The sequence below is a fragment of the Nerophis lumbriciformis genome, linkage group LG22, assembly GCF_033978685.3.
Source record: "Nerophis lumbriciformis linkage group LG22, RoL_Nlum_v2.1, whole genome shotgun sequence".
NCBI lineage: Eukaryota > Metazoa > Chordata > Actinopteri > Syngnathiformes > Syngnathidae > Nerophis > Nerophis lumbriciformis.
In genome coordinates this window covers 30,938,917-31,011,005 of record NC_084569.2, presented here as the reverse complement: position 1 = coordinate 31,011,005, position 72,089 = coordinate 30,938,917, and the positions used below count along the sequence as shown (strand labels likewise).

The 72,089-nt window shown below is 40.5% G+C and overlaps 1 protein-coding gene across 1 annotated transcript; it reads left to right on the top strand.

Moving 5' to 3' along the window:
• The first annotated feature begins 26,586 nt into the window (after positions 1-26,586).
• On the top strand, positions 26,587-67,731 carry gng13b (guanine nucleotide binding protein (G protein), gamma 13b). Its single transcript, XM_061973679.1, has 3 exons — positions 26,587-26,863; positions 57,656-57,782; positions 65,184-67,731. The coding sequence occupies exons 2-3, from the start codon at positions 57,685-57,687 to the stop codon at positions 65,287-65,289; spliced, it is 204 nt and encodes a 67-aa protein (XP_061829663.1). The 5' UTR covers positions 26,587-26,863; positions 57,656-57,684; the 3' UTR covers positions 65,290-67,731.
• The last annotated feature ends 4,358 nt before the right edge of the window (positions 67,732-72,089 follow it).

Sequence of the window (72,089 nt, the reverse complement as noted above, 5' to 3'; positions counted from 1 at the left end):
CTTTGTACAGCTAGCGCATCATCTGTGGTCACCTAATAACCACTCCACGCAGGAGAGGGGGGCAGAGCAGAAAGGGGACGGCAGATCAACTGGTCTAAAAGTGAGGTCTATTTAAAGGCTAGCGTTTACAAATGATTTTTAAGATGGGACTTAAATGCTTCTACTGAAGTGAGTGCATTAACATCTGCGTAGCCTTTAGAGACCTAATATTTGTGCCAATATCATAGCGGACATGTCTGTTTGACCCTATATGCGCTAGTCCTCATGGGAAATGTGGTCTTCTTCTGGTAAAACACTACCGCTTTCTGCCACTGGCGCCACCAAAATCAACCAAAGCTGAAAGTTCTCAAGTACAGTAAAACACAATTAGAGTAAATTAACGTCGAGACAAGAGAAAGGAGCAGACAGAGGGTGAAATAAGTTCGCTTTGGCATCTTTCACCAGAAAAGTTAGTTCTCATCACCATTAAAAACTTGCTGGCTTCCTCAATCAGCGGGACACACAGTGAATGAAGTGTTCATACAAAGAGACGTGGTTCACACAGAGGCATAATTGGCACGATCGGAAAGTTCGTAAACCGAAAAGTTTGCAAAAAGAGAGGTTCGGAAATCGACTGTAACTATTTTCAGCCCTGAAATATAATATCCAGTGTTAAGTATTAGGACCACGGTGTTACACAAAAATATGTATTTTGAGGAATGTACTATATTCATGTGACGATGTGTCGTACGAAGGGAGAAACAGCAGTCGTCACTTTTATCGGTACACACAAAAAAAAGAGTAAGTGCGTGTGAGGAGATTTCCACGTGTGCAGACGGAGAAAAACCTGCCGTAAATAGACAAGCTGAACAGTGAGGGCTGAATGCTGTCATGCATCCATGAATAAGAGATGTATTGAATGCAGCTTTGTTGACACACACACACACACACACACACACACACACACACACACACACACACACACACACACACACACACACACACACACACACACACACACATTTTTGTATTTGTTAGCTTCTTGAGACCTCCGAAAAATGCCTACCTCTTTAGGACCACCCTTTCTAGATATTTAAAGAATTGTATTTGCAACATTGATAATATATATGTCAAGACTATTTGACATATATATTCTATAAAAAGACCAAACAAAAAGCGCGCACAAGACGGAGACACAAACTTGACTAAGAAAACAAAAACTAGGACTTGGGCAGAAACTATGGACATGAAACAAAAACACTTACTGTGGCATGAGCGGAGCATGAAATTAACATCAGCATGAAACTATGAACAGGCATGAACAATGTCAATGTCGCCAGGACGACCAACAGAAAATGACAGACTTAAATAATAGTGACATGATTGGCAACAGGTGCGTGAGTCCAAAACGTGAAACAGGTGAAAAGTAATGGGTTGACATGGTAACCAAACAATGGAGCGTAAACAGGAACTAAAAAGAGTCTTAAACCAACAGGACATAACTAAAACAAAACATGATCACAAAGACATGACAATATACATACTATGCAAATATAAAAAAGCTTGTTGTGAAAAATGAGTTTGAATTTCACAAGAAAAAAGTCACAATTTCACGAGAAAAACTTTGGCAGTATTATAATAAAAGTTGGAATTTTATTCAACGCAAGTCAAAATTTTACAAGACAAACTGAACATTATGATAAAAGTTGGACTTTTACTTAATAGCAGTCGCGATTTCACAATAAAAGCTTAAAATGTCGGCAACTTTATGAAAAGAGTCGTAATTTTACTCGACAAAAGATAACATTTTATAAGAAAACTCTGAACATTTTGCCAATATTACAATCATAATTTACTATTTAAGTCATACTTTTACCAAAAAAATGTTCACTATTTTACAAAGAACAACAAAAAAATTGGCAATATTGTGATAAAAGTCAAAATTTTATACGACAAATGTCACAATTTTGCATTAAAAAGTAGTAATTTTACATAAAAAAAAAAGTAATAATTTTACAAGAAAATATTGCAATATTACAGAAACAGAAAGAATATGAGAAATTGTTCCCAATTTTATCAGAAAAAAGTCGACACATTTTGAGAAAAAGACTACTTTTTAAAAAATGTTTTGTTTGTAATTGGTTTTTAATCTTCATTATTTACTTAAAGTTATTACAGTATGTCTCTATATACATAATTATTTTTTGACACACAGTCAATTTGAAAAATCCCTCCTTTTTGGGACCACCCTAATTTTGATAGATTTCACCACCAGGGGTGCAAATGAGAAATTCTCTATTAGATGCAATGGTTTTCCGTATTGGGACCATGATTTATGTCCTAACTTGTTCACCGGTCCTCATATGGAAGGTACTTTTCCTTGTTGATGTCTCAAGAAGGATGCAAATACAAGAACACACACACACACACACACACACACACACACACACACACACACACACACACACACACTCACACACATACACACACACACACACGCACACAAACACTTTCTTGTATTTGTTAGCTTCTTGGGCCCTCCGAGAAATGCCTACCTCTTTGGGACCACCCTTTCTAGATATATAAAGATTTGTATGTGCAACATTAATAATATATACATACTATGCAAATCTAAAAAAGCTTGTTGTGAAAAATGAGTTTGAATTTTACAAGAAAAAGGTCACAATTTCACGAGAAAAACTTTGGCAGTATTATAATAAAAGTTGGAATTTTACTCAACGCAAGTCAAAATTTTACAAGAAAAACTGAACATTTGTGAATTGTTATGATAAAAGTTGGAATTTTACTCAATAACAGTCGCAATTTCACAATAAAAGCTTAAAATGTTGGCAACTTTATGAAAAGAGTTGTCATTTTACTCGACAAAAGTCAAAATTTTATAAGAAAACTCTAACATTTTGCCAATATTACAATAATAATTTACTTGGCAAAATGAAGACAAAATTCATAATTTTACTAAAAAAGAATTCACTATTTTACAAGAACAACAAAAAAACTGGCAATATTGTGATAAAAGTAAACATTTTATACGACAAATGTCACCATTTTGCATTAAAAAGTAATAATTTTACATAAAAAAGTAATAATGTTATGAGAAAATATTGCAATATTACAGAAGCAGAAAGAATATGAGAAATTGTTCCCAATTTTATCAGAAAAAAGTCGACACATTTTGAGAAAAAGACTACTTTTAAAAAAAATGTTTTGTTTGTAATCTTAATTTTTTTCTTAAAGTTATTACAGTATGTCTCTATATACATATTTATTTTATGTTTTTTACACATTTTGTTATTACACATGTTGACCAGAGGGGGAGCACTTCAAATTTTTACACACACTTGTTATTACATATGTTGACCAGATGGGAGCACTGCAATTTTTTACACACACTTGTTATTTCATATTTGACCAGAGGGGGGGGGCACTTTTAAAACCGACACACAGTCAATTTGAAAAATCCCTCCTTTTTAAGACCACCCTAATATTGATAGATTTCACCACCAGGGGTGCAAATGAGACATTCTCTATTAGATGCAATGGTTTTCCGTATTGGGACCATGATTTATGTCCTAACTTGTTCACCGGTTCTCATATGGAAGGTACTTTTCCTTGTTGATGTCTCAAGAAGGGTGCAAATACAAGAACACACACACACACACACACACACACACACACACACACACACACACACACACACACACACACACACACACACACACACACACACACACACACACACACACACACACACAGCGTTCCATTAGAGAAAGCTCTGGCCATTAGTCGGTTTATCTTCTTTGTGTGTGACAAGAGACTCCCTCCCTCTGCACATCCTCAAAAACACTTAAGCAGCTCCAACACACACACATACACACATTCACACACACACACACATGCATGCAAACTCACACACACACACACACACACACACATGCACACACACTCACAAACACACTCACACACACACACAAATCTGGTCGGCCCTTTCTGTCTGCAGTGTTCTCAAGCGGTCATTTAATGGAGATCATAAACTGAGAGCCGCCCCACATTAATACAGATTAATAGAGCTTCATTTTCTAAAGGCAGGGACTGCTTTCATGCTGATTAGACGCTCCGATCAACTCTCAGTGTGTGTCCGACTTCTCTTTGCCAGGCTCACTAGACGTACAAACACACAATGATTCACATTGTCACGTCTTTCACCAAACACCTTCTCCGTTTTTTTGCAATAACTTGGAACAAAGGAAAGAAAAGGAAACGTTACGCATGCAGAGAACATATAGTGGACTAGAGGTTCTGGATTGTGGCTTTCTTACCGCGCTTGTGTAGCCATGGCTTTACTGTCACTGCAAATTGCATGATTACTAAGGGTGTCCCGATCCGGTATTGACATCGGATATGAGTAAAAAAACAAATAAGTCTCCAATGTAAGCTTTAATACAAGCAGTCCTGCAGTGCATTTTACTTGTTCAAAGCTGGACAGCCATTTAACATCTCGATGCCCTCTAATAGGTTGTATTTGGACTAGCTGTCAGGCTTGGTAAAAAGGATAGGACTCAGATGCAGAGTAGGGAATACTTCGACAGGCTTTTATTTTGACAGCTTCCTTTCACCTCCAGAGTCAAGGTAATACAATATCTATTTAACAAAAAACTAGTCGGCGAAAAAGGTTCCAAAAAATAGGAACAACCGAAAATCACTCCGAAAGGAGGAAAACACAAAAACAAAGACGAACTATGATTGGCGCCGTATACGCTATAACATTTATTAACACAAAAACGCCCCAACAGGAGGAAGAAACAATGGCTATGAAAAATTCTACACTTATCTAATCTAATAAAGTCTAACAAAACATGTCACTCAAAAATTTGAGGAAAGAATGAAAGAAAAAACTGATAACTCACCACTTCGGCTGAATAAACTAAATAACAAAAAATCACTCTGCTGAGGAGGAAAAAAGAAAGACTCAAAATAGCAACGAAGGAATTCAGGATCAAGGAATATAAACACAAGACGAGGCAAGGCAAGGACATGGACATGGACATGGACATGGACATGGACATGGACATGGACATGGACATGGACATGGACATGGACATGGAAGCTACAGAGGCACGAATAAACGAGACAATCTGGCACAGCACAAGGCTTATAAAACACATGAGGGTAATGGAAAACAGGTGGAAACAATCAGTGGTCAGGGATGACGTCAGACTGATGACACAAAAGGAAGGGCAAGTGATCTGACACGAGAGGAGTTACTTTTCAAAGTGAAACATGCAATTCACAAGACAGAAGAAACCAAGACAAGACATCCCTCACCGCGGTGTGACACTACCAATACCAAAATGTCTTTCGATACTTTTCGGTACCACAAAGGGGACCACAAAAAATTGCATTATTTTAACAAAAAATGTTACGGTACATTAAACATATGTTTATTATTGCAAGTTTGTCCTTAAATAAAATTGTGAACATACTAGACAACTTGTCTTTTAGTAGTAAGTAAACAAACAAAGGCTCCTAATTAGTCTGCTGACATATGCAGTAACATATTGTGGCATTTATCATTTTATCATTTTGTCAACATTATCAAGGACAAGCGGTAGAAAATGAATTATTAATCTACTCGTTCATTTACTGTTAATATCTGCTTACTTTCTCTTTTAACATGTTCTGTCTCAGTGGTTCTTAACCTTGTTGGAGGTACTGAACCCCACCAGTTTCATATGCGCATTCACCGAACCCTTCTTTAGTGAAAAATACAATGTTGTTTTTTTTCAAATTCAAGACAAAGTTATATTTTTTGGTAACACTTTAGTATGGGGAACATATTCTAAGTAACAAAGACTTAATTTAGAGTTATTTGGTTAGGGTTAGGGATAGAGGGTTAGGGCCAGGGTTAGAGGGTTAGGGTTATAATAAGGCCATGCCGAATAAGGCATTAATAAGTACTTAATAATGACTAGTTAAGAGCCAATATGTTACTAATTTGCATGTTAATAAGCAACTAATTAATGGTGAATATGTTCCCCATACTAAAGTGTTACCATGTTTTATTACTGGTGCACAGAATGAACCGTGCATGAACATCACCTTGTTCAAACAACAAAACCAACACAGTGTATAAACTCACAACAAATTACACACCTGCAAATCAGTCTGACTTCTGCTGTTGCCATATCCGTAATACGCCGATAGGGAGAAGTTTGAATTTACACGATGAGTCGGGTGTGTCTTGACCTCCGCCGAACCCCTGAGCCCGACTCACCGAACCCCTAGGGTTAGATCGAACCCAGGTTAAGAACCACTGTTCTATCTACACTTCTGTTAAAATGTAATAATCACTTATTCTTCTGTTGTTTTATACTTTACATTAGTTTTGGATGATACCACAAATTTGGGTATCAATGCGATACCAAGTAGTTACAGGATCATACATTCGTCATAATTTAAGTCCTCATGTGTCCAGGGACGTATTTACTGAGTTTATAAACATAATATGAATTTGAAAAAAATGAAAGAAGATTTTGTGATGCTAAAAAATTTTGATGTAACCATAGTAGTATCGACTACCGTATATTTCGGACTATAAGTCGCAGTTTTTTTCATAGTTTGGCCGGGGGTGCGACTTATACTCAGGAGCGACTTATGTGTGAAATTATTAACACATTAGCGTAAAATATCAAATAATATTATTTATCTCATTCACGTAAGAGACTAGACGTATAAGATTTCATGGGATTTAGCGATTAGGAGTGACAGATTGTTTGGTAAACGTATAGCATGTTCTATATGTTATAGTTATTTGAATGACTCTTACCATAATATGTTACGTTAACATACCAGGCACGTTCTCAGTTGGTTATTTATACCTCATATAACGTACACTTATTCAGCCTGTTGTTCACTATTCTTTATTTATTTTAAATTGCCTTTCAAATGTCTATTCTTGGTGTTGGCTTTTATCAAATACATTTCCCCCAAAAATGCGACTTATACTCCAGTGCGACTTATATCTGTTTTTTTTCTTCTTTATTATGCATTTTCGGCCGGTGCGACTTATACTCCGGAGCGACTTATAGTCCGAAAAATACGGTAGATACGCTCCTGTATTTGGTGTCATTACAGTGGATGTCAGGTGTAGATCCACCTATGGCATTTGTTTACATTGTGACGCCGGTGAGCTATTGTATCCTCCTACGGTGTGTAGTGAAACATGTTTAGCTATTCCTCGTCCTGCAGGGATGATACTTGTAAGAAACGTACTTTATTTGTCGCCATGGAGACAAGAATTAGTGATTTAGAAGTAGCTAAAACACTGCTAACTGCATATGGATGTTAGCTGCTTGCTAGTTAGCCATGTCTTAAAGCACCTCTTCCTGAGGGCGTTTCAGTGTTATAACTTCACCTTTATCGTCAGTTTTTAAGCCAAAATGCGTCCATTCTCCCTTTTCTGTCTACACACTGTGTCTACACACTGTGACAATCATTGGTACTTTTTAATACCGGTGTACCGTACAACCCTAATTTGGACACGTGACCTTTGAATGGAAGTGGGTACTGAGCTACAGCAAACAGAGTGCAAACTATCCGAGTACGCAAAGGGCCTAGATCTTACCGCTAAAATGCAAACTATGCAATAGAATCCATACCTATATCCATCCATCCATCCATCCATCTTCTTCCGCTTATCCGAGGTCGGGTCGCGGGGGCAGCAGCCTAAGCAGGGAAGCCCAGACTTCCCTCTCCCCAGCCACTTCGTCCAGCTCCTCCCGGGGATCCCGAGGCGTTCCCAGGCCAGCCGGGATATATAGTCTTCCCAACGTGTCCTGGGTCTTCCCCGTGGCCTCCTACCGGTCAGGCGTGCCCTAAACACCTCCCTAGGGAGGCGTTCGGGTGGCATCCTGATTAGATGCCCGAACCACCTCATCTGGCTCCTCTCGATGTGAAGGAGCAGCGGCTTTACTTTGAGCTCCCCCCGGATGACAGAGCTTCTCACCCTATCTCTAAGGGAGAGCCCCGCCACCCGGCGGAGGAAACTCATTTCGGCCGCTTGTACCCGTGATCTTGTCCTTTCGGTCATGACCCAAAGCTCATGACCATAGGTGAGGATGGGAACGTAGATCGACCGGTAAATCGAGAGCTTTGTCTTCCGGCTCAGCTCCTTCTTCACCACAACGGATCTATACAGCGTCCGCATTACTGAAGACGCCGCACCGATCCGCCTGTGGATCTCACGATCCACTCTTCCCTCACTCGTGAACAAGACTCCGAGGTACTTGAACTCCTCCACTTGGGGCAAGATCTCCTCCCCAACCCGGAGATGGCACTCCACCCTTTTCCGGGCGAGAACCATAGACTCGGACTTGGAGGTGCTGATTCCCATCCCAGTCGCTTCACACTCGGCTGTGAACCGATCCAGTGAGAGCTGAAGATCCTGGCCAGATGAAGCCATCAGGACCACATCATCTGCAAAAAGCAGAGACCTAATCCTGCAGCCACCAAACCAGATACCCTCAACGCCCTGACTGCGCCTAGAAATTCTGTCCATAAAGGTTATGAACAGAATCGGTGACAAAGGGCAGCCCTGGCGGAGACCAACCCTCACTGGAAACGGGTCCGACTTACTGCCAGCAATGCGGACCAAGCTCTGACACTGATTATACAGGGAGGAGTTCGGGGAAGCCATGGAAAACGACTTCCGGACGGCTTCGAAGCGATTCTGGACCACCATCCGCCGCCTCAGGAAGGGGAAGCAGTGCAACGTCAACACCGTGTATGGTGAGGAGGGTGTTCTGCTGACCTCGACTGCGGATGTTGTGGATCGGTGGAGGGAATACTTCGAAGACCTCCTCAATCCTACCAGCACGTCTTCCTATGAGGAAGCAGTGCCTGGGGAATCTGTGGTGGGCTCTCCTATTTCTGGGGCTGAGGTTGCCGAGGTAGTTAAAAAGCTTCTCGGTGGCAAGGCCCCGGGGGTAGATGAGATCCGCCCGGAGTTCCTTAAGGCTCTGGATGCTGTGGGGCTGTCTTGGTTGACAAGACTCTGCAACATCGCATGGACATCGGGGGCGGTACCTCTGGATTGGCAGACCGGGGTGGTGGTTCCTCTCTTTAAGAAGGGGAACCGGAGGGTGTGTTCCAACTATCGTGGGATCACACTCCTCAGCCTTCCCGGTAAGGTCTATTCAGGTGTACTGGAGAGGAGGCTACGCCGGATAGTCAAACCTCGGATTCAGGAGGAACAGTGTGGTTTTCGTCCTGGTTGTGGAACTGTGGACCAGCTCTATACTCTCGGCAGGGTCCTTGAGGGTGCATGGGAGTTTGCCCAACCAGTCTACATGTGCTTTGTGGACTTGGAGAAAGCATTCGACCGTGTACACCGGGAAGTCCTGTGGGGAGTGATCAGAGAGTATGGGGTATCGGACTGTCTGATTGTGGCGGTTCGCTCCCTGTATAATTACTCCTCCATACCTATACTTAATCAAAAAATTGATTTGTCGCGTGATAAAGGATTACTATCGTATGCTCCAGACATCATTCTACACGACAAAACAGATGAAAACTTGGAAAAGCATGGAGGTCTATAAGTTATTTGTGTGTGGCTGGGTCAAGGAAATTGGTATCAATACTCTCCCGGAAAAATATACATAGTTTTTACTTGAGTAAGGTTGCATTTCATGATTTAACTTCGCGTCTACTGCCATGTTTGTTGCCTTGTTGTTGTTGTTGTCGTACGCGCCGTTTACGAGTATGCATGTTTCCCCCCGTCTTTATCAAAATACAACTAAAGATGTCAACATTGTGTATGTGTTGAAAGATTCATTTATGATTGCTGCCTTTGGTAAAAACTTAACCCTTTTAGGTTTTACTCACATTTGCTTTCTTTTATTCAGACTGGCCGAGTTAGTGCTTTTCGAAACACTCGTAGCAAACTTGTGTTTAAGAAATACAAATAATATCAAGATAATACTCCAATGGGAAATACTAAACGTTGCAAGTACAAAACCCAAAAGCAGTGAAGTTGGCACGTTGTGTAAATGGTAAAAATAAAAACAGAATACAATGATTTGCAAATCCTTTCAACTTATATTCAATTGAATAGACTGCAAAGACAAGGTATTTTATGTTCGAACTAGAAAGCTTTGTTATTTTCTGCAAATATTAGCTCATTTGGAATTTGATGCCTGCAACATGCTTCAAAAAAGCTGGCACAAGTGACAAAAAAGACTGAGAAAGTTGAGGAATGCTCATCAAACACTTATTTGGAACATCCCACAGGTGAACAGGCAAGGAATTTAGGGATTTCACCTTCTAAGGTCTGGAGAATCTGGAGAAATCACTGCACGTAAGCGGCAAGGCTGAAAACCAACATTGAATGCCAGTGACCTTCGATACCTCAGGTGGTACTGCATCAAAAACCGACATCCGTGTGTAAAGGATATCACCACATGGGCTCAGTAACACTTCAGAAAACCACTGTCAGTAACTAAATCTTGTCGCTACATCTGTGAGTGCAAGTTAAAACTCTACTAAGCAAAGCGAAAGCCATTTGTCAACAACACCCAGAAACATTCTGCACGTTTTACAACAGCGTGGTTTCGTAGTAAAAGGGTGCGGGTACTAGACTGGCCTGCCTGTAGTCCAGACCTGTCTCCCATTGAAAATGTGTGGCGCATTATGAAGCCTAAAATACCACAACGGAGACCCCCGGACTGTTGAACAACTTAAGCTGTACATCAAGCAAGAATGGGAAATAATTCCACCAGAAAAGCTTCAAAAATTGGTCTCCTCAGTTCCCAAACATTTACTGAGTGTTGTTAAAAGGAAAGGCCATGTAACACAGTGGAAAAAATTCCCCTGTGCCAACTTTTCTGCAGTGTGTTGCTGCCATTAAATTCTAAGTTAATGATTATTTGCACAAAAATATGAAGTTTCTCAGTTCGAACATAAAATATCTTGTCTTTGCAGTCTATTCAATTGAATATAAGTTGAAAAGGATTTGCAAATCATTGTATTCTGTTTTTATTTACGATTTACACAACGTGCCAAATTCACTGGTTTTGGGTTTTGTATATCTAACCAAGTGATCACTGCAAACTCTTCGACTCTGTCGTCTTCTTTCATGAAGTCTTGCGATCTTTCACCCTTCATGATGACCTCTCGAGGAACTCTGAAGAAACATTTACGTTTTTCGTGATTTGAACGGTTCCAACAGCCTGAAACAATGCAAGAAGAGGGCATTGTTCCTGGAAAAAGGCAAAATGTCGCCCAGAACCCACCACTTCGAGCCTGGCATAGTTAACGAGCCGAACGTGACGTCAGGCGAATACAACCTACAAGCACACAAGGTTGATCTTTTATTGTATTTTCGTTGAGTTATTTACAAAAGGTAAACATAGTCGACTGTTGGCTACTAGGAGCCATCAGCCACACACCAGCTAAAAACACAATAGCACATAAGTTCGATCTAGGGATGGGAAAACTACGACCCACGGGCTACATCCGGCACGTAGGTCTTTTGAATCTGGCCTGCCAAATATTAGAACAGAATTGAGCAAAGATCTGTTTTGAGAATTGCCACAACAAAACTGATACTAGACTTTGACGCACTGATAAAAAAGGGTGATCAACAACAAGAATACAACTGTTAACCCTGTAACACCATTTTTATGTTTCTCTGATGTTCTGATACGATATTGTTGAAAACAGATGTATTATAACCAGTGTTGGGTTAGTTACTGAAAAACATTAACTAGTTACAGTTACTAGTTACTAACTCAGTTACTTACACCAAAAAGTAATGCGTTACTGTCAAAAGTAACTATTTAGTTACTTATATATATATTTTATTTTTTTAAAGGCCCCCTTTAATGCCCTTTTAGCCTTCATTTCAGTACTGTTATTGCACTGGAGAATAATACAATCTGTTGCTGAACTTGACATGCATTTGCATCACTGAACTCTGCTAATTAATGTGGTCTACGTACAACACACAAAGACAAAGACGTTTCAAAGGGCCAATTTGTTTCAGGCCAGAACAAATTGACAAAACTATTTTAAATAGCTGCAACATAACATACATAAGTAACAAACAGCATAATAACAACATAGCTGTAAAGCAAGGAAGGCACACACTACATACACAAAGCCTAATCAGGCGTTTCTTTTCTCTCAAGGAATTCTGAAATAAAATTATGTCTGAAGCCCAGAACACACTACACATTTCCCCAGTTTTAGTTTAGAGATAAGGAAAGATTGGCCTGGCCCACTAGCATCCCTCTTTATGTTTGTGAACTTTATAGTCTATACATTTAGAGTGATGTGATAATCAAACACTCTAGAAGTCTAGAATGAAAGAGCAACAGTATATAAGAGAATTGACAGAGTGTGTGTACCTTCAGTGCGCAGTGTCTCGTTAAAATCCAGCCGCTGTTGCTTAGGAGGTGAAGTGTGTCTCTCTTTACTAGCTTCGTCGAAGCATGTTGCTTTTGTAGCTGTTTCAGCAGATTTGAATTGCTAGGATAGGATCTTTGATCCAAGACACAACTTACATTTAACTAAAATGTTCTTTTCTTTGTGGTCGACAAAAGAAAAGTAGTGAGAATATCTACATGTTAAGAAACTCGGCTTCAGGCTTCGCCATGTCTTGTTAGTAAACACAGACACGCCCCCTCCCTCCCACACACACACATACACACAGACAGCGCGCGGCGGGCCTCTTCCTTGTCGCCTCTTCCGCAGCGCTCCAATAAAACACACTCAGATCTTCTCAGTTTCTAACCGATACTACATAAAAAATAACGTTAAATAACGCAGTAACGCATCATGTAGTAACGGTAACTGAGTTACTGAATATAAAAGTCTGCATTGTTACACACAATACATCAAATACTGAACATGGCTGAATGACAGGAGCATAAACAAGTTGCACCATATCTGTGTCACCCACATGCAGACAAAGAGGAACTATGCACCAGCGTCATGCAGCCAGACCTACACACTCATGGGCACACACTTGACCCGGATAAGGACAACAGGGTGGCAGACGTCGCCATATTAGGGTCCATTAGGGGCCAAAGTGTAGGGATTAGAGACACGCAGAGAGAACAATAGTGGTGCGGATAAAAGAGGACATGTGCAAGTAACATGAAGAGAAGCTAAGTGATGTTCCTATTGAGTTTCTGTTCTGGGTGCATCATGAACAGCTGTGTACTGTCATTGATTGCTCTACTTTCACACACAGGATCCATCCGCACAGTGCACGACTCTCGCCTGACTTTTCTTTGCCGTGTTCGGAGCTCCAGTCATTTTTCGGCAGAGGTTCCTGCTGTGAACACCCATTAAGCCGTGCATCATGAATTAATGATCGGTGCTGAGTAAGACCGAGTCTCAGCGCTGATGGCGCTCACGTCACCGCTGCAATCCCATGTGTGTGTTTGTGTGTGTAAGTCCCCATCTTTAGATGTGCTCCACCTACTCGCACGCAATCAGAGGTTTGGGCCTGCAAGTTATTTATTTCCTCTGGATCAGGGGTTAGAGCGGCTTTTCCAGTAATGAGAAAGTTCCCGGTTCGAATCCTCGGGCAGGAAACGACGCCCACATTGCCCTCTTGGTTGATTGCACACTGAAGCTTCACCGACCGAGAAGCTGAAGCACAACAAGCAAGATACGGTCACACCGTGGCTGCCTCGACTCCTCAAGAAAGGATGGGGTCAAATGCAGAGACAACCTTTCATTGTACAGGAATGGAATGTGTGACAATAAAGATCTTCTTCTTCTGGTTTTATTTGCATATACAAGCAAAAATCAGTACAGACGGAGCACCATTATAATTGGGTAATTTATTCGAATAAATATATATCTGTATATAAATGTATATATATATATATGTATATATATATATATATATATATATATATATATATATATATATATATATATATATTGTTTATATACAGTATATGTACCTACACATATATATACTATGTAAATAGATATGTGCGTGCATGTATATATACATATATATATATACATTATATATATATATATATATATATATATATATATATATATATATATATATATAGTTTATATACAGTATATGTACTTACACATATATATATACATACATAACATACCAAACATCCATTTTCTACCGCTTGTCCCTTTCAGGGTCACGTGGGGTGCTGGAGCATATATATATGCAGTGTTTCCCACACATTCATTTATTTGTGGCGGCCCACCACGAAAGAATTACGTCCGCCACAAATGGATTTTTCGGCTTTTGACTCGCTCGACCGCTCATAAAAGCAATGGGACTGTCTGTGAATGTAGCTTGTAGTTACAACTCCGGTGCAGTAGGTGGCGGTAGCCTACTATGCATTGTAACTCCGCCAATAGCACTTAATTCACCTGGTGGGCCAGGAGAAGAAGACGAAGACGAAGAAGAAGAAGAAGACGAAGACGAAGACGAAGAAGACGGCGGAGTAAAAGAACGGACCGACCGGATCAAAATACGAGGGTAATATAGGTTGTAGGTAGATAAGTTATAGCTGCATCGCTCGCGGCTCGTCATATATTTAACGTTAATCCGCGATTTCACCGAGCGTTACACTCACGGTGAGCAGCCTGACGCTGCTTCATTAACACCGCCGCTGTTTGACTCGGGGGCCGGGGCAGACGCACGTAGTAACAGTCACCTGTTTTCATACCGACGAGCTAACGTGTCCAGGTTATAACCCTGTTGTCAATAAACACACGTGTACTGAAGCTAAATTGTCCACTGTCCACTGCAGCATGTGAATGCAATGAAAATAATAAAATCTGAGCCAACCAGCTGTTAAAATGTTGTCCAGGTTAATGTTTTGGCCATTAAAGGCCCTTCATTTCAAGATTTCAACTGTGATCGGGCTTTAAACAGGTGGCTGACCTGTTCAAATGGGTGTAACTCAGGGGTGCTCACACTTTTTCTGCAGGCGAGCTACTTTTCAATTGATCAAGTCGTGGGGATCTACCTCATTCATATATATAATTTATATTTACTTATTTATGAAATATATGTTTTTGTTAACAAGTTAAAGGTGTTTAATGATAATGCAAGCATGTTTAACACATATAGTTGATATTGTTAATAAATTAAAGGTGTTTAATGATAATACAAGTATGTTTAATACATATAGTTAATATTGTTAACAAGTTAAAGGTGTTTAAAGATAATACAAGCATGTTTAACACATTGTTAATAAATTAAAGGTGTTTAATGATAATACAAGTATGTTTAATACATATATTTAATATTGTTAACAAGTTAAAGGTGTTTAATGACAATACAAGCATGTTTAACACATATAGTTAATATTGTTAACAAGTTAAAGGTGTTTAAAGATAATACAAGCATGTTTAACACATATAGTTAATATTGTTAACAAGTTAAAGGTGTTTAAAGATAATACAAACATGTTTAACACATATAGATTCCTTTCTTTCATGAAGACAAGAATACAATATAAGTTGGTGTATTACCTGATTCTGATGACTTGCATTGATAGGAATCAGACAGTGGTGCTGATAACGTCCGCATTTTCGAATGGAGGAGAAAAAAAGTCCTCCTTTCTGTCCAATACCACATGAAAGTGGTTGGTTTTTGGCATCTTATTTGTCCAGCTTCTGTACTCCTTTGTATACACTTTACAAGAAATACATTGTCGGCAAACTCCGTAGCTTGCTAGCTTGTGCACGCCAGCTTTTTGAGACTCTTATTTTGTTAGCGCAACTGTGCAGTCGGTCTTTGGAGTTTTGACGACAGGTACAGCGCCAGAGTCTGTTGAAATAAAGTGTTTCTCGCCTTCCTGTCGGTAATTTTAATGAGCTAAATATGTGCATAAAGTGTTGTACTTATATTCCAACTCCGCGTTCTTCTTGGTCATCGCCGCTGCCGCCGTCACCCCCCGCCCCCCCGACCACACCACCACAAATAGATGCCTGTCCTGTGGGAAACACTGATATGTATATATATATATATATATATATATATATATATATATATATATATATATATATATATATGGTACATAACACACCACCATGTCTGTGGCTGTTACATGTACATATAGGGTACACTACACACCCCCATGTAATGTACCCTGTATACCTGTATATACATGTAACAGCCACAGACACTTCAATAGGCTTGTAGGGATGATATAGCCTCTGAGTTTTTTCCTGACCTAGCGTACACTCAGTTGATCCCCGGTATTGAGCACTGTATAACGGATAAACCACAGAAACTTTGACTATATATATATATATATATATATATATATATATATATATATATATATATATATATATATATATATATATATATATATATATATATATATATACAGTGTTTACCCCAGAGTATCATAGTATATAGTGAAGGTGGTGTCTCTCCAGGGGGAAGGGGGCATCGCCCAGGACAGGCGGATGGCAATAGACTACAGACTGTGGTGAAATAGGCTGGCTTCGTCGCTGAATGGCAATATACGATATATATCTCGATATTTTTTCCGTAAAGTAAAAACAAAACACAAAACAGTCCTAGTTACCTGAGATACTAAGTATGTCATTGTTTTGACTTGGTAAATATTGACTTACTAAGACAAAATAATGACTAAGTCAAATTAATGACTTACTGTAAATAAGCGTTTGCAATAAGCGTTTGAAAAAAAGAGTTAAAAGTGGGGCCACATGCTGACATATGCTCAACTCATCATGCTTAATTTATTACAGCATTTGGGAAGCCTGTAGTCGATTTTATCATGTAAGTGTTATATTTTTATCAAAATGTGATAGCAGGGACCCTGCCATTCAAAACTAGGCTGCTACATTACTAATGATTAATGTAACTATAGCTGAAAAAATAGTACAATAGCAATAGGAGAGACTATTCATCCCTGAACACCATGGAGTTCATGTAGGCTTTATGATGCAGTTACATTATTATATCAACTATCAGAGACAGAAACTCTTCATTTAACATAATGTCCTTTTTTGCTGCTTCAACACAGAAAAAGGTAACGTGAAATAACTTAGTTGTTAACTGTAGGTCAATAATGCTTGTCTCTCTCTCAGACAGACAGGGCTTTGCTGTCCGTAACACACACACACGCACGCATGCATGCACACACCGCAAAATGAGCTAACGTTACGCTAAAAGCTAATTAGCCTTCACCTCAAGGACTGCGAGCGAGCTGAGCTGCCGCTTATATTTCTAGAACGTCAACGGGCTCATAGTGATGTTACTAGTAGTTGACTGGGAGGTGTTTATTATAATTTGGGGAGAGTCCGCTGCATTATGCTCACCTGCTAAACACCTTTCTGCTAACCCGCACCGTCTCTCCTCTCTGCCTGCCTCTGCCCTGAGCACTGACTCCATGCGCTCTGAATGTATAACATACATACATACATACTAGAGATGCGCGGTTTGCGGACACAACCGCGGAGTCCGCGGATTATCCGCGGATCGGGCGGTTGAAATAAAAAAAAATTAGATTTTATCCGCGGGTCGGGTCGGGCGGTTGAAAAAAAAAAAAAAAAAGATTTTAAATAGATTCAGGCGGGTGGCAGTTAAACCAATTCGGAAATATATATACATAGTTAAATGTTGTTACCCACATACGAAAAACGAGCAGGCACCTGCAGCATATGCCACAACAGAAGAAGAAAAAAAAAAGAGATGGACACTTTTACGGAGCGGAGAAGGGACGCCTCGCCGGGGTCCGGGACCAAGGCCCCTTCCCCCGAGAGGGCCCCACCGGGAGACGTAGCTGAGGTGATCCGCGAGAAGGGCCCGACGCACGTCCAGGGTCACCACCGCGCCCACCGCACCGACACCCCGCCTCGTCCGCCTTCGCCGCGGCCGGCGTCACGCGCAGCAGGTAAGCAGCTTACCTGCCCGCCACCCCCGTGGCCGGGGGCTCGTAACAGGGGTCACTCCGCGCGCTCCGCCCGCGCAGCTTACCTACCCGCCACCCCTGTTGCCGGGGGCGCGTAACAGGGGTCACTCCGTGCGCAGTGCGCTCACGAAAGGGGTTGGGCTCACCCTGGTTGATATAGACAGCAGGATGGTGGCCATGGAAGTCGGAACCCGCTAAGGAGTGTGTAACAACCCACCTGCCGAATCAACTAGCCCTGAAAATGGATGGCGCTGGAGCGTCGGGCCCATACCCGGCCGTCGCCGGCAGCGAGAGCCGCGAGGGCTAGGCCGCGACGAGTAGGATGGCCTCCGCGGTGCGCGCTGAAGCCTCGGGCGCGAGCCCGGGTGGAGCCGCCGCGGGTGCGAGGGACATCGCACCTCCACGCGCTTGGAGGTGCGCTCAGCGCGGCTCCCATATGATTGCGCACTGGTGTGCGTCTGGGCCGTGACAGCGTGGCACGCATTGAATGTCTGTGCTGCATTGGATCAGTCTCCTTTCTTTAACAGGCAAAAGCTTTATAACCTCACTAATGCCTTGCATCGTCTATATTAGATATATAACAACGGGCGGGTGGCGGATGGCGGGCGGGTGCGGTTTTCATTAAATGTTAGATCGGGTGGATGGCGGATGGTTGACGACTTTCTGATGCGGTTGCGGATGAAATAATTGCCTATCCGCGCATCTCTAATACATACATACACACATACATATTTTGTCTATATATATATATATATATATATGTAATAGGGTATATGTAATCGGGTAGTCCCTATATCAATATTTTGGTACCGGTACTATTTCGATACCTTTCAAAATAAAGGGTACCACCAAAAAAAAAATCAATATTGGTTCAATTTTAACGTAAAATCTTATACATTAAACATATGTTTCTTATTGGAATAAAAGAATAATTTTGTCCTTAAATAAAATAGTGAACATACTAGACAACTTGTCTTTTAGTAGTAAGTACGCAAACAAAAGGTCCTAATTTGACTGCCGACGTATGCAGTAACATATTTTGTCATATTGAGCGCAACAATGTGTTTAATGCTTATTTTAATCTTCTGAAATTGTTTTTTGAGTGCAATAAGAAATATATGTTTAATGTATCGTATGATTTTTTTGTTATAATGAAGCCGAAATTAAATTTTTTTGTGATCGCCTTTATTTTGAAAAGTATCAAAAAATAAATGAATAAATACATTTAAATACTGTATATATCCATCCATTTACTACTGCTTGTCCCTTTCGGGGTCGCGGAGGATGCTGGAGCCTATCTCAGCTATATAGCTCGGTTGGTAGAGTGGCCGTGCCATCAACCTGAGGGTTGCAGGTTCGATACCCGCTTCCGCCATCCTAGTCACTGCCGTTGTGTCCTTGGGCAAGACACTTTACCCACCTGCTCTCAGTGCCACCCACACTGGTTTAAATGTAACTTAGATATTGGGTTTTCACCATGTAAAGCACTTTGAATCACTAAAGAAAAGCGCTATATAAATATAATTCACTTCACTTCAGCTGCATTCTATATATATATATATATATATATGTATGTGTGGGGAAAAAATCACAAGACTATTTCATCTCTACAGGCCTGTTTCATGAGGGGGGGTACCCTCAATCATCAGGAGATTTTAATGGGAGCATTCACATACCATGGTTTATACAGGGCACAGAGTGGGTGGGTACAGGCTGGCCTAGGGGCGTGGTGATTGGCTCATGTGTTACCTAGGAGGTGTTTCCGTCTATGGCGGCATGTTGTTACAATTTCGCTGCGCTTGTTGAGGGATGACAGGTCTGGACGGTAAATAATAAACAGTTTCTCTTTCAAGCATAGGTTGCATCTTTTATTACCACTATTGTAAGGTGTGCTGGATGCAAGAATTTGCCATGTTATTGAATATTCAACATTATTGTCTTTGAGTCCCAAATGTGTTTGCTGAGTTCTGTGGTATTTCGCAGGTTTTTGTTCCTGAAAGAAGCCTTGTGATTGTTCCATCTGGTTTTGAATTCTCCCTCGGTTAAACCTACATATGTGTCGGATGTGTTAATGTCCTTGCGTATTACCTTAGATTGGTAGACAACTCTTTCGACAGTTACAGTCTTTGTTGGTTTTGGAGTCGCTCTGTCTGGGGGCCGACGGCTCATTTGCAATTGTTTTGTTGTGGTTTGAGATGATTTGTCGTATATTGTTCATGCAGCTGTAGCTCAATTTAATGTTGTTCTTGTTGAATACTTTTCTTAGGGTGTTGTCTTTGGGAAAGTGTTTGTCAATCAGATTGAGGAATTTGTGTCCAATGTTAGTTGAGACGTTTTTGCTGTATGGGGGGTTGTACCAGATGATGTCGTTTCGTTTTCTGTTCTTTTTTGGCTGGTTTCCTGGCGTGGGTTCATAGGTGAGGGTGAAATTGTATCCGCTTTCATCAAGGGCTTTTTGGTACGGGGGGGTTGCTTGGTCAAATTCAGCTTTGCTAGATGACAGCATCGATAGCCTTTTATTGATTCCGGTAGGTATTCTTTTCGTGGTGGTGGGTGGGTGGTTGCTGTCATGGTGCACGTATTGGAGTGTTGTGTTGGGTTTCGTGAATGGTTGGTAGCTGTTATTTCTCAGGTTGAAAGTGACGTCAAGGAAGTTGACGGTTTGCTTGTTGGCTTCAATCGTGATCCGTAGGCCGTTCTCTTTGAAAATTTGGCATATGCGCTTCTTGGTATTCTCGCTGCTCCTTGGTGAGGCGCGACACACTGCCAGTCCGTCATCACGGTAAATACCAAGGTTCAGATTGAGGCTATATATATATATATATATATATATATATATATATATATATATATATATATGTATATATATATAAGTATGTAGGTATGTGTGTGTGTGTATGTATGTATGTATGTTTGTATATACATAGTCAAAGTAGCCTTCTGAGAAGAATATAACATATGAAATTGCTACAAAATATTAAAAAAGCAAGAGTAAAGGCACAGACGTAGTGCAGTGATTACAAACAATACATTGGAGGCAGCCACCACAGTTGACGTACTTCACACAAAAGTCGTAATTTGAGAGTCGTAATTGAGAGTGACAGTTGTTTAACTGGCGAAGGCAATTCTGATATTCACGACATTAACTTAACGCAGTTAGAAAGAGCTACAGAGGGAAATTTTAGATTTGTAGGGGCTTCAACACCAGCAGCAATACACTTCCCAGTTATTCATGTCTTAAGACCACCCGTGAGTAGCGAGTATAGGGATGGGCACTGAAACCAGCTTTCAGGATGATAATAATGGAACATTGGTGTTGGAGATATGGCGAGCTGACAATTTTCAAGCACTCAAGTCAAGGATGTGTCCTGCTGCTGTGCGGGAGCACTTTTTGGCAGACCTGCCAACTCTCCCGGATCCTCCGGATGACTCAGGGATATTGCCCTTGCCTTCTGACATCCCCACTGATAATGAGATGCAAAAGTGAAACTTATACAGAACTTTCTCCTACGCTGCCTCGGACAGATTTATTATATTTTTATCTTTCTTCTATCACCTCGTCCTTGTTCCAAATGCTTAAAGGTGAGCTTTAATAACGTTACGACGTGTTGAGTGAAGTGTTCAAAGCTGGGTTTGTTGGCATCCAGGTGGAAGGAAGCATTTTGCATTTTTGATAAGTGTGTTGTGGGTGGTCTAGGGGCGTGCAAACTTTTTACACTGAGGGTCACACACTAAAAAATATAAAAATAAATAATATGGGGGAGCCACTTTGATTCATTTTGTACATGAAAGATGCTAAAACTGTAAGAGTCCACTGCATTTACTACTGAGATAAACTATTTTTGATTTTACAGTGTTTTACGGTTGCTATTTAACAATTCCTTGCCCTATTTTTTAACCGTCACTTTTTACAATATAGTTATGAAAATATGTAATTTATAATTAACTAGAATTTGCTATTTCAGTAGGAATTGCGTGTGAATGCCCTATATATACAGTTTATGCGTTAGTGGAACTGAAATGCTTGAATGTCCAGGGTGAGTGGAGTGTGTGGATGGTAAAGTGGTTCAAATTGGATTAGAAATGTGGGATATGCAGTGGATTTTATATTTGCCATTCATTGTCAATAGAGAGAACATTCCTGGAAATTCTGGGAATTTTGGGAAAGGGAAAACATGTTTTGCGTTTGATATATCGGAAGAGTAGTGTGGGTTGATGGTTGAAAGGTTGGAATCTGTTTAAAAATGGCGAAACAGTTTGAAAATTTAGGGCATTGAAGAACTATGAATACGTCCATTCATTTGAAAGAAAAACATTTCCTGGAAATTTGGAAATTTCGTAAAAACTGGGAATTTATGAAAATATTGATACTACCACAATTGTCCGAGATGATATGAATGGGTTGGTGTCGGAATTTTTCAAATTGGTTGAAAAATGTTCACGTAGTAACAGTTTGAATTGAGATTGGGTATTTCGGAATTGCTGTAATTTCGGGAAAACCGGGAATTTGTACGGAAAAAATAGGAGTGTTTCCCGTTTTAACTAAGAAGTATGTTTTGAAGGTGGCATGGTCAAAAACGGTTGAAAAATGTGGACTGTGAAAACTTTCTAGGAAGAGGTGAAAATAGGTCCTTGAAAAACTGGGAATTCCTGGAATTTAAAAAAAAATAGTAGTTTGTGCAAGGTGAATGGAGTGTGTGGATGGTGGAGTGGTTCAAATCGGATTAGAAATGTGGGATATGCAGTAGATGTTATATTTCCCATTCATTGTCAATAGAGAGAACATTTCTGAAGAATTCCAGGAAAACCGGGAATTTGGGGAAAGGGAAAATATGTTTTGCGTTCGCTATATCGTAAGAGTACTGTGGGTTGATGGTGGAAAGGTCGGAATCTGGTTTAAAAATGGTGCAACGATGGCGCAACAATTTGAGAATTTAGGGCATTGAAGAACTATGAAAATGTCTATTCATTTGAAGGAACATTTCCTGGAAATTTTGGAATTTTGTGAAAACCGGAAATTTATGAAAATATTGATACTAGCACAATTGTCCTAGATGATCTGAATAAGTTGGTGTTGGAATTTTTCGAATCGATTGAAAAATGTTCACGTAGTAACAGTTTGAATTGAGAATAGGTATTTCGGAATTGCTGGAATTTCGGGAAAACCGGGAATTTGTACGGAAAATAAACACGAGCGTTTCTTGTCTTAACTAAGAGGTATGTTTTGAAGGTGGCATGGTCAAAAACAGTTGAAAAATGTGGACTGTGAAAACTTTCTAGGAAGAGGTGAAAATAGGTCTTTGAAAAACTGGGAATTCCTGGAATTTTTTTTAAATAGTAGTTTGACTGTGCAAGGTGAATGGAGTGTGTGGATGGTGGAGTGGTTCAAATCGGATTAGAAATGTGGGATATGCAGTAGATGTTATATTTCCCATTCATTGTCAATAGAGAGAAAATTCCTGAAAATCCCAGGAAAACCGGGAATTTGGGGAAAGGGAAAACATGTTTTGCGTTCGATATATCGGAAGAGTAGTAGATGGTGGAAAGGTCGGAATCTGGTTTAAAAATGGCGCAACAATGGCGCAACAATTTGAGAATTTAGGGCATTGAAGAACTATGAATAAGTCCATTCATTTGAACGAACATTTCCTGGAAATTTGGAAGTTTCGTAGAAACTGGGAATTTATGAAAATATTGATACAAGCACAATTGTCCGATATGATATGAATGAGTTGGTGTCGGAATTTTTCAAATGGATGTGGTTGCATGTGAGTAAGTCCATCATCCACACACTCCACTCACCTTGGACAGTCAAACTACCATTTCAAAAAAATTCCAGGAATTCCCTGTTTTCCAAAGACCAATTTTCGCCTCTTCCTAGATGGTGGACTTACTCACATGCAACCACAAAAATATACGCCACACACATACTTGCCAACCCTCCCGAATTTTTCGGGAGACTCCCGAAATTCAGCGCCTCTCCCGAAAACCTCCCGAGACAAATATTCTCCCAAAAATCTCCCGATTTTCAGCCGGAGCTAGAAGCCACGCCCCCTCCAGCTCCATGCGGACCTGAGTGAGGACAGCCTTTTTTCATGACGGGAGGACAACAGGGTGACAAGAACTAAATCATCCAGACTAGAGATAAATTGTATTATTATGTTTATCTTACCTAAAAATAAATATATTTATTAATTAAAAAAACAAAACTAAATACATGTTTACTATATTTAGCTAAAAACATCAAAATTAATTGTATTTTTATTTGTATTTTTTCCTGACTCCTTATTACATCCAGCCATAGAATTATACATTAAAATAAACATATTTGAAATAATTGATTTTAAATTATCATAATAATTCATTTAAAATGACCATATTTAATTATTAAAATAATTGCTTGTTTATCAACAACTTTAGCATTTTATTCATTACATTTTGAAACTCTCAGTAGCCAAGTTATGTTATATTCCTTAATATTTATTTATGCAAGTTTGAAGTATCAATTATCTAAACACAGTTTTGTTTGCATATTTTCAGGATGTAGATATATATATATATATATATATATATATATGAAATACTTGACTTGGTGAATTCTAGCTGTCAATATACTCCTCCCCTCTTAACCACGCCCCCAACCACGCCCCACCCTACCCCGACCACGCCCTCACCCCCCACCTCCCGAAATCGGAGGTCTCAAGGTTGGCAAGTATGGCCACACATACACACCCCACCCCCTCAACCCAACGCCGTCGACGCAAATCCCATAGGGGTGATGAATGGATGGTCAGCGCCTGAGAGCTGCGGCCTACCATCATGACCTCGCACTCCCTTCTCTCTGTTGCTAGATATCTCGAGATGTACGTTGTAATATATATATGTGTTTTGCTATGGAGGTTTTTTTTCCAGTCTAGATTGTATTTTTTTACTCATCCTTCCCCAGCGTTTGACCTTTTTCCCATCTTTTACGGGGCGCCTTGTGGCAACCCATCAGCGTTCCTGTTCTGTAACCCTGTACACTGTTTGTTTGTCTAATCTTGAACGGGTTTGTGCTGAAAACGAAGTTTCGTTGTACTTGTGCAATGACAATAAAGACCTATCTATCTATCTTGGTCCGCATTGCCGGCAGTAAGTCGGACACGTTTCCAGTGAGGGTTGGACTCCGCCAAGGCTGCCCTTTGTCACCGATTCTGTTCATAACTTTTATGGACAGAATTTCTAGGTGCAGTCAAGGCGTTGAGGGGATCCGGTTTGGTGGCTGCAGGATTAGGTCTCTGCTTTTTGCAGATGATGTGGTCCTGATGGCTTCATCAGGCCAGGATCTTCAGCTCTCGCTGGATCGGTTCGCAGCCGAGTGTGAAGCGACTGGGATGAGAATCAGCACCTCCAAGTCCGAGTCCATGGTTCTCGCCCGGAAAAGGGTGGAATGCCATCTTCGGGTTGGGGAGGAGACCCTGCCCCAAGTGGAGGAGTTCAAGTAACTCGGAGTCTTGTTCACGAGTGAGGGAAGAGTGAATCGTGAGATCGACAGGCGGATCGGTGCGGCGTCTTCAGTAATGCGGACGCTGTATCGATCCGTTGTGGTGAAGAAGGAGCTGAGCCGGAAGGCAAAGCTCTCAATTTACCGGTCGATCTACGTTCCCATCCTCACCTATGGTCATGAGCTTTGGGTTATGACCGAAAGGACAAGATCACGGGTACAAGCGGCCGAAATGAGTTTCCTCCGCCGGGTGGCGGGGCTCTCCCTTAGAGATAGGGAGAGAAGCTCTGTCATCCGGGGGGAGCTCAAAGTAAAGCCGCTGCTCCTCCACATCGAGAGGAGCCAGATGAGGTGGTTCGGGCATCTGGTCAGGATGCCACCCGATCGCCTCCCTCGGGAGGTGTTTAGGGCACGTCCGACCGGTAGGAGGCCACGGGGAAGACCCAGGACACGTTGGGAAGACTATGTCTCCCGACTGGCCTGGGAACGCCTCGGGAGCCCCCGGGAGGAGCTGGACGAAGTGGCTGGGGAGAGGGAAGTCTGGGCTTCCCTGCTTAGGCTGCTGCCCCCGCGACCCGACTTCGGATAAGCGGAAGAAGATGGATGGATGGATGGATGGATATCTATCTATCTATCTATCTATCTATCTGGATGGTGGAGCGGTTCAATTTGGATGACAAATGTGGGAGTTGTGCATGTTTGAAAATTGGCCCATTCATTTTTAATGGGGAAAATGTCCCACAAAACCGGGAATTCTGGGTAATCCGGTACATTTTTTAGCATTTTTTTGAGGAGGGCTCACGATTCCAACATTTCGATACTTGAACATTTCCGATCGGATGAAAACTGTGGATGTTGAATCTTACATGTGTGAATGCCCTATGATTTTGGAAGCGATGTTACACGCACCAAAAACAAATCGTGATAATAACTGAAAAATATCGAGCAGATCACGCTGGCATCGATCCAATACCGATACAAACCAATGGTATCGATAGTTGGATCGATTCACGCATCGATGAAGTTTTGAGTGGCATTAAGGAAGGAATCTAGACCCACGCGCGCGCGCACACACACACACACGCGCGCACTCACGCTTTTCTCTCCCTACTGGCGCGCACACGTACACGCACACGCACACGCACGCCGAGCCATAAAGCAGCCGGCGGAGTGGAGCTTCCACCACAGTTCCTCTCCCCGCCTTCCTCCCTCATTCTTCGGCAGCTTCGCGGAGGACTTACACACTTTCCCGGTTCCTCAGGCAACTCCTCGCCGTCCGCTTTCCTTCGGAGACTACGGGTTTTACCTTCAAGCCTTCCGGTTGTCGTTTACGAGCGGACACAATTATCTGCCATTAAAGCCGGAAATACAACATTGTTGTCCCCGGTACACCGGTCCTATTCGGAAGAGCAACAGCCTGGAAGACAACAGTGAGGTAACAATTCGTCCATATCCTTGTCCTTACTTGCTTATAGCGCCACATTATGTTGTACTCAATTGTTGTACATTTGTTAACTCTGCAGGTGTTTTATGTACCAATTTATCCTGTTTGCTCACCCTCAGCATCACCTTCATGATGGTTTTTTTTAGTGCTTTATAGTCAAGCAGGGGTGATTCAAGGACAAGTAGACTTTTGTTTTTTTACTGTGTATCAGTGTGTGTGTGTGTGTGTGTGTGTGTGTGTGTGTGTGTGTGCACATCCTACAAATATTACATGAATCTCTGCACTTCCTCCCTTCCTTTGTCCTTACACAACCCCTCCTCAGGAACAGATGATGCTTGTACTATCTAAAGTAGTGGTGGGCGATGCTGCACATTTTTGCTTATCGATCCCAAAAAACCGCAGCAAATTTTTCTCGTAAGAAGTCCTTTGAATCCAATTCATCCGTTCCAGACGCCCCAAAAACATGCACACGTTTTAGCGAGAGTCATTTTAGTTTTGACACAACGTGAAATTGACGTGTGAGTCGGGATAAAAGCGCAGTTAATGTCACTTTTACGTATATTGAAGACTCTGGTTGGGTTAAAAGAAAAAGATAAATGAAGATAAAAACATAATATTTACTGTTATTAAAGTGGAAAGAGAGAGGATGGGAGTTATGTCTTAATTCAAGTGTTTCTCACCTTGTCAAAGTGCTGGAACTCACAACTTTATTTGGCCCCATGGTGGCTTATTTTGTGGGCCCAATAAAAAAACTTATTTCACGGGATCCAGAATGCCAGCCGGCGCCCCTGCTTATGTTACCGGTATTACCAATATTGACACTTTTTATTCGAAAATGTCATTCAAAAATAAATCGATGATTTTGCCCTCAATTTGTCATTGATGATTATAATTAGAATAAAACTAGTCATGTCCCGATCAGGGTCATATGCTGCCGATTCAGATCATGCATGAGTGAGATCGGCTGATACCAACACCGATACAATCACATGTATTAACTGTACATTTTTCATTGTATTTATGGTGAAGGTTATTGACAATTTAACAGTATCTCTACTATTACTTTCTTATTCTCTTTTGTTACATCCAATTGTTTGAGCAAAACAAAGTCAATAGTACGCAGTAACAAAAACAAAAACGTCTCTCTACTAATCTTGTAAATCCTTCAGTTTTTGCCCTCAAGGTCCAATTGTGTCCAGATAAGTATTATCATAGTTTGTAAACATGAGCAAAAACAACATACAATTATTTTGAGAGAAAAAAATGATCGACCTAATGTACTAGTATAGATCATATACTGATATACCCTTAATATCGACACCGCCGATTTATGGATCGATCCATTCTCCTCTTACGTATTGTGTTATGTTATTATATAGTTATTTTTCTTTACTATATATAGTGTATATACAGTTTTATTATTCTCTCTCTTGACTCTTATTGTGTTGATTTCCTGATAATAGCGGCTTACTTTCTGCTTCCATTAACACTCAAAGTAACTAAGGACTTATTTTTTGCTTAGCCGTTAGCTTAGCTACTAGCATGCCTACGCCTGGCTTGCTCTTGGTGTGTAACACGTTTAGCCTCTTCCTCCAGTGATAATAATACTTGATAATGATACTTTAAGATACTAAGAAATTCAGTTTATTTAGCTTTTTCACGAAAACCGGTGGCCGATCAATCGGCACCAGGGCGGGCCCGTGGCATAGGCCGTATAGGCAAAGGCCGTATAGGCAAATGCTAAGGGCGCCGTCCATCAGGGGGCGCCACGCAAGTGCCACAAATGTTGGAGAGAAAAAAAAAAAAAAGAGAAAAAAAGTTGGTACTATTATTTCTAAATACAAAAAATAATCCCACGTTAATTAAAATGCAAAGTAAAGCCTATTTAATAGAAATATTATTTGTTACAACATCCGCCCCCCCCAACACCCCCCCCCCCCGCCCCCCCCCCCCCCCCCCCCCCCCCCGCACGGTGCGCCCCCTCACCTCCCGTATCATGACTCTTTTTGGACGTCACCACATCAAAAAAATCAACACAAGATGTCAAAACGGCCAAAACTGTCAGGTGCCCAGGGAAGAAAAAAGAGAAAAGAAGAGGAGGAGAAACGAGAAAAGACAGAGGTAGCAAGTAGGTAACGTTAGCCTATATGAAATGATTTGTCTGTTACAGAATGTGATAGTAACCTGGCTTTTTAGCATTAAGCTAATGTTACATGAGTCGGCAATTGCTAATCAATAAATAGCTAGTTCTGTTTTAACGTCGGGTTAATATTGTGGAGGGGGCTAAATTGTTATGGAAAATAATAATGTAACGTTAGGTAATTACAGTACTCCCACCTACATTCCTCTGGGACATTTGTATTATATATTTTAAGCAGGTGTTTTTTGTTTACATTGTTATTGCCTTCTGGTTAGCTAATGTTTGCCCTGCAGGTAATAGTCACTTTTCCACCCCTTTATATATTAGGTATAGTTGTAAGTAAAAAAAAAAAGGTCAAAGACAAAGCTATTCGGTTTCTTGTGAGTATATACACTTCACTGCCGATGTGGGGGGGCGCCACCTAAAATCTTGCCTAGGGCGCCAGATTGGTTAGGGCCGGGCCTGATCGGCACATCCACAAATGAAAGACAAGACTGATATTTTAATGGTTATAGTTAATGGCTACATCACACGTTTACACGTACACACATTCAGCATGTTCGAAAAAGGAGCAGGAAGATGCAGACGTTTTTTTTAATCCTACACCCTTTGTCCGTGTCATAGCAATTACTCTCAATTTGTTCACTTGCTGGTTTTAAAATTTACCATTTTTATAACAAAAATAAATAAATGAAAAGGATAAAGGCGTGTATTAGGAGAGTTAATAGTTTGTAGATAGCTTTTACATAAATAAAAATAATAAAATAAATAAATAATAAACAAGAGCAGTATCGTACACTTCTCTTTTGTAAAGTAAATCTTAACAGCCGATATGGGCATCTACATCAACTATATGATTTACCTGAGAAGCTGGACAGGACAAAAAAAAAAAAAAGGTTTTAAATAAAATAAAATAAATAAATAAATAAAAATAGTAAAAGTGTAAGAGTTGACTGAAACGTTGTTTGCTAATAAATGTGTAATACCTTTATTAATGATAAAGGAATGAATGAGCATAGGAGTAAACCTATGCTCATTCATGTAAACCTTGAATGAGCACTGTTGAGTTTTGAGAAAATAAAAGGATTTTAAGTGCGCCTCATAGTCCAAAAAATACCGTATTCTGATTTTATCTCGATTTGGATTTCGGCTTCTTACGATCATGAAAATATTGTAAAGAAAAGGTCAAATTAAAAAAATGAGGAGTGTATTAGTGAAAAAAGACACTGTGTACTAGAAGTTTGGGATCTCAACATTGTTGCTACTTTTTATGTGAGTTAATTTGTCTTTGTCACGACGTGGACTATGGTGGGGTTTGTTTTCCTGAGATGCAAACGAACTGGACCGGACATGGCGTGAAGGTAGATACATGATTTAATTATGTCTATAAAAAGGTACAAACGAAAAGCGCACACAAGGCGGAGATACAAACTTGACTATGAAACAAAACTAGCACTTGGGCAAAACTATGGACATGAAATGAACAAAAACTTACATGGCATGGCATGAAGCATAAACTATGGAAAACATGATTCTCATGGGTAGCAGAAGGTAATGTCGCCAGAACGACCAACTGAAAATGACAGGCTTAAATAGTAGTGACATGATTAACACAGGTGCGTGAGTCCAAAACGTGAAACAGGTGAAACTAATAAGTTGTCATGGAAACAAAACAAACAAGAGTGCGCAAACCGGAACTAAAAAGAGTCCAAAAACCAAACAGAACATAGCCAAACAAAACATGATCAAAAGACATGACAGTCTTTGTGAGAAGGAACATTTTTGGGGAAAATAATGCGCTCATTCATCCCCAAAAGACTCAACCGCCCCGTCCTAAACTAAACAATGTCGAGATCGCCACTTGAAACTGCGACTAAACTACGAAGCTAAATCTAGCAAGAACAATTCATACACATCTCATTAACTTGTGTGGTTGTGAACGACATCATTGATGTACGATCAATCTATGGACAGCAGTCGCAACTTGAGTGGCTCTCCCCCGTTTTTTTTCAAAAACTGCCTTAATTCGTCAACAGTACAGCACATTCCACCCCTTCACAATAACAGCGCTGTGCACAAAATCCGGTCTGACTGCGCTAACAAAATAAAGGTTTAAAAAAAAAATACCTTACATAAGCGTAATGCACTTAAAGCACTTATTGATACATTTACAAAATGATCATGCTTAAAATACTGGTCAAAATTGTCCAAAGATGCATTGCACCAATTATTGTGAGGATTTTTTGCATTTAATTAACGAACATTTGTGGGTTTAAATCAGGGGATGTTGTTGTGAGTTTGTAAAACTTTTTGAGACACTAGTGATTAAGGACTTTATAGATACTGTATATCAGTGTTTTTCAACCACCGTGAGATACAGTTTCACCTATTTTGGTTAAAAATATTTTTTGCAAACCAGTAATTATAGTCTGCAAATGATGTGTTGTTGTTGAGTTTCTGTACTGTCTGGAGATCGACAGACTTACCACGTTATACTCTTCCATATCAGTAGGTGGCAGCCGATAGCAATTTGCTGTGTAGATGTCGGAAACAGCGGGAGGCAGTGTGCAGGTAAAAAGGTGTCTAATGCTTAAACCAAAAATAAACAAAAGGGGAGTGCCCCTAGGAAAAGGCATTGAAGCTTAGGGAAGGCTAGGCAGAACGAAACTAAAACTAAACTGGCTTACAAAGTAAACAAAAACAGAATGCTGGACGACAGCAAAGACTTACTGTGGAGCAAAGACAATGTACATCCGAACATGACATGACAATCAACAATGTCCCCACTAAGAAGGATAAAAACAACTGAAATATTCTTGATTGCTAAAACAAAGTAGAGGCGGGAAATATCGCTCAAAGGAAGACATGAAACTGCTACAGGAAAATACAAAAAAAAGGGAAAAAGCCACCAAAATAGGAGCGCAAGACAAGAACTAAAACACTACACACAAGAAAACAGCAATAAACTCCAAATAAGTCAGCGTGATGTGACAGGTGGTGACAGTACACCTACTTTGAGACAAGAGCTATAGTGATGCATGCTTGGTTATGGTTTAAAGTCATATCCAACAATTGCGACAACTTTTTACTGTAAACTGAGTTTTGTTTTTTAATGATTTCTGCTGGTGGTGTGCCTCCGAATTTTTTCAACACAAAAAATGTGCCATGGCTCAAAAAAGGTTGAAAAACACTGCTGTATATCTTGGTTATTGTATAGAATTGCATTTGTTATGCAAAAACACACACAATAAAATGAGTGTAAAAGGTAAAAAAACGGTGTTAAAAAAATTTAAATGAAAAAACAAAATTGTATATATTTTTTCATATTCCACCCATCCATTTTCTACCGCTTATCCCCTTTCGGGGTCGCGGGGGGTGCTCGAGCCTATCTCATATTGCTTTTGTTATTTAAATGTTTGTTGTAATTTTTTTTATCATCATTAATATTTTTTGTTATTATTATCATTTTACTTGTTTATTCGTTACTAATTTATATCCGGTTGTTCTTTTAAATTATATTTAATTAAAGTTGAGTTCTGGTGTTACAATAAAAACTCCTTTTTTCAAATGAATGAATAATCGTGGTTTTAGTATCAATCGTGATTATTATTCCTGTTATAATCGTCCAGCCCTATTTTCCGCCACAGAGTGATTAGAAGTGGCTTTGCACTGTGGAGGGACGTCAGCCGCTAGCAAGGATGCTACATGGCACATTAGTCTGTCACATTTGCAGGACACAGCTAGAATTTGTCATCAACATGCATCATCACGATACGAGTAAAAGCTCTGTCATTTACATTGTCTATATCGCGCAACCTAGTATTGATCCGATACCGATACTTTCCTTGCTATTGATACTATCGATATTTGTCTCGGCCTCCTAGCGCCCTAATTTAAAGCACATGGACAAAAGTAAACACTAGGGATGTCCGATAATGGCTTTTTGCCGATATCCGATATTCCGATATTGTCCAAATCTTTAATTATCGATACTGATATCAACAGATACCAATATCAACCGATACCGATATATACAGTCGTGGAATTAACACATTATTATGCCTAATTTGGACAACCAGGTATGGTCCTTTTTTTAAAAATTAATAAAATAAAATAAGATAAATAAATTAAAAACTTTTTATTGAATAAAAAAGAAAGTAAAACAATATAAAAACAGTTACATAGAAACTAGTAATTAATGAAAATGAGTAACTGTTAAAGGTTAGTACTATTAGTGGACCAGCACAATCATGTGTGCTTACGGACTGTATCCCTTGCAGACTGTATTGATATATATTGATATATAATGTAGGAACCAGAATATTAATAACAGAAATAAACAACCCTTTTGTGTGAATGAGTGTGAATGAGTGTAAATGGGGGAGGGAGGTTTTTTGGGTTGGTGCACTAATTGTAAGTGTATCTTGTGTTTTTTATGTTGATTTAATGAAATTAAAAAAAAAATAAAATAAAAGAAACGATACCGATAATAAAAAAAAACGATACCGATAATTTCCGATATTACATTTTAAAGCATTTATCGGCCGATAATATCGGCAGGCCGATATTATCGGACATCTCTAGTAAACACCCCTTGAAGTCCTTTATAGGGTAATGCTTAATAATTAATTACACACGGTTGCTACATGCCTCATAAATCGCTATAATCCATAATTAAAAACAAATCTTCTGGAATAATAAAATAAACTATACCAGTGTGCCAATATAATTAAAAAGGAGGATTGCTTTAGAAAAATGTTATGATGCTGCGGAGAACGATCATGTTTTTAAGAGCAGGCTTAAGACCCACCTTTTAGATTTGGCTTTTACCTGATATTAATTATTTTATTGAAGTCATTTTGTATTTTACTTTTTATCTTATTAGTTATGCAATATTTTATTTAGTTCTATTTATTTATTATTTATTTACTATATATTAATTTTATATGCAGTCCTGGTCAAAAGTTTACATACACCTGTGAAGGACATAATGTCAAGGCTGTCTTGAGTTTCCAATAATTTCTACAACTCTTATTTTTTTGTGATAGAGTGACTGGAGCACATACTTGTTGGTCACAAAAAACATTCATGAAGTTTGGTTCTTTTATGAATTCATTATGGGTCTACTGAAAATGTGACCAAATCTGCTGGGTCAAAAGTATACATACAGCAACGTTAATATTTGGTTACATATCCCTTGGCAAGTTTCACTGCAATGAGGCGCTTTTGGTAGCCATCCACAAGCTTCTGGTTGAATTTTTGACCACTCCTCTTGACATGGACTTGTTTCTTCAGCATTGTCCACACGTTTAAGTCAGGACTTTGGGAAGGCCATTCTAAACCCTTAATTCTAGCCTGATTTAGCTATTCCTTTACCACTTTTTGAACTTTAGAACACTTAACTGCGCCCAAGACCTAACCTCCAGGCTGATAATTTTAGGTTGTCCTGAAGAATTTTGAGGTAATCCTCCTTTTTCATTGTCCTATTTACTCTCTGTAAAGCACCAGTTCCATTGGCACCAAAACAGGCCCAGAGCACAATACTACCACCACCATGCTTGATGGTAGACATGGTGTTCCTGGGATTAAAGGCCTCACCTTTTCTCCTCCAAACATATTGCTGGGTATTGTGGCCAAACAGCTCAATTTTTGTTTCATCTGACATCACATGGACAAAGATAAGACCTTCTGAAGGAAAGTTCTGTGGTCAGATGAAACAAAAATTTAGCTATTTGGCCACAATACCCACAGTAAATTAATAAAAGAACCAAACTTCATGAATGGTTTTTGTAACCAACAAGTATGTGCTCCAATTAATCTATGACAAAAAAATAAGAGTGGTTGAAATTATTGGAAACTCAAGACAGCCATAACATTATGTTTGTCACGACGGGGTTTTCGCAGCTTACTGCGGGGTTCGTTCTCCCGAGATGCAGACGGACCACTCCGGACATGGCGTGCAGGTAGGAACATGATATAATTATCAATACTCAAAGAGGTACAAAAAACAGAAAACGAGCCGACAGAAAAACGTGCGTGATCGCACTCGAAGCTAAAGCTAACACTTAGCATGGACTATGGACAAGAAATAATCACGTAACTTTGGCATGAAACTAACAACTTACGTAGCAGGTTGCATGAAGCAAATAATGACGCCAGCCCGACTGACCGGCAAAAGCGGGCTTAAATAATGCCTCTGATTAGTGCTCGGGAAGCAGGTGAGTGGGCGAACACTAATCAGAGACAGGTGGAAATAATAAGTAACCATGGTAACTAAAACAAACAAGGGTGCACAGAAACAGGAACTATTGGAGTCCAAAGCTAACAGAACATAACAAAACATGATCCGTACCACGGATCATGACAATGTTCTTTACAAATGTATGTAAACTTTTCACCACGACTGTATATATTTTGAATTTTTGTAATTTTATAATTTTGTATTAATCTTCATATGTCTTACTTGTATTTTATTCTTTATCTCTAATCATGGTTCTTACTATTTTACAAGTGTTATTACGGACCGAGTCCCTTTGGGACAGAGCACCCTATTGAATTACTAGCGTTTTATTATTATACCGCTGCCTCTTTGAGCTGTAATTTGACCCCCTTAACATGCTTCAAAACTCACCAAATTAGACACACACATCAGGACTGGCAAAAATTGCGATCTAATCAAAAAATCCAAATCCCAAAACTCAAAATTGCGCTCTAGCGCCCCCTAGGAAGAAAACACAGACAAAACTGCCTCTAACTCCCAGTAGGAATGTCGTAGAGACATGAAACAAAAACCTCTATGTAGGTCTCACTTAGACCTACATTTTATACAACCCCCAGCAAAAATCAACAGGAAGTTTGCAATTCCCCCTTCAAAACAGAACTTGAGTAAAAACAGTCACCTTTTTTCAAACATTATCTCCTCTGAGCGCGTTTGTCGTGTCGGCTTCAAATTAGCACAGGAGAAAGATTGAACCCTTCTGTTAAAAGTTGATGAAAGAGTTTTAATTACTGCTCCGGTTTGGATTTTATGAGCCCTCAAAGTCGGTCCCGTCCATCGCTGCTTGCAGCTTTAATTATTTTTATTTTCCAACGTTCCTCAGATGAGCCATCTGCCTCAGGGGTTATCGGCCGTGCTTATGGGGGCGCTTTTGTGTCAGCGTCCTGGTGGCCATGGTCTGATGACTTCCTGGGGCAGATGGCTCCTGTGATAGTGTTTACTCACATGTCTCCTCTGTACTCAGCCATGCAATCATTTGTCCATATAGTTGCATATGTGTGTATGTTGTGTGCGTTTGTTTGTGCTTGGTATCTGTGTCCATGCGTACGTATGTGATAATGGGGGATACGGGCCACCGGGGTATTGTTTTTAACTTTGTAAAGCACTTTGCGTTGCATTTCTTTTATGTTAGAAAAGCGCTTTATAAATAAAGGTTGATTGATTGATTGATTAATAGTAACCACCTCATATTTACCAAGACAGATTTTTTTCAACCAGCTCCATATATCCTGTTGATGTAAAAACATGCCGTCCCAATCAACGTTCCCTCTAAGGTGCGCGCCTGTGCAATTGCGCACTGCTCAAGCGTCCTCTGCGCACGGCAAATCTATGCCACGCACAAAATCAAATAAAAAAATAAGCGCATAACAATTTTCGACATACGGACACGACAGAGAAAACAGTTTTCGTCATCATTGTTCAAATATTGTAACGTCTGTCGAGACGCTTTGAGGACATTAATTCCATCGATCACTTTACTGAGCAAAACTCTTTATTGTCGGCCATAAACACATCACCAAAACATTAGTAAAAAAAAATGATATCTAGCAAAACTGGTCATTTTCTGCAGTACAAACCAGATCAAAACCAACTTTGTTATATCAACAGCAGCCACTCGCTCTTTCTCACTTGCGCCAACACATGCACATACCGGTATGTCACTTAGCCAGTGATGCGTTTACAGCCACACATAAAGTGTCATTCCAGGTCATTACACTATGATTTACCAATCAAATGTGTGCTTATTCTAGTGTCATTTATTAGGAATCTTAATTTATAAATATTAATCATTAAATGCTGTTAGTATATTAAATAAATACTAATAAAAATATATTTTTTACAAACAGGAAGTTGCAGGAATGTACACATGATCCCCTGCTTACATCTCATTGTGCAACATGTGAATGTTTTATTGGGAACTAAATGCAATGTCTGAAAGGGGTACATATTATTTCCAAAGCAGGACCTCCACCCAGACAAACAATACTAGTCCACAGCTCATTTGTTGTTATTGTCATTGTAAGTGGGCCTAAACACTTATATTAGAAAATAATCTCATGGAAATGACTGCTGTCATTTGATTATAATAATAAGAGAATGTTGTCTGTCTATCTGTGTTGGCCCTGCGATGAGGTGGGGACTTGTGCAGGGTGTACACCGCCTTCCGCCCGAATGCAGCTGGGATAGGCTCCAGCACCCCCGCAACCCTGAATGGGACAAGCGGTAGGAAATGGATGGATGGATGGAGATTGAACTTGTTATTTAGTCAGGTTTGGGACAGGTGTGCTGCTGGTGTAGCCACAGTGTGCACGTCTGATGTTGCTCACATGGGCTCCACTGAATGCTCAGGGAGTTTTTGCGTTTGCTCACACATGAAAAATTAGAGGGAACATTGGTCCCAATACTTGCTCAACAGTTCACTTGTTTGCTCTCGTTCCATCCCCGATCGAGCGATTACGTGTGCACTGTGCACTAGTAACGGTCACATCAGCTGTTGTAGCATATCAGTATGGCTTTCATATTTAGTGAGTTTAACAGCAAGGAGCCTCTTGGTTCTTCCAGTCTTCACTCTCAACTGGTCAGAGGAGCTCTGCCTGTTCCTTTCTATTTTTAGTCTCTATTTACAATGCAGTAGCTATAGAGGCAAGATGAGTCTTTTCACTCGGTTTCGCTCCTTTCAGTCACTTTATTCGCTTCATTGCAACGCCTTGGATTCTCTGGCTTTTCACCCCAAAGCCGCCTGTACTTTCTCCTGTCATAATTAAGGTCAAATAGTGCAATTTGACACATTAAACACAATGGTGGAAGCTCAGCTCGCCCTGCCACCTGCTCCACAGCTGTGCACACACACACACACACACACACACGCACACGTGTGTACATGTACATTATAATAGCATGTTGTGGTTGGGAAGCCAGCAGAATAGAAAGGGGCTGGGGGGTTAATCTCTGGATGCTTTTAAACCTAAATCACCATGTGACCTACAAACAACCACCCTACATTCTTGTTGAACCCACACAACAGGGCCTTTACTTGCTGACTTGCAGTATCCCATCACAAAGTTACTAAAACAGCGAATTATAATCTGGTGTTCAAATAGCGTGATCAAAATGATGAAGCCTGTGTACTCGCTGGCACTAAGGAGACTACCGTATTTTTCGGACTATAAGGCGCACTTAAAATCCTTTCATTTTCTCAAAACTTACCAAGCTATTTTATTTGGTACATGGTGAAATGATACGTGTGACCAGTAGATGGCAGTCACACATAGGAAATATGTGTAGACTGCAATATGACTCAAGTAGGGTTGTACGGTATACCGGTTTTAGTATAGTACCACAATGTTAATGAATCATATTCGGTACTATACCGCCTCTAAAAAGTACCGGTGACCCCCCCTCCCCATCGTCGTCACGTCGTGACATTGCTGGTTTTACGAGCAGAGGAGCATATTCGGACAATCACGGAGTACTTACAAACAGACATAGTGTGTAGACAGAAAAGGGAGAATAGACGCATTTTGGCTTAAAAACTAAGGATAAAGGTGAAGTTATAACACTGAAACTGTCATGATCTGTGGCCCGGATCATGTTTTTGTTATATTCTGCTAGTTTTGGATTCCCTTAGTTCACGGGTCGGCAACCCAAAATGTTGAAAGAGCCATATTGGACCAAACATACAAAAAAGTAATCTGTTTGGAGCCGCAAAAAAAATTAAAAGACTTGTATAAGTGTTATAATGAAGACAATACGTGATGTAAGTGGCTAATTAGCTATATTAGCCTACTATCAAAATGAATATGTGTCGCAGGGGACGCACATCTTTGTTGACAGAACTGTTGACATGTAATGCAATTTTACAACATTGGAAAACATTAGTAAAACTTCTCAGAGGGTGAGATAACGCCTGGAAATGACTGTCTTAGAATAGATGTGTGTGTCCAAGTTAAAGGAAATGGCAGGCTGTCTTCTTCTAATGGATTCATTACAATCTTTGCAAGCTGGGTAACGTTTGCTGTGGTCTGGAACAACATGACACACTAACAACTCTCAGAAATGCTGCCAATATTACATACAGATAATGTGTCATGAAACATGGAAAAACGAAATACACAGAGGGCATAAGTAAAAGAAATTAAATGAGCTCAAATATACCTACAAATGAGGCATACTGATGCAATATGTACATACAGCTAGCCTAAATAGCATGTTAGCATCGATTAGCTTGCAGTGATGCAGTGGCCAAATATGCCTGATTAGCACTCCATAACAAGTCAATAACATCAACAAAGCTCACCTTTGTGCATTCACGCACAGTATAAAACGTTTTGTGGACAAAATGAGACAACAGAGGAGTGGCATAAAACAGGTCTTTCTGTGGCAGCGTCGGAGAAAATAATGCATGTAAACAAACTGTTGAGTCACAGTCCACACAACGATGGTAAGTTCAAGGGCCGCTGAAATTAGTAGGACAAAACGTTGCTCGCCAAATACTCTCTTAAGCAGTGGGCTTTCTGTCGTGTTTGTCCTCCTACAGAAACCCTATTACAACAAAACATACATTTTTCACCCCATTTTTTTCCCATTTCCATACATTTTTGAAAAAGCTCTATGTAGCCACCAGGGCGCCGCTCAAGAGCCGCATGTGGCTCTAGAGTCGCGGGTTGCTGACCCCCGCCTTAGTTCCTGTTTTTGTGCACCCTTGTTTGCTTTTAGTTACCATGGGTGCTTATTGTTTCCACCTGTCTCTGATTGGTGCTCGGGACGCTCGCCTGTTTCCCGAGCACTAATCAGAGGGACTATTTAATCCTGCCTTTGCCGGTCAGTCGGCCTGGCTTCATTGTTTGCTTCATGCAACAAGTTACTTGAGTATTTCTTGTCTTTTGCCTATGCTAAGTGGTAGCCTTAGCTCCGAGTGCGATCGGCACGTTGTTCCGTCGGTTTATTTTCTGTTTTGGCACTTGTTCGAGTTTTTGAGAATAAATCATGTTCCTACCTGCACGTCCTGTCCGGAGTGGTCCGTTTGCATCCCGGGGGAACGAACCTCGCAGCAAGCTGCGACCCCCCGCTCGTGACAGAAACACCCTCAGGAAGAGGTGCTAACGGTTAAAGTCCATCCGCAGTCTGCAGTGTTGTAGCTACTTCTAAATCACTAATCCTTGTCTCCATGGCGACAAATAAAGTATGTTTCTTACAAGTATCACGCCTGCATGATGAGGAATAGCTAAACATGCTTCACTACATGCCGTAGCTCACCGGCATCAAAATGTAAACAAACGCCATTGGTGGATCTGCACCTAACATCCACTGTAATGATACCAAGTACAGGATTGTATCTAGTCGATACTAACAATCAATTAATCAATCAATGTTTATTTATATAGCCCTAAATCACAAGTGTCTCAAAGGGCTGCACAAGCCACAACGACATCCTCGGTACAAAGCCCACATAAGGCAAGGAAAAACTCACCCCAGTGGGACGTCGATGTGAATGACTATGAGAAGCCTTGGAGAGGACCGCATATGTGGGTAACCCTCTCCCTCTAGGGGAGACCGAATGCAATGGATGTCGAGTGGGTCTGACATAATATTGTGAGAGTCCAGTCCATAGTGGATCCAACATAATAGTAAGAGTCCAGTCCATAGTGGGGCCAGCAGGACACCATCCCGAGCGGAGACGGGTCAGCAGCGCAGAGATGTTCCCAGCCGATGCACAGGCGAGCGGTCCACCCCGGGTCCCGACTCTACTACTATGATTTTATTGATATTTTTTGGCATCACAATCACAACATCTTCTTTTATTTTTTATTTTTTTATTTTTTTTTATTTATGTTATGTTTATGAACTCAGGAAATATGTCCCTGGACACATGAGGACTTTGAATATGGCCAATGTATGATCCTGTAACTACTTGGTATCGGATCGATACCCACATTTGTGGTATCATCCAAAACTAATGTAAAGTATCCAAACAAACAACAGAAGAATAAGTGATTATTACATTTTAACAGAAGTGTAGACAGAACATGTTGAAACAGAAAGTAACCAGATATTAACAGTAAATTAACAAGTAGATTAATAATCATTTTTTACAGCTTGTCCTTTGTAATTTTGACAAAATAATAGAATGGTAAATGACACAATATGTTACTGTATGTAGGAGCCTTTGTTTGCTTACTTACTAATAAAAGACAAGAGGTCTAGTATGTTCACTATTTTATTTAAGGACAAAATAGTTCTTTAATTGCAATAATAAACATGTTTAATGGATCGTAAGATTTTTTGTCCAAATAAAGCCAATAATGCCATCTTTTGTAGTGCCCTTTATTTAGAAAAGTATCGAAAGGTATCGAAAAGTATCGAAATACATTTTGGTACCGCTACCAAAATATTGGTACCGGAACAACCCTCATACAGACACACAAATTAGTACACACGCACGTGAATTGGATTACCTGCGCAAATGATTAATTAAATACACGCTTGCAAATAATTTTTCTACAATAATACTTCCATAAGCATCTCTTGTCAAAGCGTTCTGAGCGTTCATTTTGCCTTCCCCGAAGAAGAATGGCCTATGCTTGCGGCGTTATTTTAGGCTGTTGGTACCGTTAAAATCGCGAAAAGGATAAATGTTTCTTCAGAGTTCCTCGAGAGGATATCCAAGAAGGGCGAAAGAGTCAATTTTACAAAAAATATTTGTATCCTAATACCATTGGTATTTATGAAGTATCTGTGGTTTCATTGTATCAAGTTGGTTAGTTCAGTGTCTTTCAACCTTTTTTGAGCCAAGGCACATTTTTTGCGATGAAAAAACACCACCAGCAGAAATCATTAAAAAACGAAACTCAGTTGACAGTAATAAGTCGTCGTCGCAATTGTTGGATATGACTTTAAATCATAACCAAGCATGCATCACTATAGCTCTTGTCTCAAAGTAGGTGAACTGTCACCACCTGTCACATCACGCCGTGACTTATTTTGAGTTTATTGCTGTTTTCCTGTGTGTAGTGTTTTACTTCTTGTCATGCGCTCCTATTTTGGTGTTTTTTTTCTCTTTTTTTGGTATTTTCCTGTAGCAGTTTCATGTCTTCCTTTGAGCGATATATCCCGCATCTACTTTGTTTTAGCAATCAAGAATATTTCAGTTGTTTTTATCCTTCTTTGTGGGGACATTGTTGATTGTCATGTCATGTTCGGATGTACATTGTGGACGCCGTCTTTGCTCCACAGTAAGTCTTTGCTGTCGTCCAGCATTCTGTTTTTGTTTACTTTGTAGTCAGTTCAGTTTTAGTTTCGTTCTGCATAGCCTTCCCTAAGCTTCAATGCCTTTTCTTAGGGACACTCTCCTTATGGTTTTTTTGGCTTAAGCATTAGATACCTTTTTACCTGCACACTGCCTCCTGCTGTTCCCGACATCTACAAAGTAATTAGCTACCGGCTGCCACCTACTGATATGGAAGAGTATTACACGGTTACTCTGCCGAGCTCTAGAGAGCACCGACACTCAACAACAACACATCATTTGCAGACTATAATTACTGTTTTGCAAAAAATATTTATAACCCAAATAGGTGAAATTAGATAATCTCCCACGGCACACCAGACTGTATCTCACGGCACACTAGTGTGCCGCGGCAAAGTGGTTGAAAAACACTGGGTTAGTTCCTTCAAAAGTAAGAGGACTCTTGCTATGCTGGAACGTCACTTAAAAAAATACGTACTAAAATACGTGTAAACATACTTGTCGACATTTCCATTTGGAAATAAGAGACATTTTCTGGAAAATAAGGAAAATTATGTTCTTTCCACCAGACCTTCCAGACTGTAACTGTCTTAATAATAACAATAACAGCCAGTATAACAAACCCCTTGGCGTTCATAATACTGGAACATACTGGTTTACATACTGGTTTACATACTGGTTTACATACTGGTTTGCATACTGGTTTACTCGTCTTCTCAGACGTTAATCAGCCTGAAGCTGAAATACAGATTTTTGTATTTGAAACAAGATGCATACTTTGCTTAGGGATGGCCCAGCAGAGATTCAAACCTGAATCTCTTGGTAGTGAGGCGGACTTATAGTCCATTGTGTCGCCCCAGCTTGTTCCTTATTCATCCAAAATCTGCATTCTTCCGAGAAAAATACAAGTGTCCACTTGAGAAACTGAACGAGAGACCACTTGAAAATGACACGAGGCCGTTAACGAGAGGACTGGCGTAGAATACATTGGCAGCAGGTAGACAGGCGGGAGAGTGATACCTGCAGATGGATGTGGCAGACAGGCAGAAGGCAAAGTGTCAGAGATGAAGGGAGGCAACGTGGGGATGAAAGAGACGTAGCGTTACAGGAAGAGGAAAACATCTTCCTCTCTCTGGGGGACTCTGGAGGCTGAAACTGGATCCCAGGCAGGGACTGGTTGTCGCCCCCTCACTCTGCCTGTTGGGTAATATTGTGCCTCAAACGCACTGTAACTATAGCAGGCTATTCTTGGCTCTCCCTTTGAGTCACCTGTGCATTTGAAGCAGAGGTGTCAATAAAACAGAAAAAGTCATATTCTCTTCCAAAAAAAAAATGGTTTCAAACAAGTCATTTTACGTGGCAAGTCATCTTATGGGGCATGCCACATCATTTTGTGTGGCATTTGACATTATTTTAAGTGACCAGACACGTCATTTTGTGTATCACGCAACTTTATTTTATGTGGCCCGACACGTCATTTTACGTGGCACGTCACTTCATTTTATGTGGCCCGACACGTCGTCTTACGTGGCATGCCACATCATTTTGTGTGGCCCGACACGTCATTTTGCGTGGTACGCCACTTCATTTTACGTGGCACGTCACTTAATTTTATGTGGCCCGACACGTCATCTTATGTGGCATGCCACATCATTTTGTGTGGCACCCCACGTCATTTTGCGTGGCACCCCACATCATTTTAAGTGGCCTGACACGTCATTTTGCGTGGCACGCCACTTCATTTTACGTGGCACGTCACTTAATTTTATTTGGCCCGACACGTCATTTTTATTGGTACTCCACGTCTTTTAATGTGGCAAGTTATCTTATGGGGCACGCACATAATTTTATGTGGCCCGACACGTCATTACGCGTGGCACGCCATTTCATTTTATGTAGCCCGACACGTCACCTTACGTAGCATGCCACATCATTTTGCATGGCCCGACACGTCATTTTGTGTGGCACGCCACTTCATTTTACGTGGCCCGACACGTCATCTTACGTGGCATGCCACATCATTTTGTGTGGCACAACACGTCATTTTGTGTGGCACGCCACTTAATTTTACCTGGCACGTCACTTAATTTTATGTGGCCCGACACGTCATCTTACGTGACATGCCACTTCATTTTACGTGGCACGTCACTTAATTTTATTTAATCCGACACGCCATTTTATGTGGCATGCCACGTCATCTTACGTGACATGCCACTTCATTTTACGTGGCACGTCACTTAATTTTATTTGGTCCGACACGTCATTTTATGTGGCATGCCACGTCATCTTACGTGGCATGCCACATCATTTTTTGTGGCCCGACACGTCATCTTATGTGGCACATCACTTAATTTTATCTGGCCCGACACGTCATTTTATGTGGCCCGACACGTCATCTTACGTGGCATGCCACATCATCTTGTGTGGCCCGACACGTCATCTTACGTGGCACATCACTTAATTTTTTTGCCCCGACACGTCATCTTATGTGGCATGCCACATCATTTTGTGTGGCACCCCACATCATTTTAAGTGGCCTGACACGTCATTTTGCGTGGCACGCCACTTCATTTTACGTGGCACGTCACTTAATTTTATTTGGCCCGACACGTCAGTTTTATTGGTACTCCACGTCTTTTAATGTGGCAAGTTATCTTATGGGGCACGCACATAATTTTATGTGGCCCGACACGTCATTATGCGTGGCACGCCACTTCATTTTATGTAGCCCGACACGTCACCTTACGTAGCATGCCACATCATTTTGCATGGCCCGACACGTCATTTTGTGTGGCATGCAACTTCATTTTACGTGGCCCGACACGTCATCTTACGTGGCATGCCACATCATTTTGTGTGGCACGCCACTTAATTTTGCCTGGCACGTCACTTAATTTTATGTGGCCCGACACGTCATCTTACGTGACATGCCACTTCATTTTACGTGGCACGTCACTTAATTTTATTTGGTCCGACACGTCATTTTACGTGGCATGCCACGTCATCTTACGTGACATGCCAATTCATTTTACGTGGCACGTCACTTAATTTTATTTGGTCCGACACGTCATTTTATGTGGCATGCCACGTCATCTTACGTGGCATGCCACATCATTTTGTGTGGCCCGACACGTCATCTTACGTGGCACATCACTTAATTTTATTTGGCCTGACACGTCATTTTATGTGGCATGCCACGTAATTTTGCATGGCACGCCACTTCATTTTATGTGGCCCGACACGTCATCTTACGTGGCATGCCACATCATTTTGTGTGGCACGCCACTTAATTTTGCCTGGCACGTCACTTAATTTTATGTGGCCCGACACGTCATTTTACGTGACATGCCACTTCATTTTACGTGGCACGTCACTTAATTTTATTTGGTCCGACACGTCATTTTACGTGGCATGCCACGTCATCTTACGTGACATGCCACTTCATTTTACGTGGCACGTCACTTAATTTTATTTGGTCCGACACGTCATCTTACGTGGCATGCCACATCATTTTGTGTGGCACGCCACTTAATTTTGCCTGGCACGTCACTTAATTTTATGTGGCCCGACACGTCATCTTACGTGACATGCCACTTCATTTTACGTGGCACGTCACTTAATTTTATTTGGTCCGACACGTCATTTTACGTGGCATGCCACGTCATCTTACGTGACATGCCAATTCATTTTACGTGGCACGTCACTTAATTTTATTTGGTCCGACACGTCATTTTATGTGGCATGCCACGTCATCTTACGTGGCATGCCACATCATTTTGTGTGGCCCGACACGTCATCTTACGTGGCACATCACTTAATTTTATTTGGCCTGACACGTCATTTTATGTGGCATGCCACGTAATTTTGCATGGCACGCCACTTCATTTTATGTGGCCCGACACGTCATCTTACGTGGCATGCCACATCATTTTGTGTGGCACGCCACTTAATTTTGCCTGGCACGTCACTTAATTTTATGTGGCCCGACACGTCATTTTACGTGACATGCCACTTCATTTTACGTGGCACGTCACTTAATTTTATTTGGTCCGACACGTCATTTTACGTGGCATGCCACGTCATCTTACGTGACATGCCACTTCATTTTACGTGGCACGTCACTTAATTTTATTTGGTCCGACACGTCATCTTACGTGGCATGCCACATCATTTTGTGTGGCACGCCACTTAATTTTGCCTGGCACGTCACTTAATTTTATGTGGCCCGACACGTCATCTTACGTGACATGCCACTTCATTTTACGTGGCACGTCACTTAATTTTATTTGGTCCGACACGTCATTTTACGTGGCATGCCACGTCATCTTACGTGACATGCCAATTCATTTTACGTGGCACGTCACTTAATTTTATTTGGTCCGACACGTCATTTTATGTGGCATGCCACGTCATCTTACGTGGCATGCCACATCATTTTGTGTGGCCCGACACGTCATCTTACGTGGCACATCACTTAATTTTATTTGGCCCGACACGTCATTTTATGTGGCATGCCACGTAATTTTGCATGGCACGCCACTTCATTTTATGTGGCCCGACACGTCATCTTACGTGGCATGCCACATCATTTTGTGTGGCACGCCACTTAATTTTGCCTGGCACGTCACTTAATTTTATGTGGCCCGACACGTCATTTTACGTGACATGCCACTTCATTTTACGTGGCACGTCACTTAATTTTATTTGGTCCGACACGTCATTTTACGTGGCATGCCACGTCATCTTACGTGACATGCCACTTCATTTTACGTGGCACGTCACTTAATTTTATTTGGTCCGACACGTCATCTTACGTGGCATGCCACATCATTTTGTGTGGCACGCCACTTAATTTTGCCTGGCACGTCACTTAATTTTATGTGGCCCGACACGTCATCTTACGTGACATGCCACTTCATTTTACGTGGCACGTCACTTAATTTTATTTGGTCCGACACGTCATTTTACGTGGCATGCCACGTCATCTTACGTGACATGCCAATTCATTTTACGTGGCACGTCACTTAATTTTATTTGGTCCGACACGTCATTTTATGTGGCATGCCACGTCATCTTACGTGGCATGCCACATCATTTTGTGTGGCCCGACACGTCATCTTACGTGGCACATCACTTAATTTTATTTGGCCCGACACGTCATTTTATGTGGCATGCCACGTAATTTTGCATGGCACGCCACTTCATTTTATGTGGCCCGACACGTCATCTTACGTGGCATGCCACATCATTTTGTGTGGCACGCCACTTAATTTTGCCTGGCACGTCACTTAATTTTATGTGGCCCGACACGTCATCTTACGTGACATGCCACTTCATTTTACGTGGCACGTCACTTAATTTTATTTGGTCCGACACGTCATTTTACGTGGCATGCCACGTCATCTTACGTGACATGCCACTTCATTTTACGTGGCACGTCACTTAATTTTATTTGGTCCGACACATCTTACGTCATCTTACGTGACATGCCACATCATTTTGTGTGGCCCGACACGTCATCTTACGTGGCACATCACTTAATTTTATTTGGCCCGACACGTCATTTTATGTGGCATGCCACGTAATTTTGCATGGCACGCCACTTCATTTTACGTGGCCCGACACGTCATCTTACGTGGCATGCCACATCATTTTGTGTGGCACGACACGTCATTTTGTGTGGCACGCCACTTAATTTTGCCTGGCACGTCACTTAATTTTATGTGGCCCGACACGTCATCTTACGTGACATGCCACTTCATTTTATGTGGCACGTCACTTAATTTTATTTGGTCCGACACGTCATTTTATGTGGCATGCCACGTCATCTTACGTGACATGCCACTTCATTTTACGTGGCACGTCACTTAATTTTATTTGGTCCGACACGTCATTTTATGTGGCATGCCACATCATTTTGTGTGGCCCGACACGTCATCTTACGTGGCACATCACTTAATTTTATTTGGCCCGACACGTCATTTTATGTGGCATGCCACGTAATTTTGCATGGCACGCCACTTCATTTTACGTGGCCCGACACGTCATCTTACGTGGCATGCCACATCATTTTGTGTGGCCCGACACGTCATCTTACGTGGCACATCATTTAATTTTATTTGGCCCGACACGTCATTTTATGTGGCATGCCACATCAATTTAAGTGGCCTGATACGTCATTTTGCATGGCACGCCACTTCATATTACGTGGATCGACACGTCATCTTACGTGGCATGCCACATTATTTTGTGTGGCACGTCACTTCATTTTAAGTGGCCCGACATGTCATTTTGTGTGGCACGCCACTTCATTTTATGGTGCATGCCACAAAATTTTTTAGGGCACGCCACTTCATTTTATGTGGCACTCCACGTCATTTATTGGTACTCCATGTCTTTTAATATGGAAAGTTATCTTATTGGGCACGCCACTTCATTTTGTGTTGCACTCCACGTTATTTGTGGCCCGACACGTCATCTTACGTGGCATGCCACATCATTTTGTGTGGCCCGACACGTCATTTTGCGTGGCACGCCACTACATTTTACGTGGCACGTCACTTATTTTTATGTGGCCCGACACGTCATTTTAAGTGGCACGCCACTTCATTTTGTGTGGCACGCCACTTCATTTTATGTGGCCGGTCACGTCATCTTACGTGGCATGCCACGTTATTTTGTGTGGCACGCTACATCATTTTAAGTGGCCCGACATGTCATTTTGTGTGGCACGCCACTTCATTTTATGGTGCATGCCACGTAATTTTTTAGGGCACGCCACTTCATTTTATGTGGCACTCCACGTTATTTATTGGCACTCCATGTCTTTTAATATGGAAAGTTATCTTATTGGGCACGCCACTCATTTATGTGGCCCAACACGTCATCTTACGTGGCATGCCCCGTCATTTTGTGTGGCACGCTACATAATTTTAAGTGGCCCAAAATGTCATTTTGCATGCCACGTAATTTTTTAGGGCACGCCACTTCATTTTATGTGGCACTCCACGTTATTTGTGGCCCGACACGTCATCTTATGTGGCATGCCACATCATTTTGTGTGGCCCGACACGTCATTTTGCGTGGCACGCCACTTCATTTTACGTGGCACGTCACTTAATTTTATGTGGCCCGACACGTCATTTTGTGTGGCACGCCACTTCATTTTACGTGGCACGTCACTTAATTTTATGTGGCCCAACACGTCTATCTTATGTGGCATGCCACATCATTTTGTGTTGCAGGCCATACCATTTTAAATGGCCTGACACGTCATTTTGTGTGGCACGCCACTTCATTTTATGTGGCCCGACACGTATTCTTATGTGGCATGCCACGTTATTTTGTGTGGCACGTCACTACATTTTAATTGGCCGGACATGTCATTTTGGGTGGCACGCCACTTCATTGTATGGTGCATGCCACGTAATTTTTTAGGGCACGCCACATCATTTTATGTGGCACTCCACGTTATTTATTGGTACTCCATGTCTTTTAATATGGAAAGTTATCTTATTGGGCACGCCACATAATTTTATGTGGCCCGACACGTCATTTTGTGTGGCACGCCACTTCATTTTATGTGGCCCAACACGTCATCTTATGTGGCATGCCCCGTAATTTTGTGTGGCACGCTACATCATTTTAAGTGGCCCGACATGTCATTTTGCATGCCACGTAATTTTTTAGGGCACGCCACTTCATTTTGTGTGGCACGCCACTTCATTTTATGTGGCACTCCACGTTATTTATTGGTACTCCATGTCTTTTTATGTGGCAAGTTATCTAATGGGGCATGTCACGTCATTATATGCGGCAAGTCATTAGTCCATGGTTCTCGCCTGGAAAAGGGTGGAGTGCCATCTCTAAATTGGGGAAGAGATCTTGCCCCATGTGGAGGAGTTCAAGTACCTCGGTGTCTTGTTCACGAGTGGGGGAAGAGTGGATCGTGAGATCGACGGGCGGATCGGTGCGGTGTCTTCAGTAATGCGGACGCTGTATCAATCCGTTGTGGTGAAGAAGGAGCTGAGCCGGAAGGCAAAGCTCTCAATTTACCGGTCGATCTACGTTTCCATCCTCACCTATGGTCATGAGCTTTGGGTTTTGACCGAAAGGACAAGGTCACGGGTACAAGCGGCCGAAATGAGTTTCCTCCGCCGGGTGGCGGGGCTCTCCCTTAGAGATAGGGTGAGAAGCTCTGTCATCCGGGACGAGCTCAAAGTAAAGCCGCTGCTCCTCCACATGGAGAGGAACCAGATGAGGTGGTTTAGGCATCTGATACAGTTTTCAGCCCTATCAATAAGTGTGTGAGTTATATTTAGGACTCAAACCATGATTGTGCTTCTTTATATTTGACTTTTCGAGTGAACAATGGCAGTTGAAGAGAGATGAGGAGGGTCCTGGAGCTCAGAAATCAGAGAATGTTACGCTAGCTGGATAGTTTTTATGGGCGTTTTAATGACTTAATAAACCTCGGAACATAACCCCTGAGAATGGTGGTTATCTGTTGTACTGCAATTTGCATTGGGCATCATGTCTGACCTTTTTTTTTAGAAATAAATCATTTTGTGCAGTTATTAGTCAATGTTAGTGATATTGTAGCGAATTATTGATCTTATTTCATGTGATACCTCTAGTTTCTTTTTTAAATCATGATATTTATTTCACATGAAGGATACTTAAGGATGGTTTGACAATACTTTCCCTTCGTCTGCAAAAATCAATATAAGACACAACACATGATGTATCGCTGACATTGACTATAGAAAATACAACCTTCCATCGGTCTATAGATAAACACTTTTGTAGTATCAAGCATTATTCATGTTCCCTAAAAATAGTCATTGTTTACCAAAACATATTAGATCTTTTGAAGACGCCAGTGTGGACGGTGCTGAGTGTGGGTGGTAGTGTGAGGAAGACCAAGATGCAATGGACGATCACTGCTGTTGCCTTTTGGGCCCTTCACTAACCATTCCAATTGTGGCCATAAATTATTAATTGTCCTGCAGACTTTGAATCCAAAACCATCTGCTTTGGAATGAGCTTGTGTGTAGACTCCTACGGTACAGTCCACAATATGGGAATTTGGAAAATGATCCAGGCCCTTGTAGATGTGTTTTGTGGCCCTAAATAAGATTTTGTTTGTGGCCCCATTTCGGTCTTTGATATTACTTGTGTAATACGCTAGGGGCTAGCTCGGGCTGACTGCAGCCTAGTGAGTATTGTACTACAGCAAGGGTGCCCACACATTGACTAATCAAAGGATGCGGGGGGGGGGGCTATTTTTGGTAGCTTCCCCCTTCAAAAACAGTACAACACGTAGATTTTTTTCAAAGAACTAGAAAATGCAATTTCAGTAGAAATGTCGCGTGAAGCCTGAAAAGCTAGAGCCGAACTGAAATGCTAACAGTTAGCATGCTGGCCAGATAGTGTCAAGTAACAAAAAAATATGAGCAAAATAAGCTAAAATTTTTTTTAAAAGCTACCATACGTTATACTTGTATAGCACTTTTCTACCTTCAAGGTACTCAAAGCGCTTTGACACTATTTCCACATTCACCCATATGGTGGGAGCTGCCATGCAAGGTGCCATGGCTCTATGGTTAAGAAGCACTGTGCTATAGTATCCCGCTAGAATCTAATATCATTTTAAAAGCCCCGGAAATGAGCACGATAAGAAAGTAATGTATCACACTTTATATTGTAGTGCATGGGTGTCAAACTCTGGCCCGCGGGCCAAATTTGGCGCGCCGTGTAATTTCACTTGACCCTTGAGGCGATATCAAATTAACACTAAAGCTGGCCCGCCGATTATATATTGCGGCGGTGCTGCGGTAACACCGCATTCACCGCTAATTCTAATACTTGCCAACCCTCCCGGGAGTCTTCCAAACTTCAGCGCCCCTTCGAAAAGAACAAATACACAGAACCCTTTGCAGCACTAACTCTTCCCGGACGCTACAAGGTGTGTGTGTGTGTGTGTGTGTGTGTGGGGGGGGGGGGTTTGGTGGTAGCGTGGGTGTATTTTGTAGCGTCCCGGAAGAGTTAGTGCTGCAAAGGATTCTGGGTATTTGTTCTGTTGTGTTTATGTTGTGTTACGGTGTGGATGTTCTCCCGAAATGTGTTTGTTATTCTAGTTTGGTGTGGATTCACAGTGTGGCGTGTATTTCTAACAGTGTTAAAGTTTTTTATACTGGCACCCTCAGTGTAACCTGTATCGCTGTTGATGAAGTATGCTTTGCATTCACTCGTGTGTGCATACAGAAGCCGCACATATCTTGTGACTGGCTCTGAACGATGTTAGAATGGGTGAAAAGCGGACGTGACAACAGCTCGTAGAGTACGTTAAAGGCAGTGAATTTAAGGCACGCCCCCAAGACTGTGGTGGACGAGATATAATGACTGATGAACACCTTCGTTCGATAATGAAGGTTGCCTCAGCTCAAAGCCTGAGCCCCGACATTAATGAACTGGCTTCCAAGAAAAGAGCATATCAGGTTAGATCAGTGTGTTGCAAACTGAGCAGTTTAAAGTCCTGAATGGTTGTTTTATTCATTGTTATTTTATTTTCAAATTTATTATCCTGTGGAAAAAGTTAATGTTGATATTTACCTCAGAAGGCTGCAAATAGAAAAGAGGCATTCAATTTTTATTTAAATTGTATTTGATATGCCATTGATATTTTTTAATTATTATTATTATTATTTGAAACTCGATTTTGCATGTCACTATAAAGTTATATAAGCCTTGCTTGTTCAATATTCAATGCAAAACTTGTTTGGGTCCCTATTAAAAGGTTAATTTGTTCAACCTTGGCCCGCGGCTTTGTTCAGTTTTAAATTTTGGCCCACTCTGTATTTGAGTTTGACACCCCTGTTGTAGTGTCTTCTGTGTGTGTTTTATTGCTTAATGCAAATGTAGCTGACCCATCGGTCCAAACCTAACCTAGAAAAATTACTAGTTTGTGAACCCGTTCTCAAACAGTGGCAATAAAGCTATTCTGATTCTGAATAAAATACAAATAAATAAATAAACAAATCTTGAATCTTGAATCCTAAAACGCAAACCTAAAATATTCGACTTGTATTTACCGAACTATAAAGCGCACCGGACTATAAGCCGCAGATATATACTAGAGATGTCCGATAATATCAGACTGCCGATATTATCGGCCGATAAATGCTTTAAAATGTAGTATCGGAAATTATCGGTATTGGTTCCAAATTATCGGTATCGGTTTCAAAAAGTAAAATTTATGACCTTTTAAAACGCCGCTGTGTACACGGACCTAGGGAGAAGTACAGAGCGCCAATAAACCTTAAAGGCACTGCCTTTGCGTGCCAGCCCAGTCACATAATATCTACGGCTTTTCACACACACAAGTGAATACAATTTATACTTGGTCAATAGCCATACAGGTCACACTGAGGGTGGCCGTATAAACAACTTTAACACTGTTACTAATATGCGCCACACTGTGAACCCACACCAAACAAGAATGACAAACACATTTTGGGAGAACATCCGCACCGTAACACAACATAAACACAACAGAACAAATACCCAGAACCCCTTGCAGCACTAACTCTTCCGGGACGCTACAATATACAACCCCCCGCTACCCCCTAGACCCCCACCCTATCCCGACCCCCCCAACCCCGCCCACCTCAACCTCTTCATGCTCTCTCAGGGAGCGCATGTCCCAAATTCCAAGCTGCTGTTTTGAGGCATGTTAAAAAAAATAATGCACTTTGTGACTTCAATAATAAATATGGCAGTGCCATGTTGGCATTTTTTTCCATAACTTGAGTTGATTTATTTTGGAAAACCTTGTTACATTGTTTAATGCATCCAGCGGGGCATCACAACAAAATTAGGCATAATAATGTGTTAATTCCACGACTGTATGTATCGGTTGATATCGGAATCGGAGTTGGACAATATCGGAATATCGGATATCGGCAAAAAAGCCATTAACGGACATCTCTACGATATACGTTGAGAAATGCGTTATTTACACAGAAAGATTTTGTAAATGTTTATTTACATACCTTAATGTTTCCGAATGGTGTCTGTAAAACGGATGATGAAACAAAACAGAAGTCATTGTCATGGACCCACTAGCTGCGGAAGCTAAATCAGCTAAACAGACTCAATAATTCCACAGTGACGTTTTGATGAATCTCCTGAGTAATTTGTAAAACTGAAACAATACAAATAGAATGCCATTGTAAGTTAATAATACTAACACAGTCCCTTGTGAATGTGTTGGCATATTAGCTAATGCTAACGACACTAGCTTAAATACATTACGATAACACATCCAAATATGCATGAAAACACTCCTACAGACATCACACATGGGACAGTTTAGTAAGTAAGAATTGTTTTAGTTATATTGCAAAACTTACAAACAAAGCTTGGAGTGATGAATAAAGAATCCATACAAATAGAAAGGCTATGGACGACTGGAAGACGGAATGGGACTTGTACAAACGTTTGTACTTCCGGTTCATAGCACTAAACAGAAGGAAATATTGTAGGCGTTCACCCCGCAACACCTGCAGTGAGTGGACTCGTCCAAAAGATGTCGCCACAGCACAAACAATAACACACCTTTTCAGTGTCCTTGCTTATGTTGAATTACAACTACAAACCCCGTTTCCATATGAGTTGGGAAATTGTGTTAGATGTAAATATAAACAGAATACAATGATTTGCAAATCCTTTTCAACCCATATTCAGTTGAATATGCTACAAAGACAACATATTTGATGTTCAAACTGATAAACTTTTTTTTTTTTTGCAAATAATCATTAACTTCAGAATTTGATGCCAGCAACACGAAACATAGAAGTTGGGAAAGGTGGCAATAAATACTGATAAAGTTGAGGAATGCTCATCAAACACTTATTTGGAACATCCCACAGGTGTGCAGGCTAATTGGGAACAGGTGGGTGCCATGATTGGGTATAAAAACAGCTTCCCAAAAAATGCTCAGTCTTTCACAAGAAAGGGTGGGGCGAGGTACACCCCTTTGTCCACAACTGTGTGAGCAAATAGTCAAACAGTTTAAGAACAACGTTTCTCAAAGTGCAATTGCAAGAAATTTAGGGATTTCAACATCTACGGTCCATAATATCATCAAAAGGTTCAGAGAATCTGGAGAAATCACTCCACGTAAGCGGCATGGCCGGAAACCAACATTGAATGACTTTTTTTTATTTAGATTTATTGGTCCCCTTGGGGAAATTCATTGTCACTGCCGTACATTTAAACAATAGACATTACACATCACAAAAAAAATAACAAAAGACATCATACATGACCAACACACATTTACAGGCTTGTCAGACAGGTCGGCCGGGCCTGATGTTAAGGGCGGCTGTAGCTGCAGGGAGAAGGCTTTTCCTGAGGCGGGCCCTCCGGAATTTGATAGTTCTGTACCTGCGCCCTGATGGTCCCGGACGATCCCTCAGATGGCAGTGTATCGAAAACCAACATCAATCTCTAAAGGATATCACCACATGGGCTCAGGAACACTTCAGAAAACCACTGTCAGTAACTACAGTTGGTCGCTACATCTGTAAGTGCAAGTTAAAGCTCTACTATGCAAAGCGAAAGCCATTTATCAACAACATCCAGAAACGGCGACAGCTTCTCTGGGCCCGAGATCCTCTAAGATGGACTCATGCAAAGTGGAAAAGTGTTCTGTGGTCTGACGAGTCCACATTTCAAATTATTTTTGGAAATATTTGACATCGTGTCATCCGGACCAAAGAGGAAGCGAACCATCCAGACTGTTATCGACGCAAAGTTCAAAAGCCAGCATCTGTGATGTATGGGGGTGCATTAGTGCCCAATGCATGGGTAACTTACACATCTGTGAAGGCACCATTAATGCTGAAAGGTACATACAGGTTTTGGAACAACATATGCTGCCATCTAAGCCCCGTCTTTTTCATGGACGCCCCTGCTTATTTCAGCAAGACAATGCCAAGCCACATTCAGCACGTGTTACAACAGCGTGGCTTTGTAAAAAAAAGAGTGCGGGTACTTTCCTGGCCCGCCTGCAGTCCAGACCTGTCTCCCATCGAAAATGTGTGCCGCATTATGAAGCGTAAAATACGACAGCGGAGACCCCGGACTGTTGAACGACTGAAGCTCTACATAAAACAAGAATGGGAAAGAATTCCACTTTCAAAGCTTCAACAATTAGTTTCCTCAGTTCCCAATCGTTTATTGAGTGTTGTTAAAAGAAAAGGTGATGTAACACAGTGGTGAACATGCCCTTTCCCAACTCCTTTGGCACGTGTTGCAGCCATTATTATTTGCAAAAAAAAAAATAAAGTTTATGAGTTTGAACATCAAATATCTTGTCTTTGTAGTGCATTCAATTGAATATGGGTTGAAAAGGATTTGCAAATCATTGTATTCCGTTTATATTTACATCTAACACAATTTCCCAACTCATATGGAAACGGTGTTTGTATTTGCATTATGGCTGTTAGCGAAGAAAAATCCACAAATTAGCCGCACCCTTTTATAAACCGCAGTGTTCAAAGCTTAGGGAAAAAGTAGAATTGACGGTACGTCTTTTTTTTTTTTTTAAGTATCTCAGACATAATCCTCCTGGTATCTGTCAGCGAACAAACGAATCAAAGTTCCTCCCTCGCTATAACATCTGTTCTTTTCCAAAGCCCGAGACGTCCATGTGAGGTCGAGGGCAAAGAGAAAAATAGGACATGTACAGTACATCCTGTTCTTTTTGTACTGTACAGTCCTGTACAGTATGTCTCTCACCACCACATATCCCCCCCCCACACTGTCAATTATGTTACATTAATTGTTGCATTAATTCAACATTAATGATGAAGCCCTTTTGCATACATTTGCAACTGCAGTTATATTGAGCTTTTTGTTGACTCTCCATGTTGCCTTCAATGACTGCTGATATGTATACACAAGTGTTTGGTTTGTGCTCAATAACGTTGACAGCCTCCTATTTCTTCATTCGTTGAAGTGGAATTAATGAACAAAGACAGAGATGTGTTGTCCGGTGTATACGCTGCATTTGTGGTTATATTTACAGTATGCCTTGGTCTCCACTGTGCACAGGTAAACAAGTAGCACATCCCACTGCAGTCATGGATGAGATGGACCTGCCCCAGATGAAGAAGGAGGTGGAGAGCCTCAAGTATCAGTTGGCCTTCAAAAGAGAGAAGTCCTCCAAAACAGTGACAGAGTGAGTTTCTATCCAAACAATAGCTCCTGATACAGTGGAACCGCTTCTGTTGCCAACCCGTCTATGTTGAACAACTTATTACCACAGTGTAGGGTTGTAATGGTACCAATATTTTGGTACCGGTACCAAAATGTATTTCGATACTTTTTGATACTTTTCTAAATAAAGGGCATTATTGGCTTTATTTTAACAAAAAATCTTACGGTACATTAAACATATGTTTATTATTGCAATTTTGTCCTTAAATAAAATAGTGAACATACAAGACAACTTGTCTTTTATTAGTAAGTAAACAAACAAAGGCTCCTAATTTGTCTGCTGACGTATGCAGTAACATATTGTGTCATTTATCATTCTATTATTTTGTCAACATTATTAAGGACAAGTCGTAGAACATTTATTATTAAACTACTTGTTCATTTACTGTTAATATCTGGTTATTTTCTGTTTTAACATTTTTTCTACCGTATTTCCTTGAATTAGCGCCGGGGCGGTAATTAATTTAAAACCTCTTCTCACTCCAGCGCTTACCAAAAGGCATGCGGTAAATTTAGGCCTGCGCTTATAAATTTGAGTGTGATGTAAGGATACCATCATGAAAAGCACATTTAATTAAAACAACGTTATTATGGTCTTACCTTTACTTATAAATGAAGTCCATGCGCCGCTCCTTCTGAACAAAAGCATCGATAACTTGTTTATAGAAGTCTTCCTTATCTTTCTTCAGTTTTAAAAGTCTCTGTCTCGATGGAGATCTTCCTTTAATTATTACCTCCTGCTTCGATTGAAAGTCCAGTTTAGAAAACTGTTGTTGTCACTTCTTCTGCAGCCGAGTAGTCGCAAGAATGATTCCTGGGATCACTAGCCCTCTACTACCATGAGGCGGGAGTCATTTAATGACTCATATTTGACACACGCATCTATATTAATAAAACATTTTTACTGTTCTTTTTAGCATATTCAATAGCTTGGACCTTAAATCCTACTGAATAGCTCTTTATCTTCTTCCCTGAAGATAAAGAGCTGTGATTTTAAATTATTGAAATTAGCCTCCTGCATTTTGGAAAATGATGCCTTGAAAGGTGAATTGTCACCCGTGACGTGACGAGTTTGACCCGACGGTAAAACGAGGCATATGCTAATTATTCTGCGAAACGAGTTTGACCCGGCGGTAAAACGAGACATGCGCTAATTATTTTGCTAAACAAGTTTGACCCGGCAGTAATTCTAAGCATGCGCTAATTATTTTGCGAAACGAGTTTGACCCGGCGGTAAAACGAGGCATGCGGATAATATGTACCCTGCGGCAATTCAAGGAAATACGGTATCTACACTTCTGTTAAAATGTAATAATCACTTATTTTTCTGTTGTTTGGATGCTTTACCTTAGTTTTGGATGATACCAGAAATTTGGGTATCAATCCGATACCAAGTAGTTACAGGATCATACATTGGTCATAATGTAAGTCCTCGTTTGTCCAGGGACATATTTCCTGAGTTTATAAACATATGAATTTTTTAAAAATGAAAAGATTTTGTGATGCAAAAACATATTGATGTAACCATACTTTGACACGAAAAAGGAGAGGTGAGCTATTTGTGTTTATTACAAATAGTACTTTATTTACAAAGCAGAGCTACACTCAAACAGAGCTGCCATTTTCTTTGTTCATTTGTGGCAATGTCAATAAATAGAAGCATAAAGTTTGAATTGTTATAAAAATAGACAGAAGGCGCAGATAAAAAAAAAAAAAAGTCAAGGTTGCATCACGAAGGGCATCTTGTGTAAAAACAAAGACAAATCAACTCACTCAGACAAATTGACTCACAAAAATCTATTATAAAACATGTTCCTTGGCTCTGGATGCGTAATGACAGCAGAACGGCGCAACAACACAACCGTAACATCAACTCTGGCGAGTGTTGCACACACACACACACACACACACACACACTCACACACACACACACACACGCACACACACACACACACACACACACACACACACACACACACACACACACACACACACACACACGCACACACACACATTCTTGTATTTGTTACCTTTTTGAGACCTCTGAAAAATGCCTACCTCTTTAGGACCACCCTTTCCAGATGTATAAAGATTTGTATTTACAACATTAATAATATATACATATTATGCAAGTATAAAAAAGGTAAGCGTTTAGTAAAATTGTTTTATGTTTTGTTTGTAATTGGTTTTTAATCTTCATTATTTACTTCAAGTTATTACAGTATGTCTCTTTATTAAGGGTGTAACGGTATGCAAAAATTTCGGTTCGGTACGTACCTCGGTTTAGAGGTCGCGGTTCGGTTCATTTTCGGTACAGAAAGAATACAACAAAATATAAATTTTTTGGTTATTTATTTACCAAATTTGTAAACAATGGCTTTATCCTTTTAACATTGGGAACACTATAATAATTCCGGCCAAAAATAAAAATAGCTGTGTGTGTGATGGATGTGAGCCACCACTAGGCTGATCAGTGCAACAGCAGGCAGTCATGAATGCTAAGCATAACAATAACATACATATACACACAGGGTCCATTGCCAGGGTTAATGTGGTCAACATATATCATACTTGCCAACCCTCCCGGATTTTCCGGGAGACTCCCGAAATTCAGCGCCTCTCCCGAAAACCTCCCGGGACAAATTTTCTCCCGAAAATCTCCCAAAATTCAGGCGGACCTGAGTGACGTGTCGACAGCCTGTTTTCACGTCCGCTTTCCCACAATATAAACAGCATGCCTGCCCAATCACGTTATAACTGTAGAATGATCGAGGGCGAGTTCTTGGTTTCTTATGTGGGTTTATTGTTTCATTAACGTCCTCCCAGCGCGGCAACAACACACAACAACAGCAGTCACGTTTTCGTCTACCGTAAAGCAGTTCGACTGCCGTAAACAGCAATTTTGTGACACTCTTAAACAGGACAATACTGCCATCTACTGTACATGCATATGTGACAATAACATATACGGCTTTTAGAGAGTGCAGTGCATAACTGCGCACACAACAAGGAGACGAAGCAGAATGCATCATCAGAGAGGGTGTTCAGCATGGTTAGAAAAATAGTGACAGAGAATAGAAGGATGGACAATTCAACCCTTAACTCAACAATGAGTAGATGAGTGTTATGTGTGTGTATATGTGTAAATAAATGAACACTGAAATTCAAGTATTTCTCTTATTTTTTTCATATATATATATATATATATATGTATATATATATGTATATATATATATATATATATATATATATATATATATATATATATATATATATATATATAATAAGATAAATATATATATATATATATATATATATATATATATATATATATATATATATATATATATATATATATATAAAAAGCTAGAATTCACTGAAAGTCAAGTATTTCTTATATATATATATATATATATATATATATATATATATATATATATATATATATATATATATATATATATATATATATATATATGTATATATATATATATATATATATATATATGAAATACTTGACTTGGTGAATTCTAGCTGTAAATATACTCCTCCCCTCTTAATCACGCCCCGCCCCCGCCCCCACCAACCACGTCCCCCCTCCCGAAATCGGAGGTCTCAAGGTTGGCAAGTATGACGTATATCAAATAAAAACTAAATAAGATAAGGCTCAGAATGGTTTCTTAACAAAACCTTTCTACATATAAAGTGCTTTTTTTGATTGATTGATTTATTGAGACTTTTATTAGTAGATTGTACAGTACAGTACATATTCCGTACAATTGACCACTAAATGTTAACACCCGAATACGTTTTTCAACTTGTTTAAGTCGGGGTCCACGTTAATCAACATTAAACTGCCTCAAGTTGTTGCTCAGATTAAATAAAATGACACAACTTTTCTTCTGCATATAAAAAGTGCAACATTAAACAGTTTCAAGTCAACTCAGCCTCAGATTAACTTTTCTTTACCCCCCCCAGCCTTTAACCCTGGTGACTTTCACTTAATCTTCATGTTTTTTGCCAGAAAAATCAGTTTATCCACATTGTCTGCAGAAAGTAGAAGTGGGTCAAAATCTAGTTTTTAATGCAATATGGTCTTAAATCTGCTGCTATAAAAACATTTGTTATTGCTTTAGCCCTGCCTGACTCGCCGAGGAGAGGCTGCTTGAATGCGGTGTTTGCACCACGCTCGTCTTTTTCTTCGTTGAAGGGATGTTCACTTGGAGGGTGGTGACGCTTGAAATGGGTTAGCATGTTTGACGTGTTGCCAGAAGCATACCCTACCGCTGCTGAACAATGTCGGCAAACCGCTTTCGCTTTGTTGTCGTAGCCCGGTCGCTGCTAGCACGCGGTGTGTTGCGCCTCGGTGTGCATTGTTTACACAACGTGCGTTACGCTACTTAATATGTCCGTGTGGAAACTGGTTCGGTACACCCCCGAACCGAACCGAAACCCCCGTACCGAAACGGTTCAATACAAATACACGTACCGTTACACCCTTACTCTTTATACATATATATATATATATATATATATATATATTTTTTTTTAAAGGGACAAGTGGTAGAAAATGAAATATTAATATACTTGTTTATTTACTGTTAAATATCTGGTTATTTTCTGTTTTAACATGTTCTATCTACACTTCTGTTAAAATTAGGGATGTCCGATAATGGCTTTTTTGCCGATATCCGATATTCCGATATTATCCAACTCTTTAATTACCGATACCGATATCAACTGATACCGATATCAACCAATATATACAGTCGTGGAATTAACACATTATTATGCCTAATTTGGACAACCAGGTATGGTGAAGATAAGGTACTTTTAAAAAAAAATTAATAAAATAAAATAAGATAAATAAATTAAAAACATTTTCTTGAATAAAAAAGAAAGTAAAACAATATAACAATATTTTCTACCGCTTAAAAAGTTTAGGAATAATTTTTACTAGGGATGTCCGATAATGGCTTTTTTGCCGATATCCAATATTCCGATATTGTCTAACTCTTAATTACCGATACCGATATCAACCGATATATACAGTCGTGGAATTAACACATTATTATGCCTAATTTGGACAACCAGGTATGGTGAAGATAAGGTACTTTTTTTTTTTTAAATTAATAAAATAAAATAAGATAAATAAATTAAAAACATTTTCTTGAATAAAAAAGAAAGTAAAACAATATAACAATATTTTCTCCCGCTTAAAAAGTATAGGAATCATTTTTACTAGGGATGTCCGATAATGGCTTTTTTGCCGATATCCAATATTCCGATATTGTCCAACTCTTAATTACCGATACCGATATCAACCGATATATACAGTCGTGGAATTAACACATTATTATGCCTAATTTGGACAACCAGGTATGGTGAAGATAAGGTACTTTTTTTTTTTTTAATTAATAAAATAAAATAAGATAAATAAATTAAAAACATTTTCTTGAATAAAAAAGAAAGTAAAACAATATAACAATATTTTCTCCCGCTTAAAAAGTATAGGAATCATTTTTACTAGGGATGTCCGATAATGGCTTTTTTGCCGATATCCAATATTCCGATATTGTCCAACTGTTAATTACCGATACCGATATCAACCGATATATACAGTCGTGGAATTAACACATTATTATGCCTAATTTGGACAACCAGGTATGGTGAAGATAAGGTACTTTTTTTTTTAATTAATAAAATAAAATAAGATAAATAAATTAAAAACATTTTCTTGAATAAAAAAGAAAGTAAAACAATATAACAATATTTTCTACCGCTTAAAAAGTATAGGAATCATTTTTACTAGGGATGTCCGATAATGGCTTTTTTGCCGATATCCAATATTCCGATATTGTTCAACTCTTAATTACCGATACCGATATCAACCGATATATACAGTCGTGGAATTAACACATTATTATGCCTAATTTGGACAACCAGGTATGGTGAAGATAAGGTACTTTTTTTTTTTAATTAATAAAATAAAATAAGATAAATAAATTAAAAACATTTTCTTGAATAAAAATGAAAGTAAAACAATATAAAAACAGTTACATAGAAACTAGTAATTAATGAAAATGAGTAAAATTAACTGTTAAAGGTTAGTACTATTAGTGGACCAGCAGCACGCACAATCATGTGTGCTTACGGACTGTATCCCTTGCAGACTGTATTGATATATATTGATATATAATGTAGGAACCAGAATATTAATAACAGAAAGAAACAACCCTTTTGTGTGAATGAGTGTGAATGAGTGTAAATGGGGGAGGGAGGTTTTTTGGGTTGGTGCACTATTTGTAAGTGTATCTTGTGTTTTCTATGTTGATTTAATAAAAAAAAAAAAAAAAAAACGATACCGATAAAAAAAACAAACGATACCGATAATTTCCGATATTACATTTTAACGCATTTATCGGCCGATAATATCGGCAGGCCGATATTATCGGACATCTCTAGTTAAAATGTAATAATCACTTATTCTTCTGTTGTTTGGATGCTTCAATCCGATTCCAAGTAGTTACAGGATCATACATTGGTCATATTCAAAGCCCTCATGTATCCAGGGACATATTTCCTGAGTTTATAAACATAATATACTTTTTTTTTTAAACTAAAAAATATTTTGTGGTGCTAAAAAATATCGATGTCATCATAGTAGTATCGACTAGATACACTCCTGTACTTGGTATCATTACAGTGGATGTCAGGTGTAGATCCACCAATGGCGTTTGTTTACATTGTGATGCCGGTGAGCTATTGTATGTGTGGTGAAGCATGTTTAGCTATTCCTCGTCCTGCAGTGATAATGATACTTGTAAGAAACGTACTTTATTTGTCGCCATGGAGACGAGGATTAGTGATTTAGAAGTAGCTAAAACACTGCAGACTGGCCATATCTTAAAGCACCTCTTCCTGAGGGCGTTTCAGTGTTATAACTTCACCTTTATCTTTAGTTTTTAGGCCAAAATGCGTCGGTTCTCCCTTTTCTGTCTGCTTGTAAGTACTCCGTGATTGTGCGCTGCCGAACATGCTCCTCTGCTCGTAAAACCAGCAATGTCACGACGTGACGACGTGCTGTCATGCCCGTTAAAGAAAAAGGCTGGGGGTGGGAACCGGTACTATTTAGAGGCAGCATCGTACCGAATATGATTCATTAGTATTGCGGTACTTTACTAGTACCGATATACTGTACAACCCCACACACAAAAGTAATCCGATTACTCGTTAGTAGAAAACTGGTAAGCGGTGACTTCTACTCATTGCTTCCTTGCCTTATATGGAGAAGCACACAGAGGATTGATTGTGGCAACCAAGTGGCTGTGGAATTTCAAAAATGTTTTCTGTCTCTCCAAAGTTTGGTGAAGTGGATAGAGGACGGCGTCCCTGAGGATCCTTTCTTGAACCCCGAGCTAATGAAGAACAACCCGTGGGTGGAGAAAGGAAAGTGCATCCTTCTGTAGGAGGATGCGACCGGCCTGACGTTCCCTTCCCTGACCCCAGGACCTCTCAGCATGAATGTACAACACACGCCCCGACAAGGCCTCACCGAACACACTTTTGCCTGACTTTCACTCAGTCAATGTACGCCATCGGTACTCCACCTCGTCCGCCAATACCACGACTCTACTGCGCTTTTGCAATTACCAACGACACGCTTTCTTCCAATTCACGGGTGATGGGCGACATCTTCATGGTTCACTCAGCTCAATACAGGCGTTTCTTACCAACTCTTTGTATTCTCCCAAATAAACTGTTTAATTAGGTGGTTGACATAACAATGCCTTAAAGTCGCTCATGGTCATGATGCATTCAGATAACATTTGAAGACATTGTGACTTCTTTTTCTTAAATACATTTAAATGACTACTTGTACACCACGGATGTTTACACCTCTGGCCATTTAAGAGTCACAACGTCTTATGTATTTAAAGACACTTTGTTTCAGGTCACAAAGCGTTTAAAAAACCCTCTTTATCTCAGACATTTTTGTCAGTTTATGTTGCAAACATGAATCTAAAATGAAAAAAAGCGGGCTGATATTGCGTGGTACGACTCGAAACACGCCTGGGCTTGAACCCACAGCTCCCGTCTGACTGCGAGTTGAGCATGCGAGCCGGCTCATTGACCGGCGGGGCTCTTGAGGTGTTGGGGAGTGTGGTTTACTTTTGGTGGTAGCACACAGCTTAGCTGTTAGACGTACCTATTAACCCGCCCGTTCTTTCCACCCAGCAATATCGACGTAACACATCCTGTAGACAGTGAAGTCAGGCCTTCACAATAAAGCACGGCAGTAAAAATGAACAGAGTTTTCCGGAAAATTTCCCTTATTTTCACACTTATTTTGAAATATAAATTGCAATATCGACGTAACACATCCTGTAGACGGCGAAGTCAGGCCTTCACAATAAAGCACAAAAGTAAAAATTAACAGAGTTTTCCGTAAAATTTCCCTTATTTTCACCTTTATTTTGAAATAAACATTATACAGTATGTATTTTAACTTTCATGGGGTAAAAAAATCCTCTTGGGCAACATTGGCGTAACGTATACTATAGCCAGTGAAGTCAGGGCTTCACAATAAAGCACGGCAGTAAAAATGAACAGAGCTTTCCTGAAAATTTCCCTTATTTTCACCTTTATTTTGAAATAAAAGTCAGGCCTTCACATAAAGCATGTCAGTAAAAAAAAAACATAAATTTGCTGTAATTTCTACCCTTATTTACCCATTTATTATTTTGAAATGCAAATGATACAGGAAATAAAATCCTCTCGGGCACCATCGGCATAACACATCCTGTAGCCACTAAAGTCAGGCCTTCAGAATAAAGCAAGGCAGTGAAAATAACCACAGAGTTTTCGGGAAAATTTCCCTTGTTTTCACCTTTATTTTGAAATAAAAATTATATGTATTTTAACTTTCATGAAAAAAAAAAAATCCTCTTGGGCAACATTGGCGTAACATATCCTTTAACCAGTGAAGTCAAGCTTTCAAAATAAAGCACGGCAGGAAAATTACCACAGTGGAAAGACCAAAATGTTCTGGAAAATGTCCCTTATTTTCATAATTATGCCTATAATATTTATTATGACTTTCATGGAGAAAAAAAGTATCTTGAGCAACATTGGCATGACATGTTATAGTTAGTAAAGTCAGGCCTTCAAAATAAAGCATGTCAGTAAAATAACCACAGAGGAAAAAATGGAAATTTTCCGGAATTTTTACCCTTATTTACCCCTTTATTATTTTGAAATGCAATTGATACAGGAAATAAAATACTCTCGGGCACCATCGGCATAACGCATCCTGTAGCCACTAAAGTCAGGCCTTCAGAATAAAGCGAGGCAGTGAAAATAACCAGAGTTTTCCGGAAAATTCCCCTTATATGAAATGAAAATTCTATGTATTTTAACTTTCATGAAAAAAAAAAAATCCTATTGGGCAACATTGGCGTAACATATACTGTAGCCAGTAAAGTTTGGCCTTGAAAATAAAGCAAGCCAGTAAAAAAAAAAAAAAAATGGAAAGACCTACACTTTCCTTATTTCCCCCCTTTGTTTTTTTAAAGACAATAATATGTATTTTAACTTTCATCAAACTCCAGCACCCCCCGCCATCCCGAGAGGGACAATCGGTAGAAAAATGGATGGACGGATGGAAAAAACATTCTGTAGCCAGTGAAGTCAGGCCTTCACAATAAAACAACCACGTGGAAAGACCTAAATTTCCCTAATTTTACGGAAATGTTCCATTATTTTGAAATGGAAATTATATTTATTTTAACTTTCATGAAGAAAAAAAATCATTGGCGTAACACATCCTGTAGCCAGTAAAATCAGGCCTTCAAAATAAGGCCCGCGGGTAACGTAACCAAAGTGGAAAGACCGGAATTTTGCTTATTTTTCCTTAATTTCTCGGAAAATTCCCTTTATTTTCCCCGTTATTATGTTGAAATGCAAATATTGACAGGTATGAGCTAAGCTAGCGTACAAGACAAAAAAAATTCCCTGCCTAGAATATTTGACCAAACGACAACATCCTTCCCCCGCACTTAAAAGTTGCTAATGTTTAGACACGTTTTACAGCTTTGCTTTTGAAGCATGTTTTTCCTATTTACCATAACTTGGCATGTTGTTGTTCTTTAGTGTCATTAGACCGGAGTGTGTGTGTTTGTTGTTGCTCCCGCTCTCTGGAGGGGTTTTTACTTCCCCAACCCCCTTCCTTACTGACACTCCCTAGGGACCACGCAAACACACAATCATTGTACAAACACTCTCTAGACCCCTTTGACTTATGAATCACTTGCTTTATTTATTTTATTTATTTATTTATTAGAACTCTTTTCATGTGATACGTTTCTGTCCCCATATTTATTCCGATTATTGCGTCTACAAATGCAACACTTTGTCAGATCAACAACTGCCTTGGACACAGTTCCCTTAAAACCAGACTGTCAATATTTGGAGGTGTGAACACTGCATGAGTTGAACATGGCAGGTGGTCACACACACACACACACACACACACACACACACACACACACACACACACACACACACACACGCTGCTTGGTAGGAAAGGTGATGAAGTAGGACGACATGGGGAACCTCACGTCATCTCAGTACTGTAATGACTCTCATTATATTGCCCCCCCCACACCCCCCACACCCCCCAAGGCTTATTCTGTTATTGGGTGACTTTTGTACACTGCAGATATTTAAATGAACTTATCTTAGTTGCTCTATGACGTGCTAATGAATTCATGTCTGCCAACTCATCAAACATGCATAGAACAGCACTTCTGCTCCTTGGAAACATTTGACCACTCAGATACTGCTTGTTCCCTTTCATTCAGGTCTTTGTGTCCTCAGTCCCTCACACCTGGACTGTCCTGGTTGTCTTAGAAGACGTTACGCCTCTCATCCGGCTAGATAGGACGGCTCTAGTCTGACTGTTGTCTGATTACATAGGACATCTGTAGTCTGACTACATAGGTCAGCTCCAGTATGACTGTTGTCTGACAAGATAGGACAGCTCTAGTCTGACTAAATAGGAGAGTGCCAGTGTGACTATTGTCTGACTAGATAGAACATCTGTAGTCTGACTACATAGGTCAGCTCCAGTCTGACTATTGTCTAACTAGATAGGTCAGCCCCAGTCTGACTGTTGTCTGACAAGATAGGACGGCTCTAGTCTGACTATTGTCTGACTAGATAGGAGAGTGCCAGTGTGACTATTGTCTGACTAGATAGAACATCTGTAGTCTGACTACAAAGGTCAGCCTCAGTCTGACTGTTGTATGACAAGATAGGACAGCTCTAGTCTGACTTGTCTGACGAGATGGAACATCTCTAGTCCGACTATTGTCTGACTAGATAGTGGCCTAGTGGTTAGAGTGTCCGCCCTGAGATCGGTAGGTTGTGAGTTCAAACCCCGGCCGAGTCATACCAAAGACTATAAAAATGGGACCCATTACCTCCCTGCTTGGCACTCAGCATCAAGGGTTGGAATTGGGGGTTAAATCACCAAAATGATTCCCGGGCGCGGCCACCGCTGCTGCCCACTGCTCCCCTCACCTCCCAGGGGGTGATCAAGGGTGATGGGTCAAATGCAGAGAATAATCTCGCCACACCTAGTGTGTGTGTGACAATCATTGGTACTTTAACTTTAACTTTAACATCTGTAGTCTGACTACATAGGTCAGCCCCAGTCTGACTGTTGTCTGACAAGATAGGACAGCTCTAGTCTGACTTGTCTGACTAGATAGAACAGCTGTAGTCTGACTAGATAGGACAGCTCTAGTCTGACTATTGTCTGACTAGATAGAACATCTGTAGTCTGACTAGATAGGTCAGCCCCAGTCTGACTGTTGTCTGACAAGATAGAACATCTCTAGTCTGACTAGATAGGTCAGCCCCAGTCTGACTGTTGTCTGACAAGATAGGACGGTGCTAGTGTGACTATTGTCTGACTAGATAGGAGAGTGCCAGTGTGACTATTGTCTGACTAGATAGAACATCTGTAGTGTGACTACATACGTCAGCTCCAGTCTGATTATTGTCTGACTAGATAGGCCAGCCCCAGTCTGACTGTTGTCTGACAAGATAGGACGGCTCTAGTATGACTATTGTCTGACTAGTTAGGACAGTGCCAGTGTGACTATTGTCTGACTAGATAGAACATCTGTAGTCTGACTACATAGGTCAGCCCCAGTCTGACTGTTGTCTAACAAGATAGAACATCTCTAGTCTGACTTGTCTGACTAGATAGATCAGCTGTAGTCTGACTATAGACCAGCTCTAGTCTGACTAGATAGACCAGCTCTAGTCTGACTATTGTCTGACTAGATAGAACACCTGTAGTTTGACTAGATAGGTCAGCCCCAGTCTGACTGTAGTCTGACAAGATAGTACATCTCTCGTCTGACTAGATAGGTCAGCCCCAGTCTGACTAGTTAGGTCAGCCCCAGTCTGACTGTTGTCTGACAAGATAGTACGGCTCTAGTCTGACTATTGTCTGACTAGATAGGAGAGGGCCAGTGTGACTATTGTCTGACTAGATAGTACACCTGTAGTCTGACTACATAGGTCAGCCCCAGTCTGACTGTAGTCTGACAAGATAGTACATCTCTCGTCTGACTAGATAGGTCAGCCCCAGTCTGACTAGATAGGTCAGCCCCAGTCTGACTGTTGTCTGACAAGATAGTACGGCACTAGTCTGACTATTGTCTGACTAGATAGGAGAGGGCCAGTGTGACTATTGTCTGACTAGATAGAGCATCTGTAGTCTGACTACATAGGTCAGCTCCAGTCTGACTATTGTCTGACTAGATAGGCCAGCCCCAGTCTGACTGTTGTCTGACAAGATAGGACGGCACTAGTCTGACTATTGTCTGACTAGTTAGGACAGTGCCAGTGTGACTATTGTCTGACTAGATAGAAAAACTGTAGTCTGACTACATAGGTCAGCCCCAGGCTGACTGTTGTCTGACAAGATAGGCCAGCTCTAGACTGACTTGTCTGACTAGATGGAACATCTCCAGTCTGACTATTGTCTGATTAGATAGGACATCTGTAGTCTGACTACATAGGTCAGCCCCAGTCTGACTGTTGTCTGACAAGATAGGACGGCGCTAGTGTGACTATTGTCTGACTAGATAGAGCATCTGTAGTCTGACTACATAGGTCAGCTCCAGTCTGACTATTGTCTAACTAGATAGGTCAGCCCCAGTCTGACTGTTGTCTGACAAGATAGGACGGCGCTAGTCTGACTATTGTCTGACTAGATAGAACATCTGTAGTCTGACTACATAGGTCAGCTCCAGTCTGACTATTGTCTAACTAGATAGGTCAGCCCCAGTCTGACTGTTGTCTGACAAGATAGGACGGCGCTAGTCTGACTATTGTCTGACTAGATAGGAGAGTGCCAGTGTGACTATTGTCTGACTAGATAGACATCTGTAGTCTGACTACATAGGTCAGCCCCAGTCTGACTGTTGTCTGACAAGATAGGCCAGCTCTAGTCTGACTTGTCTGACTAGATGGAACATCTCTAGTCTGACTATTGTCTGACTAGATAGGACATCTGTAGTCTGACTACATAGGTCAGCCCCAGTCTGACTGTTGTCTAACAAGATAGAACATCTCTAGTCTGACTTGTCTGACTAGATAGAACATCTGTAGTCTGACTAGATAGGTCAACCCCAGTCTGGCTTTTGTCTGACAAGATACAACATCTCTAGTCTGACTAGATAGGTCAGCCCCAGTCTGACTGTTGTCTGACAAGATAGGACGGCTCTAGTCTGACTATTGTCTGACTAGATAGGAGAGTGCCAGTGTGACTATTGTCTGACTAGATAGAACAACTGTAGTCTGACTACATAGGTCAGCTCGAGTCTGACTATTGTCTGACGAGATAGGTCAGCCCCAGTCTGACTGTTGTCTGACAAGATAGGACGGCTCTAGTCTGACTATTGTCTGACTGGATAGGAGAGTGCCAGTGTGACTATTGTCTGACTAGATAGAAAATCTGTAGTCTGACTACAAAGGTCAGCCCCAGTCTGACTGTTGTCTGACAAGATAGGGCAGCACTAGTCTGACTTGTCTGACTAGATGGAACATCTCTAGTCCGACTATTGTCTGACTAGATAGAACATCTGTAGTCTGACTACAAAGGTCAGCCCCAGTCTGACTGTTGTCTGACAAGATAGGACAGCTCTAGTCTGACTTGTCTTTAGTCTAATATCATCTGACTAGGTAGTAC

Bases quoted from the DNA above. Each gene is read 5' to 3' on its own strand.
- gng13b (XM_061973679.1), top strand. From the start codon at position 57,685: ATGGATGAGATGGACCTGCCCCAGATGAAGAAGGAGGTGGAGAGCCTC. The intron at 57,783-65,183 runs GTGAGTTTCTAT...GTCTCTCCAAAG, and splicing joins TCCTCCAAAACAGTGACAGA to TTTGGTGAAGTGGATAGAGG.